General features: G+C 47.4%; 1 protein-coding gene and 1 pseudogene across 1 annotated transcript; one reads left to right on the top strand and one right to left on the bottom strand.

Moving 5' to 3' along the window:
- Positions 1–4,244: 4,244 nt before the first annotated feature.
- LOC144147292 (uncharacterized) lies at positions 4,245–4,798 on the bottom strand (annotated as a pseudogene).
- A 32,841-nt stretch (positions 4,799–37,639) lies between these two features.
- On the top strand, positions 37,640–49,796 carry LOC144145416 (uncharacterized). The gene is made up of 2 exons (XM_077677027.1): positions 37,640–38,173; positions 48,833–49,796. The coding sequence occupies exons 1-2, from the start codon at positions 37,888–37,890 to the stop codon at positions 49,084–49,086; spliced, it is 540 nt and encodes a 179-aa protein (XP_077533153.1). The 5' UTR covers positions 37,640–37,887; the 3' UTR covers positions 49,087–49,796.
- Positions 49,797–72,089: the final 22,293 nt, after the last annotated feature.

Here is a 72,089-nt window from a genome sequence, read left to right on the forward strand (position 1 = left end):
GCACACTCTTCCAGTTCTTGCCGCTACGCTGCAGCCAGCCATTGAATGGCCTTCGAAATACGAGATATTGAATAACATGTCTCGGCCCTTTGAGAAGTACACGAGAGCAAGAAGAGTGGCAGACTGCACTGAAATTCCCGTAGAGCGCTCACACTGCGTGGCATGTCGGCTGTTTACATATGCGCAGTACAAGTCAACGTACACAATTAAATTTCTAGTGTGCGTCAGTCCAGGAGGAACGATTACGTTTATTAGTGACGCTTATGGTGGCCGTGCTTCTGATAAGGCTATAACAACTCAATCAGGCCTCCTAGACAAATTTGAGTCTTTACAGATGGCATTATGGTTGACAGAGGATTCTTCGTCGAGGACCTGTGCGAGTCTCGTGCAGTTGGCATTTTCAGGCCACCCTTTACAGAGAAGGATCCCCAAATGACCCAAGAGGATGCGGTGAAAACCGCTGATATTGCAAGGGCAAGAGTTTATGTTGAGCGAGCAATTCAGAGAGTAAAAGTATTTAAGACTTTCAATTCTGTAATTTCATGGGACATGTTGCCACACATTGACCGCTTGTTTAGAGTTGCATGAGGCTTAAGTATCTTGTGTGCTCCTATTCGCGCAGATGACAAATTTTTTTAAGCAGTGAAGGATTAACCACGTCGTTTTGGAATGTCATTCTCTCATTATAGCACAAGTCACAGCAGTGTGTTTGATAAAAAAATGGGATAATACCCATCACTAATCTTTCGATCTGAAGTGTACGTTTCACCAAAATCTGCAATGGTAGCATGTACACGAATAATACACCACTGTTTTCATCATGAGTCTGTGCTGCATTTATTAGTGAGTGACCAGTCTAATTGAGACAAATCGCTGGTCACCACAAGAGATCAAGAAAATTTGAAGGCGTTTAAGTGACCTTATCATTATACATCGGTGACGCAATGCTAGTGAGTGTTAATCTCGGCAAGCTTTGGAGGAATTTTTTTAAGTACATGAACTGCAGCCTGCCCAAAAGTTCTCGCATGTGCTGCACGTCCCTTGGCACATCAAGCACTAGGTTTCCTACAGGCGAGTAGACAATAAAGTGGCGCACATCCATTGCGAGAAGGAGCAGGCCCAGTTGCACCTGGGAATAGTATTTGTGCTGCTTCTGATCACAAGGTTTTCTCCCTCAGTATGGAGAAATTGCACCTTTTTTCGTGCCCAAGGTTTACTATGCTGTCCACCTTAACCAGCAAGGGGCAATTTACTTCGATTAGAACGCGCCTGTTACCCTGGCTGCTCACACCATCTGGACTGTAGCCAAGCCACGGAACTTCTGGCGCACCTACCAGCCCTAGCCTGCCGGCGTTTGCCTAGCGTACTGTTTTATACTCCTCCAGTGCAACGGGTTCATTGTCTTTTCCATAAGTGGTTGCTTCGTTCCCTGTGAAGGTGCTGCGACAATCTTTGCAGGTGCTGCGACAATCTTTGCTGCGATCGAGCTTTGCAGCCTACGTGCGTTTGTTCTTTTCTTCGAACGTGTGCAGCTCTCTGCAAATGCTTCCAGTAATTATTTTTTTCTCTGTCAGTCTGCCAGAGAGTGCCATCCTGGTTAGCTGTGTTTAGACAGATTTGCTTGGCCCGCGCGTGACTTAGGCGCACTTTCTCTTCATAAAATGCCCGTTTCTTGGCCTCCAGCATAAACAAAGAAAATATTTTAACTTTGAGGCTCATTCCCTGCGTAACTGGCTCAAAAAACGGAAACTCTGTGTGATACCTTAGAGTCGGATAACATGTTTTGCGGCGAACACTGTGTCCATCACACGTTCTGCGTTGATGTCATGTGGAGCAGCCTCCCTTGTCTTCCTCTGTCGTTGCTTATGCTTCGCCAGAGCAGAATTTGGCGCTGCCTCTATGAGCTTCTTTCGGATGTCTTCTTGAACGTTCTGCGGCAATGTGCTCTCTTCCCTGCGTTCGACGTGGCAGAATTCATGGACTGGCCTAGGCTCGTACAGGGTGTTCACACTCACTCGGCCCCACTGCTGCTGAACATCTGTGCACGAAAGTGAGTCCAGGCGTACGGTGCTGACTCTGAAAAAAAAAACATGAACCAAAGAACGCTGAGTGTAATAACTCTGAACATACGAATTGGTACAGGTTGAACTAATTTTGAGCCGTAAACATTATGACGGCAAGTAAATAAAACAAATTTTAGCACTGCTTGCTCTAAATATTATTTTACAATGCAGATGGGACGGGAGTCGGAAAAAAAAACCGCTCGCAGGCAGCTTGACCATCACACCTAACCTATTTAATTTGGTTTGGCATAGCAGCACTGCTGCCAATCAAAACTAAACACATAATTCATATTTATGAACTAAGGGACACTTTAGAAGGAAAACTTTTCCCAAATACGCTCTGTAAATGGCAAATACGTATTACAATATAAAAGAAAACCACTCACTTGCTCAAGTAGGTGAGGGCAGCAAAAAAACGCTTGCATCGTCCCGACAGGCCAGCCTTGCAAGTGCATTCTCCCTGAAAAACGACGCAAATAACAGTAATAATTTAGAGCAAATGGTAACTAATTTAGCAGACATGTTAAAAACTGGTTTTTGAGAAAAAAACGGAGACGGCGGTTTCAATTCGGCAAACGGCGGCGGCTCGTCCAAACGAGCATACGCGGAAAACTCGCTCGTTGACGTTTGCGTTACAAACACAGCACGCTGAGAAGGCACATTTCGCTAGTGAACGTTCGTATGTCGCACGTAGCGTAAACCTATTTCTATTTTCTAAGCATTGGCTTCGGGAGATCGCTCACAAGCACCTTTTGAAAGCACTGTTACTGCACAAAATTTGCCGAGAGGCAGTGCGCTCAGCGACCGCCAGCACGTCCCCGCTACGTTGTCTGCGCGATTCGCGAAAATAATGAAAAACGAACAAGAAGACAATGTAACGAACGCAGCTGCAATGTTTACATACCTTTACTGCTTCGGTCCCGTTGTGAACGTCTACCTTGACGCGGTGGGGTGGTTTCTTCAACCAACTTGACTGCAGGCAGAGTGCTTCGATGCCGATCACGTCTTGCGTTGCAGCTCTGACACCGCAACCCACAATGTGACCAGCATTGTACATAGCCTCACCTTCGGAGAAGCATTTCTGCGTTGCTTTCGCGAGCGACAAAATCGTTTTGAGCCAGACAACCGGGCTCAAATCGTCCTGTTGGGCTAAACGCGCATGCTTTCGATGAGGCTCCATCACTGTCTCGTCCGCCATTGCGGTATACCGCCGCGCCACCTATAGGGGCTGGAAAGAGCGGAAAGAGAGAGGAGGACAGCACTTTTAAATTGATTTTTCTAGTAGATAAAGTCGAGTGAACGCACAGTTCCGACTTTGGTTGTCAGATCCCACCAGTTCCACTAGTTTTTGCAAATCCATGGTTCGGGAATCTATATCGGAAGCATGACTGGTGACCGGAGAATTTGATCAAGAGGGGTCTAAGAGAACTCGTCAAAAGTGAACTCGTAACAGCCCACTTGTCATAGGTGAACTCGTCACACAGGGCAAGTCGTCATAGGCCATCTCGCACTAGGGAAACTCGTAACCTAGGGCAAGTGGACACTCGGCGAACTCGTCACAATTTTGGTTTTTCGTCTATCATCTTCAAATGAAAGACTACAGAAACTAGTATAATTCTCTACTTATGCGTAAACATCCTTCCACACCCCTCCTTCGATCCACCAACTTTAATATTTCGTTTGTGGCCTTCGAAGAACATGACAGACCAGACACCGTACCTAATTGCTTTTTTTTTCGTTGTGCAGCCAAATCATGTGAGTACTTTTTATTGGATTTCGTTTGCCCGCTCTGTCTTTTTAATGTACACTATTCTAGTAATTACGTTTATTAGCTTTGCTAATTAGCCTTTTTTCTGCTTGTGCTTTCATTATAAACAGGATGTGTAGCTGTAGCTTGCCTGTTGTTCGATCGCTGTAGACCTCTGCTCCCAGCGATCCCACAGGTTTCACCATGGTAAGCGCATGCCCGTTTTGCACACAGTGTCAGCGCTACGAGACATGAAAATAGCACTTCGGGAAGCTCCAATAATTGGTGCTTCAAACACGGAAGCATATTTTTGCAATACGTGAGACCATGCAAGAAATGACCAGGGACTAGTATGTCAGGAAGGGAATGAAAAAAACGTTGAAAAGTTTTTATTCACAACGAAACACACGTTGCGAATATATGCGACCGGTGTTTTAGAGCCGAACATTTTGCGCGATGCTTTCTAGTGTTGCAAATGGTCGAGCGCTGTCGTGGTCTTCCAGCACCCTCAAGATGCGAGCGTTGACAGCCCGGTACTTTGCTGGTAAACCGGGCGGTTGGTGACCAGCATCCAGCTGCGCGATCCTCATCTCTTGCAGGGACTGCTCTTTCTGAAGGCATCCAAGGAAAGACCAGATGCTCGGCCGGGTGCAGTTGACATTCGCCTGAAAACATTGAAAGATAGCAACTGGTATAACTCAGATACGAAAACGGCGAGTCGCTAAATATTAAGATGATACATACCTGGAAGCTGAGGTGCCAAGCTTCGGCGGAGTTGTTTGTGCGCGGAAGACCTTCTACGACAGATCTATGGACCGACCAGATGCTCGTCGGGAATGTGGCTGACAGCAGCCCGTGGCGTCGACGACGTCCAGTGTACGTGTCTTCGAAGCGCAGTTTGCAAGGCTTCTGGTATGAAACGAGTCATGACGTCTTCAAAAGCCTCTGCAACCTCTGCCGGTGGCAAAAATGCCAAGGCAGGCAGCATCCTCGCCTGGAATTGAATACACGTGCCATATGAGTCACCGCCTTTGTTAAATCCAGCGCTAATGCACGAGCAACGCCGCCTGTATTAACATTGCCTGACGCGTCGCGCGCTTTTCAATGGGAAGGGTAGGGACGCTTAGTTCAGGCACTGATCCGCTATGTGGCGCGTGCCGGCGGACATCTCGCCTTACGTCACTGCTCGCGAGTCGCGAACGCTGCACCCACTTCTACGCCGTGTGTCTGTCAGCTTGCCTGTTGGGCTTCAAGGGCCGTTTCGCTTACATCTTAGCCGTGACGGGGCGCTAGTTCTCTGGCGCACTGGGGATCTCGTTCAACGTGCCGCTCGCTTCATACTTGCTGCATTTTTCCAAATATAAAGACGGAGGCGGACTGAAATAGTCTAAGAACATACTGATTGTCGGGTAGACATATAGCTAACAGAAAAACGATATTTTCGGATGGGGCAGCCATTATTTTACTGATATTTTTCTTTCTGGAGTATTTAGAGAAGAAAACATTGCGTGCACGTTTTTTGTTCAGGCGCTCACTTCTACGATTACTTTTCAATAATATCACGTGCTTGTAAACTTCAGAAAATTATAGGAAACAAAAGGATAAGCAGCTGCGATCCCGCCACGCCGGGCGCTTCTACAGTACAGTCCTCAATTTTAGAAGTGCGTACCGATGCGGAGTGCGAACAGGGGGGTCAAAACAATACCTAAATGCGGAGGGGATATAGGGGGGATGCCCCACTCACAAAATTTCAGGGCCTGTGATCCGAGTAGATAAGCGCGCAAAGCCGGCATCAGCCTGCGGCAGCGCAAGGGATTTTGCTTCGTGACAAAGGAAGTTTTATCAGTGACAGACCAAGACAGACAGGCATGGTGAAAAACAAGAAGGCGTAGGAGCGCCGCCTCGGAAACGCTGCACAAACTTTCCACTATTTTGCATAGTTTCCGAGAAGCGGCGCTGGCTGGCGGACACGAATGCACGCTGGAAGGCTACGGAGCGGGGAAGGGTAGGAGAGAGCAACAGGAGAGTGGCTGTTTGGCCATTTTTCGCTCACGCGTTAGGCACTGTTTATACAGGCGGCGTTGGCACGAGCTTACCTGAACGGCGAAATCTTCATCTGACCCGTACCGTGTCTGAAATCCAAGCTTGCCGAGCTTGCGGTAAACTGCCTGACACAGATGGAAAAAAACATCCTTGAACTCGCACCTGCCGGAATATGTTTCCGGCGGCGATGATGGCTGCTGACTCAAAGTCGCAGTACGCCAGTTCCAGCGCGGGTTGAGCCAAGATATTCGAAAGTATTGTAAAAAACATGAAAAAAGTGCCAGTGGCTATCTCAGTCTCACACATTAACAAGTTCACCCTTTCATGCTTAGCCAGAATAAATTTACTACCTTTGGTACGTTTCTTCCGTTTTGTTCGGAAGGAGAGCGTACACTAATGGTACCACGGCGTCCTTGTACATCACGTGAATAGTATACACTTCAAAAAATATGGACGGTGTAACCTTGAAGGTGCCGTCCATAAACCACACCTTAGCTCTAGCAAGTAAATCAATATTTCGCTGTGTGGCGAATACCAGAATTTTGTTGCGATCCCCCCCTCCGCTGTCGTGAATGAGGAAAGATTCCTTTTTCAAGGAAACCTGCAAATATGAAATCAAATATTGATTATGCTCCACAAAACATTACAAAAGATTAGCAATTTTCACGTTATTGCTCAATCCCAATTCTTACCTTATACTCATCCGGAAGGATAAGATCTTCTCGTGCTGCTGGTACAAAGTACGGGTTTCTGCTCTCCTGCCTTTGCTTGCGTATCGTACGGCGCAGCGTGCTAGTGCACGGCATCTGCGACGCTGTGTGTTGCTTACGGACGCCGCCGCATCAAGCAAAATTTGCTGAGGCTCTTGAGTTCCTTCAACTTGATGGACAGAAAAGACAAGCAGTTACAGAAAAGCAATGCACATACTGGGTTCAGGGCAACTTAGCGAACGCCACTTTAAAAGTATGTATGCCCATTTACACTGCTTTACCGCTTCATACAATATTTCTCGCGCTCATGCATTGATCGGAAGACTTACCAGCTTTTTCCTTCATGGCATTCCGCACTTTAAGTAGCTTGATAGCAGTCGGATCTGCGGCGTGAGCGTGTTCTCCGGTCTTCCTGATCACAACGGTGATCCTTCCATCCGCGGTGATTTTAGCCTTGCAATTTCTTCGGTCTCTGCAGACCCAATGGACGGCATCTTGGAGTTCTCTGCTACGCGTGTACGAATAACCTTCGTATAGAAGCATGGGAGCCCCACGCTGTGTTTTAGTAAGCTCCATCCCGATGGACCAAGTCATGCTCTTTGGAGGTCCGCACATTTGGCCCTATTTATATATATACACACAAGCTGGCAAAAAGCTTCAAAAGCTAACGCAAAAAAAAAGAAAAGAAAACGCAAAAGAAAGAAAAAGTCGACCCCTCTTTCCACAGAAACATTTTGACGAGGAGAAGAAAAATAAAAAAAACCTGAAAGAAACTTCTTACCAAGTAAAAAAATTTGATTTTTTTTCCAACAAGAAGGGAAATGAGAAGGAGACAGAGGAACATGTGTAAAATAGAAAAAAACATTTCAACGACCACCTGCAAACTAACAAAAGCAGAGGACCCCCCGAACTCTGAAGAGATCAACCTGGAAGTAATTATAGGATTAGACGCCAAACCATTTCAACGACCCCCTGCAAACTAACAAAAGCAGAGGACCCCCCGAATCTCAAGAGATTAACCAGAGATTAATTAAAAGATTAGACACCACTAACTTTCTCTCCCCATTTCCTCGACATCGGCCAGAAATGAAACCGTGAGATGACTTTTCCTACACACGAAAAGGTCAGTGCTACCACTTTTCCTAGTACGGGATCACCTAGAACGAGATGCCCTCTTTGACCAGTTTCCCTATGACCAGTTTTCCTAGGACGAGTTGGTTGCGACGAGTGGGCCGGTTCCCGATCAAGAGACCGTTGCTTGCTGATAAAGGAGAAAAATTTGTATACGTATTTACACGATGAGTACAAGTTTGTATGATATGTCAGCAACAGCAACAACAGGCGGCTCGCAACACCGCGATTTTGTTCAAGCCAAAGTCCTTACAGTTCCCCCAGCGAATTCAACTCACAAATGGCTGGTCCAATCACAGACCCACAATCTCATGCATATTGGCACCGCCATCGCGAGAAACCGTTCTGCTTACTTGCCCACATGACCACGTGGGAGAGGGTGCGATGGCACCGCTGGAACGGTGGGGTCCTTTTTCCAAGTACGATGCGTGGATCTGGGCTTGACTCACGATGTTCGCCGATAACAGATTTCATGGCCCGCGCTTCCGAAGTCATCTCTGCTGTTTCATTAGAATCACCCGCGCGGGGTGGCTCACGGAGTCGCGTGCCCGGACTTGCCGGCTCGTTTCCGCTTGTGCGGCAGCCGCAAGGGGTGCGGCCGCCGCAGGGTTGATGAACGGCTGTATTCAATGCGGATTGACACGTGGCACAAGCCGATATCGACGAACGCGCTAATTAGAGCTGAGGTCCACGCTAGGGTGTGTCGGGTCCCCCACCCGGTCATAACAGCCCCTAGAATGACCCGCCGCGGTGCCTCAGTGACTATGGCATTGTGCTGCTGAGCCCAAGAATGCGGGTTCGATTCCCGGTCGCGGCGGTCGCTTTTCTGATGGAGGCGAAAAGCCAGAGCGACCATGTGTTCGACATTTCGGCGCACGTTAAAATCCAGAGGCGCATAATTAATTCGGAGCCTTCCACTACGGCGCGCCTCATCGCCTGGGTAGCAGTGGCGAGTTAAACCCCACAATCAATCAACCAATCAAAGCACCGAGAGTCGTCGAAACATGGCTGCCTAGGGTCTCCTGACCACAGTTTACACAAGTAATCTCACAATGCTGACAAATCAATTCATTGTCCCTTTACGTGCTGCACACAAAAACTCAAAATACAGGTAAGCGGTGCAGGCTTGGTAACACCATGGTAGACAAAATTCACAATTTGCGTACAATTTTGCCGTGTTTAAATGAGGCGCCCAAGCACCCGTGTGTGGTGGTCTGATAACATTTAGTTTTCTTTTTTCTGGCTTACTCCACGGAACATCGAGAAACATTTCTGGGTTGGGTTATTTATAAGGCAGACGTAATGTAAGAGCAAGCTTAGGCAAAAGTGTACATCTGTTGCGCTTGTGAAACTGGGACGGGCCCACTCATTTCAGCCGACTTTTCATAGCTAAACTGGTCCGAGGTGAACTGGTCCAAACGGGCATCTGGTTCTAGGTGATCCCGTACTAAGGAAAGTGGTAGCACCGACCTTCTTGTTTGTGGGAATTTCGTCTCGCAATTCCATTTTCCGTGGATGTCGAGAAGAGAGGGAGGAAGGAGTGAGTTTGGTGGCGTTAACCTGACAATTGTTCGCAGGTTGACCTCTTCGTAGTTTGTGGGTTGGCCTCATTTTGTTTGTTGGCAGGTACTGGTTGAAAGTGGGTCTTTGGTTCTAACACAAGCCTCGCTTTTTCTTTCTTATGTTTCTTGCCCTTGCAAAACTAATTTTTCGAACTTTGGGAAAGGGGGGTCGACTATTTATTCCAATTTTCCCTTTTGCTCCTTTGGTATTGCACCATTTGTGCCCAGAAACCGTTTTCTTAATTTTCAGGTTATCTGTTGAAGGTTCTTCAGGCATCATGGCCGGGTATAACAAAAATGGACCTTCAGCGTTTTAAGGACTAGTTACTTGAGTTTCAGGAAGTGGTACACCCTTGTTTGGAGGGTTGACACTGTTGTTAGCACATGCGAGCCCGCATGACCAAAGTGTGCTGGGATATGTAAAACGGGTTTAGGAGCAGATGTCCACAGCCTTCGGACAGCTAACAACATCGTCATCTCCTGTTTTAAAAGGGATTGTAAGCAGAAATACGGTAATTAGCGTTTTCTAGTAAACTGAATTACTAGAATAAACTGAATAAAACACCTGTGTTTTATTGATCATTGTAATAACACAAAACACGAAACTAAAGTTACCCAAATGAGGTGCTGATGACAATGACCGTTAGCCAGAAGAAATAAAGGCAAAAGAGATCAAAATATTATACAAATTCAGAACCCAATCCTAAACATCTACCAATACTAGGTTACTTAAAAATAAAACTAAAATTTCAAAAATGGAAATGGACAAGCAAAGTCTAATACTGTGACCTAACGTGATGATCTAAAAAAACACGAAATAACCAACAAAATACGCCTTCTGGAATGACTGTTCCTCCAAGACCCCCAAGGAAATGCAAGGTCGGTGAATCGAAGGAGTGGTGTACAAGAATTTTTGCGCATATGTAGAGAATTATATGAATTTCTGTATTTTCGTCACTTGAATATGATAGACCAAAAACGTAAATTGTGACGAGATGCGTAAGGGTACAGTTTCCTAAGTTACGAATTCCCCGATTGCGAGATGGCCAATGACGACCTGCCCTATTTGACGAGTTCACCTACGACGAGTTGGCCGCAACGAATTCACTTGGGACGAGTACTCCTAGACCATTGTGAAACATCAGTGAGCGCTGCAAATTTTTCCGCACTTTTCCTGCTCCCATCAAAAGCTGACATCATCCTCCGTACTATGTTTACATGTAATCATATAGTTAACACTCCACGGAGCATACATTTTGACTGCTGTTCGGTTTCCCGTTGTCAAAGCGCTCGGTAATTCCTTTGTCCAGAATCGTTGCCGATGCAGGACTCCGCCATCGTAGTCTTTATTGGCTGCGATCTGGCCTGCGTTGGGCATTAAGGTTGTAAGCGCCGGCATCACGGACCGCAAGACTACATAGTCCTGTGAGATTTCTTCATTTTATAGCTAGTATTACAACCTTTCAGATAAGTAATGTACTCCCACAACCCTAGAGGCGATAAATATTCTCACCTACCTAATGCGGCATTTTTATGCTCATACATGCAAAACAAAGTTGGTGGTTTGAAGAAGCATCTGGTTTTCGTGGGGTTTATTTTTCATAATTGTGTAAGTATGGTGGCCCGACCTTTGTTTTTGTCGTAATTACTCCAACCATTGTTTTATTTTCAAACGAATATTTTACTGTTGCACAACTGTAACATATGTACGGTTGACTTTGGCAACTTTGCAGTTTGGAGCAGATACAATGCGGTACAGAGGGGGCGATTTTTCCTCGTTTTTTTTGGATTTATTTGTGTTTTGAGCTTCTTATGCCCGAATCATATGAAGGCGACGGAGGAGATAAACCAATGTTTCTTGGACACTTCTATTCTCTTGTTCCACGTCCATCGATCAGTGTACTACATTTACAATATTACAACGATTACATTTGTTAACTTCGTCTTTTTGGGGTGTTGTGAAGGTGCTAAAATTTCTTTGTGCGTCTTTGGCGTTAATCTTTGAGGTCAGTTCAAACATCCCACCCTTGTGATGTTCCTAATTTATTTATCTTTTTTTATATGCATACGAAGTTCTGTTAGGACTAAGTGTGTGTATGTCGCCGGAGACACATTGTGGTGCAGATAAGTATTGTCGTTCGGCTACAGTGTGTGGCACAACAACTGCATACGGAACAAGTACTTGAACAAAATAAAAAGTCTTGCTCCCGCAGGTGTTCTAGTCATCCAGGAACGCGAAAATAGGAGGCAGGATCGGCTCCTCCCCCAAGTCGTCCAAACTGGGATCTGGGCAGGCATGTCCTCCGACAGGATGCTGGTCTGGCATTGGTTGCGTGGCCGGAACGTTCAGCTCGCAGTTCTCACGGGCTCCGGGAGTGTCTTGGTCGGCATCAGGCGGACAAAGCAGCCGTGGCCGCTTGGATGGTCCCTGGTCGTCTGCGCATGGAGAATGTTAAAAAAAATCAATGAAACTCGTATACGATTCATTTGGAAAGGCTAACAAAAAGCGAGCAAACTGTGCTTGCTAAGCTATTGTGTTAGACATCAAGGTACCTGTCGACCAGAAGAGAAGTCGATAAAATATCAGCATGAAGGTACATGCATTCACCAAGTTCAAAACTTTCCCAGGCTAATTGGAAAGGTCCCAAAAACTGTACACAACCATAGTGAAGACGGTCATTCAAATAAAGAGAATACATAGTATGAGCGTCTTCCATACGTAAAGGGCAGCAAAACAGAGCACCCGACGTTAAAGAGCATATAAAGAGACCCTAACACACACACAAGGGAATAGAAGAGGTGGGGTTTAGCACATACCATTTACGTGGTCTCCAGGACGTTTCTGCCTTGAAATATCGTTCAGCGGGAGGGCAGACTCGTCGTTCTCATCACTGGGCCCGTCACTGCTGCTGTCAGAAGGCGCGTCTTCGCGGTGGCTGCTGCGGGACATAAAGCAGTGCACGATCAGGTTCTCCAGCTGCAGGCGACGCAGAAGCCCCGGATTTCGACGGCTCTTCCGACGCCTCTTATCCAGGACCGCGATTTTCTTCCTGGCTGCAAAGATGATAGCGTAAACATTTGCTTCCATGACTGGGAACGACACAGACGTATACTCAACCAGCGCGACGTGAAGCGACACACAGCCTACTCGATGCGAAGCTCAGAGCAGACTGAAGCCAGCGTCCATGCTCTGACACGTGGTCCCACCCTGCTCGCACCCTCTCCACTGAGAGAAAAAGAGGGAGAGAGGTTCCTGCACGTGCATGACCGGCTGAGATAAGAAACGTGACTAAGGGGTGGCCCTTTTCAAGGCCAGGTGTGCATTGGCTTGAAATGTGTTATCTTCGTCCTTGGAATGAGCAAAGAAAGTGACCTTGGGCAGCAGGTGTCTTGTTCCTTTGTCGTTTCTGCTGTTGCTGACTTCCTCGTTCTCAACCTGTTTGTTGTCGCAATCTCATTTCGTTTCTCCTACCATAATATATTCAATAAATATCAATCAATTAAATGTTTTTTTTTATTTTCACCAGTACTGTATTCCGTGAAAAGGGGTGTACGGGGAAAAAGCGGCTAACTAGAAGGAAGAGCTTAACGCTGTTCAGGAATTACTTATTTGTCCGGTGACCTGTTAGCTATTGCCAGTACCCGGAGCACTTTCGTGTGGAAATTTTAACACATGGAGCGCGCCTGCCGTTGAATATGCATGAACATTCTTTGCCGAGTACACAGAAGCTCCAACAGGGCGACGTCCTGTATTTCCAATGAATGCATTATCAGCGAAGTTAGCGAATTCTAATGAGTGTAAATCTTGATTATTTAGCCGCCGCTGTGGCAAAGGCGTTGTTGTGATGAGCACGAGGACGCGTGTTCGATTCCCGTCATGGGCGGCCGCTTTTCTGATGGAGGTGGAGAGCCAAAATCCGTGGGTACGACATGTCGGCGCACGCGAACGATCCACAAGCGGTAAACATTGTTCCGGAGCCCTCCACTATTGTGCGCCTTATAACCTGCGTTGCGTCGGCACGGTAAATCCTACAAGAAATCAAACATTGATTATTTGCCGAAAGAAAATTTAACACAAAAATTGGAAGTAGAATAAAATCCTCAACAATGGCCAATTTTAGAGGTGCCACTCTCACGCCATTTAGAACCAACCCTGGAAAATAGAGTGACACTGTAACTATTGAGAAAAAACGAAGTTTGCGACGCCCCCTACATGCAGGATTGGGGATAACTCGCAAAGGTGGCACATTTAGAGCTCTGACAGTGCTGGTGATACGCGACTTTTGCGAAACAATTTTGTACCAAAGACAAAGAAATGAAGAAAAATAATATCACCTAAAAATAAAATGTGAATTTAACCCGTGTCATTTACGCCATTAAAGGAGTACAAACACGATATGTTCGCGTTCCGTTTTTTTGGCTGGTATGGGTGCCAAATAGCCCACTAATCATAGAATGGCACATTAGATGTCGATCGCCGCGTGAATAATCATTTACAGCGTCGTTTATTCCTGTCAGTTCCGGTTTTGACAAAACGAACGCCAGGCGGCCGCCATGAAGGGAGTAGAATCTGACGCCGCCATTCTTTTCGCATCGCTGCCGGCCTGGACATAGAGTTTTTTTAGTATGTGTACTAGATAGGAAACTGCGCCTGGTAAGCCATGTCGTCGTAGGGGTGTACGGGAGGACACCGCTTTTGGCTTGAGGTTGGCATGACAGTTGGATTTTTAACCGGTTTTTGGGATTTGCTTTCCTCACTGTGCATTATTACGTCTACGAGCTACACGGAAGCCGAAATCCTCCCTGAACTGTGGCAGCCGTCTTCGGTTAAACAGCAGGCTGTTCGTGATCGTACCTCACGTTGGTAAAGCCGCAGTCGAAAGACGTATTACTGAGTGGGTAATATGCCACCGCAAAATTTGTACCTTACGCAAGAAAGAAAGAAAACGTACTTCGAAGAAGACAACATGCGGCAGATACGAGCGCCTGTATCCATTCTGCATTGTGCTCGTGAACGACTGTTTAACGCCACGTTTTCTTTTCTCCTCAAGTATAAACCAACTCGTTCAGCGGCAACTTTTGTTAAACAGTAGCTGAAGGTCGCTGCACCGGTTCACCACAAAGGCGACTTTTTATAGGCACGCTCAAAACAAAACTTGACAAACGCTTCAAACAACTTATTACCTGATACAATGATAAAATAATAAACTAAGAGTAAAAAACAAACGATAAAACAGAAAAAGATTTGTTGAACAATGGTATTTCTCTTTCTGTTTAAGATTGGCCGGTGGCCTTAAAGCTACAGTACCCTTGCTCGAGATTGGCCGTTCTCTCCCGGCGACAGCGTGGCACACAAGAACCGCATTAGGAACTACGGGTTGAACAAAAGAACTCTTGCTGCAGGGGGACATTCAAGTAATTCACGAACGCGAAAACATGAGGCAGAGCCGGCTCCTCCTCCAACTCGTCTAAACTGGGATCTGGGCAAGCATGTCACAGGTTGGTGGTCCACCTTTAGTTGCCCGGCCGGAATGCTCAGCTCGCAGCTCTGACGGCCTCCGGCAGTGTCTTGGTCGGCAGGGTCTGCATCAGGTAGACAAAGCGGGCGTAGCCGCTCGGTTGATCCTTGGTCGTCTGCGCATGGAGAACATTGTCAAATAACAAAGGAATGAAACTCGCATACAAACCATTTGAAAAGGCTGACTCAAAGCGGGCAAACTGTGCTTGCTAAGTTGTGTCAGAAATGAAGCTGCTTAGCGTCCAGAACACAAGTCGAGAAAATATCAGCAAGACGGGAGAAGTATTGTCCACGTCCGAACCTCTCCCAGGCGAATTGGAAACGATAGAGAAACCTTGCACGAGCATAGCGAAGAATGGACACTCAAATAGAAGAATACGACATATGAGTGTATTCCATACGTAAAGGGCAGGAAAGCAGAACTCCCGACGTGAACCAGCATAAAAAAGGGACCATAATACATACATTAAAAATATAAGAGGTGGGGTTTAGCACATACCGTCGGCGTGGCCTCCGGAACCTTTCCGTCTTTGAATATCATTCAGCGTGACGGCAGGCGCGTCGTTCTCCTCACTGCGGCTGTCAGAAGACTCGTCTTCGCGATGGCTGCTGCTGGGCCAGAAGCAGCGCACAATGATGTCCACCTGCAGGCACCGCAGAAGCCCCGGGTTCCCACGCCTCTTCCGACGCTTCGTTTCCAGGACCGCGATCTTCTCCCTGGCTGCAAAGATATTAGCGTAAACATTTGCTCCAATGACTGGGAACGACACTGGCGTACACTTGACCATTGCGGAGTGAAGCAGAACACAGCCGGCTCGATGCGAAGCTCAGACCAGACTAAACACAGCGTCCTCGCAAAAACACGCGCACCCACCCTCCTCGCAACCTTTTGACTTGGAGGAAAAGAGGGAGAGGGAGGCTCCGGCACGTACATGACCGGTTGATATAAGGAACATGACCTGTTGGTGCGCCCAATCAAGGCCAGGTGTGCATTGCCTTCTAAGTCTTTTCCTCGTCCTTGCAATGAACAACTAAAGAATGAATGAATATGCTTTCTTCTAAAGGAGGCACGAAGCCCTTTGGGGAACAACGAAAGTAACATTGAGAAGCAGGTGCCTTGTTCTTTTGTTGTTTCTCCATGTTGTAACTTTGTTGTCCTCGACCACTTTGTTGCCGCTATGTCATCTCGTTTCCCTACCATAATTTAATGAGAAGGAATAGCTTAACGCTGCTCAGGAATGACATATTTGTCAGGTGAACTGTTGGCCAATGCACCCAGTGCACTTTGGAGAGAATATTTGAAGGCGCAGAGTTCAGAGTCCCACGTTGAGGGTCGATGAGCAAGTTTGATCCACCTCAGATTTCATAATTAAACCGGAACCTTATCATGAACGGTTCCATGGGGAGTTTCCCACATGCGGCCACTTCAATGAGCAGCAGTAACAAAGCGGTGTCACCAGCTCGGAACCGTGCACAGTCCACATAAGCCCCAGCAACATTGCTGGAGCTGCACCAAAAGAACTCCGCCGGAAGCGCCTCACTGCCTAGCGCGCAGTTCACCGTACCGGGATCTCCAAGTCCAAAAATATCTGCAAACAAAAAAAAACAGAGCCCCACCAACCTGCCCACAGCGAGATCAAGCCACCCAACGATCTCAATTTCGGAAGCTCTTTAGTCACTGTTGCAACTATAACTAAGGTACCCCAACACAAGCACACGGCAGCGAATCCGAAAAACTATTCCATCTCCCTCGTTTCATAGGGAAACTACCACACGTTGGTCAGTCCTCCACATTTGAAGAACATACCTTCAAAAAAAGAAGAAAAGGCAGGACAAACCTGAAATACAAATGGCAGTTCATCAGTATGATGGACGTGGGGTACATATCCAAGCGATTTAAAGACCGGTAGAAATGTTGCCCAATGATCTGAAACAGTGCCTCAAAACGCCCTCGAGTCCTCAATAAACTGCTTGAAAAAGTAAGCTAGAAAAATAAATATGCTGCCCAGTCTCTACTCGTGTCAACACTACGGCATACTCATTCAGAGTATTTGTTTAATGCGTCCAATGTGTCTAATGAAAAGGCGGAGCCGAGGGTTTCAGTCATGGGGCACACTGTACATGGCGTGGTGAATTTACCCAGCGTTCCCCGCGTGGAGGTTGCCTTCGCGTTGGCAAGCACGACGGCGGTACGGCTTTGACGCCCGCTTTAGCGACGGTTGTTTTGGGCCTCTTTTGGCGCAGCTTGGCGTCCCTTGCGCGCTTATTTCGCACGGCTTGATTAACTTGTTCGACAGCACCTCCTTGGTATCCCGAACCCGACGGAATTAACTTGTACGGCTAAGATACGTTAAGGATTCGTTTGCAGTTCGGGAAAAAAAATTTAGGGACATTATACAGACATATGAGCGTTAGAAAAGGCTACCTTTTGCGCAGTGCATGCCACGATTGGGACACCGTTTTATAAATCGGTGAATACCAATTTTGTTGTGTTTTAGGAGGTATTACAAAAGGTGAATGGAGCAACTGGTTCTGATAAAAAGCGATTATAAAAGTTACATCAGCTTTCTCGCAATTCTAAAACTTACTAAACTAACTAGTTTTAATCGGCAAAAATGGGAATCACAAAGCTCACATGCCGCATGGTTCCGGTGTCTTTGCTTGTGCGGCGTGGTGGTGTAGCCTCGAGCTAGCACATTAGGATGACTAGGTTCCGCTGTCTCACTCTCAGAAAGACGCTCCTCTCCCTTTTCTTTTGCTGACCCACGGCCGGGCTACAACGGAGGCGTCCGCCGCTGTACACCGCCGATGTTCGGGACCCCGCCCCCGCGAATTCCAGGTAACGGCTTCCAGAATTTCTGGTTTCCCTCGTTGTAGAGCCACGTCTGTGAATTCAACTCACGTCGCATAGGCAGTTGTTCTGGGTGTCATTCGATGCTTTGTTTCCAATCACATTCGCAGCATGGATTGGCGCCAATTTTCTTTTTATGTGGAACTCCGAGGCAGCGGTGGCAATGGTCAGCTAAATGGTCCCCCGCACGAGCGCTTCAACTGCACTAGGCTATCGGAGCCTGTCATCGATGCCCTATATAGCCTTTTCCACAAGATAGAGGCACTTCGTACGCAACACCAAGTTTGCAACCAACAAACTGTGTGGCATGCCTCTCAGCGCGGCGGCTGTTCTTTTTTTTCTTTTCACAGCGGAGCACATTAGTGCTAGTTTTTCGGCGTGGGAAACACTTTGTCGGCATCACACTTTCCAGCCACCTTTTTAGGGCGCTGAGTGAAATTGTGTACGTTTGCGACGACCACAGGCCTCTATTCTCTTGCTTTCAGAATTTTCTTTCAGCGTGCGCACCGCGTAATCAGAGCCTCTGCTCGTGTTCTGCTAAGTTGCGCGTCGTCGTCCAATAATGTCTCGCTTTGAACCTTGAATCCTCGATCCTTGTATGATAAAGCCCAATAAACATCACAAAGGTGGCTTTTCACCTTAAATTGAATCCAGGTTGTAGTGCCCGATCTCGCATCAAGCTCTCAATTTAATTCTGATAAACATTGTGCTAATGCGTTCTTTCCGTTTCCGGGGTAATCGCTTACAGACGACAACGTGCTGTTAAAATGAGCGTCATCTTTTTATCGGGTCTGCTACAAGCAAGCTGAGGACTTGCGATGGGACGAACTGATTGCATCGCATCAAGCCAATGACGGAATAACCGCTCCCTCAGAAACCTTTCCCATGCGGGTACCAGTTTCTAGTTATTTATACAATGGGCGATTGCTCAACCGCTGCAAGCAAGATAAGGTTTGCAGACGACATCGAGATGCTCCGATGACGCGATGTGCGACCTTAAAGCATAGCCTCGCTCGACACACACCACGCAAGCGGGCTGTTTTGCGCATCCCACGGTAGTCAGCTGTGATAGTACCGACGCCTACGCGCTCCCGTGTTCATGCTAAGCGAGCTCAACGCTGTACCATCTGCGTCTCTCCGCTTTATCGAACGTTTATCGAACGCCGTTTTACCGAACGCCGTTTTATCAAACAAATGCCCGTTGTATCGAACGCCGTTTTATCGAATGCCGTTTTATCGAACCACCTACGTCCGTTTTATCGAAAGTCTGGTTTTGCGGCTTTGATGGTAATTTTCGGGGTTTATTTTGTTTAACTGGCCATCGCGTCAACCTAACACTCAGTTAGCTTCATTCTACGTTGTCTCTGCGGTGCATTGCATACAAAAACCTGCCTATACAGTGTGTCCCAGCTATCACGCACAAAGATTCAAAAATAGAATATGGCGAAAGTCGAAGAAAACCTAGTGCATAATGTTTGCAGTACTGTGGAGAAGCGGGTAGCATTTTTTTCATTATGCTTGACTATTTATTTTTAATTATTTATCTGAATCGCGAAGTACTGTCCTAATCACTAATGTGTCAATGAGGCACTTGTAGGTATCTATGAAGGGCATCTAACTGCAGTATTTTCAGGGACGAAATAATTGCGCAAACGTTTATTCTGACTGATAATGAAAACAAGGAAAATATAAAAAATACCACGTGACGGCGCCTGCGCGCGAATCGTTAAGCAATGCCCTTAAACAGGCTGCCTTTCAGTTAGCCAGAATGAAATAAATAAAAGAAAGAAAGAAATCGCGACCGAGTTTGTGCCTGATCTGCACACGCGCCCCGCGAATCTTCCTGTTACTGCTCCTTCCATGGATGCCATTATCAAGGTGACGTGCTCTCTCTTCGGGTGGGTGACAGGCGAAGCAGTTGCTTTCAATCAGCTTATTTGGGGACGCTGCTTTACAATGCGCGCGGAAGCACCGTCACTTGGTATTTTTCGTATGTCCCGGGTTTTCTTCATCAGTCAGAATAAATGAGTGCGCAATTAGTTTGTCGCTGAAAATACCGTAGTTAGATGCTCCTCGTGGGTACCTACAAGTGCATCATTGACACTTCAGTGACTAGGACTGTACTTCTCGAGTTGGATAATTAATTACAAATAATTAGTTAAGCCTCATTAACGAACAAAATGCTGCCCGCTTCTCCACAGTACTGCTAACATTAGCACTAGGTTTTCTTTGACTTACGCCATTACTCTTCTTTTAAATATTCGTGCATGATAGCTGGGACACCCTCTAAATGTTTACGTGTCTTTCCCGTGTTTTTGATCACCTTTGTTTTCTTCCCATTTAAAAAAAAGTGTCTTCCTTGATTGCACTCAAGCATATATGTCCCCCTTGTTTATATTCCAGAATTTGCAACTATAGTATTGACGGGTCTAGGCCCACTCGTCACATGTCCACTCGTCATAGGCCAAATCGTCACAGGGCATTTCGTACGAGGAATTCTCGTATCACGGGAATATTCGTCACACGGAAAACTCGATTTAAGAGCTTGTTTTGGAAGGTTAAAGCGATGTTTCCGCCTGATATACGTCACCCATTTAAAAATAATGTAGGTGAGCGAGTGTTCTTTCAAAGTTTTTGGCGTAGGAAGTTAGGTGAATATGCCGTCATACCCTATAGTTATATTAAAATGATAATTACATGCAAAGTTGTAATAAAAGTCACCCAGAAATGGCACGCAGTTAAAATGACACAGTCAACAGGTTGTGCATGAAATAAAAATTTTTATTGCACGCGCTTTGTACTGTTGTACCATTTGTACTATATATTGCAGTATTGTCTCGCTGTCTTGTTGTGTAGGAGTGTTCAACGCCAAGTTCCGACGTTGTTCACTGCATCAGTTCAGAAGCGGATGTTGCGGACAATATTCCGAAGCGTGTTGACTGGGGCACCGCTGTCATGATCATCCAGGATTCTTGCAATGCGATCGGTGACATCTTGGTATTTGCGTGCGAGCCATGGTGGTGCTCTCCGACGATGACTACTACTACCAACGTGAAAAGCGACAGCGGAACATGTCAACAAACAATTACCCGCCGCGGTGATTCAGTGGATATGACGTTCTGCTGTTGAACCCAATGAAGCGGATTCGATTCCCGGCCAACGCGGCCGCTTTTCTGGTGGATGCGAAAAGTAAAAACACCCGAGTGTTCGACATTTCGGCGCACGCACATTAAAGATCCCCAGGCGGTCAAAATGAGTTAGGATCCCTCCACTACGGCGCCCCTCATCATCTGTGTAGCGTCGGCGCGTTAAACGCCCACAATCAATCCAATAAACAATTTAAAACCTAATGCAATGCCTGGTGGTAAGTCCGTCAGTGTTTAAACAGAAAAAAATCATCCTGCTCAGCTATGGTTTAAGCCTATAGTGCAAGATTCATGAATTTTTTTTTTATTCGCGGACTGAAAGTGGGGTGCGGGTTGCGTGCAAGGGCAGGTTATTCGCCCGAAAATACGGACGTACGCCACCTCAACACCCGTAAGGATCACCACTTGAAGAAATGCAGGTCGCGCTGGCCTCTCCCCTCCCCCGCTCCTCCCAAAGAAAAAAAAAACTTCTTTTTATGCACAGCTGCTGCTCCCACAGACCTCCGTATGCCCTCCTAAACAGCCGTAACGAATTTACCATTGTAGAAAGCAGCCTCAGACAAGCTTTCATCGACATTTTCTGGTCAGGGCTTCCAGGCTTTTGTTCACCCGGCCGCGGCGTAATAGAATCCATGCGACGAAAAGGCGCCTTGCACGAGAGTTCCTATCTCGAGATGGCACTGTACCAAAAGGCCGGTGTGACGAGTTGGCCTATGACGTATTTTCCGGTGACGAGTGGGCTTGTCAGGAGTGGGCTCGTTCCCAGTAGTAACTATTATAGCAACCCCGGGCGAAATATTCCTTACTTGTACAGTATGGGTGTATTAATTTTGGTGTTGCCAAATGCCCAGCGCCATGGTTCAATACGTGATCCAGTATTGTCCTTCCCCAATTTTTCACGTGGTTCGCACACGACTTCTACTCGGACCATGTGGTGATATTGTTTGTATTTGGAGAAATATCGTGACAAGAACTTCGGAAAGATCACTGCTATATAAATGGAACAGGGGAAGGATGCGGGGTTCCGATAGTGAAATTAAGTGAGGCCCACACAGAGGTAGTAGAGTCTAAGAGAACTTGTCACAAGTGAACCCCTCACGGCCAACTAGTCATAGGCGAACCCGTCAAGTAGGAAAGGTCGTCATAGCATCTATTGATCATGCTCAAATAAAAAAATACAGGGTATCGTATAATTTTCTAGTTATGCGTCCGCATTCTTACGTCCCTCCTTCGATTCACCAACCTTGCGTTTCCTTGGTGGCCTTGGAGGAACATGCCGGACCAAACAGCGCATTTTGTTGGTTTTTGTGTGCTTCGTTCAGCTAATCGCGCGGGCCATACTAGATTTTGTTTTCTCGTTGCGGATTGTTCTCAATTTTACTTTTGTTTTTATTTCCAGGTAATCGGGTGACGGTGCTCTGTTGAGTAGACCTTCACGATTTCTCTCGTTTTGGTGTTTTTCATGCTTCATGATAAAAAGGTAAAAGAGAATGGGCTAAAAGCCTCACACATGCTGGGGTGAAACGATACGGGGAGAGATAAAAACGAACCAACCTGTTGTATGGTGACTAGTTTTGTAACTAACTTTTTTCTCGTTAGTTCTAAGCAAGGCATCGAGAACAGTAGGACAAGGCTTGGTAACCTCTTAGTGACTGAACTCAGTGCCAATTAAGAATTAGTAAAGCAGAAATCGGGACAGACTTTTGTGGCTTTCCAGTTAGGGTTTTGACATTGGACTCACGAGTTCCAAGAAGTGCGTAACTGACGTAGAACATACGCGGCGAAATATTAGATTGTGTGTCGATACGAAAGCGGTGTATACAAGAAAGTACGATATCGAGGCATTGTAGTCTATACACCACAGCGCTGTGATGTGCTTCGGATTAGAGTGGGGCTCTAGAGGCACGAGGAGATTGTGGAGACAAAATTGTAGAGACAAATTTCGCGCATCGCAAAAAAAAACTGACTGGAAATAAAAGCCAACTAGTACAAAGACTACAAATTCTGTTAAATAGGCTCGCTTCGGAGACAAGATTGGCAAATTACATAGCGAGGAGGAAACTAAAAAACGCACTGCAAATTTTGTTACAAGAAAAAGTCGGAAAAAAACAGTTTCGAAAAAACGGCTTCGATAAAACGTCCGTCCACAAAACGGCGTTCGATATAACGGCGTTCGATATAACGGCGTTCAATAAAACGGCTTCGATAAGACGGTGTTCGATAAACTGTCCGGATACCATGAGAGCCGCATTTACGCGGGACTTTGTAGCTGCGCGCATTTTCAGGGCTTCATCCCCCCACACGTGTTTGGTGAGTGCTTACTCTTGACCAGCCACACAAACAGGCCACCTGACGTGTAGGAGGCTCACGTGCTCGTCGTCCTCTCAGTGCGCTGTCGTCATCACGCACGGGGCTTACAATACGCAGGCGCTGTGTCTCTAGAACCGCAAGATCCTTTGCACTTACCAACGTTTCCAGCCACACATTGTACAGCCACAACACCGGAGACGATGCTAATGCTGTGTGAAAACATTTACAAATAATACCAAATTTAGACGTACATTTCTTTTACCTACTAAACAGTAACTCAAAACACAGGGGATATACAAGTAATTCTCATGAACTGCAAAGCCAGAATCATCACTTTGCCATTGCAGAATGGACGTGCTGGTATCGTGTGTACCACTTTGCTCCTCAAAGAGTCTCCTTATGTGGTCGTAGCTTCTCCTAGGAAATAGTCAAAAGGGATATCGGCGTTACATGTCTTCATGGTGCCCTAGAAAAGTCCTGTCAGCACCAAGTCGGTGATAGTGCTTAGGACCAAAATTACCCCGTTTACAAGATGCTGGCTTCCCTCTTTAAGTAATTTCGTCAGCGGTGAAAATCATCTTGCTTTACGTTAGGTCAGGGGCACGACGTCAAGTGCTAGATGAAATTCGCAGAAAACGGAGGCCTGTAGTCGTCCCTTGCGTACACAATTTTTTCCATCGCCTCAAAAAGGTTGCTGGGTATTGGGATGCGACGTCGTGTTTTCTGCGCCGGAAAACTACCAAGAATGTGATCTGCTGTGAACAGCGAGAAATATTGCAACCGCTGCGCTTCCAGGCATGCCACACAGTTTGTTGGTCGCAAACTTGGTGTTGCGTACAAAATGCCTCTATCGTGTGGAAAAGACTATATAGGGCACACAGGTAGGTGGATCAATGACGGGTTCCGATAGCACAGTAAAGTTTAAGCACTGCTGCTGGGCGCCATTTAGCTGACCATTGCCTCCGCTGCGTTGACGTTCTAGGTTTCAAAAAACCCATTCATGCTTCGGCGGGTTAAAAGACAACGCCAGCCTTTAATTGGTTGAAGCGTGGTGTATTGTAAATGCAGATTACAACTGCGTAACCTCGGCGTCTATGGGTGCGTCCAAACAAATTGGTCCCAGTCAATGTTGTGACGGTGATTGTGAAGCAAAGCTTTAATCGACATCCACAGCAATTGCTCATGCGACGTCTCTTGAATTCACAGACGTGGCTCCACAAAGAGACGAACCAGATATTCTGGCAGCCATTACCTGGAATTCGCGGGATAGCTTCCCATACGTAGCTGCGTCGGCCACGGCCCGGCTAGAGCGGCGCACGCCACCGCTGTCGTCGGCAGAAATAAAACGGAAAAGAGCGTCTTTTGAAGTGTGAGAGAGAGGAACCTGGCCATCCTAGTGTGCAACATCGGGGCCATACCATCGCGCGACACAAGTGCAGACACCCAAACGATTCGGCATGTGAGTTTAGTGATTCAAATATATGCCGATTGAGACTAGGTAGTTTAGTAAGTTTGAGAATTGCGAGAAATTGAGGGTACTTTCATAACATCTATTTTCAACAACTAGTAGCTCCATTCGCCTTCAGTAATACCTCTCAAAACACAACCGAATTGCTATTCACAAATTTATAAAACAGAGTCCCATTCATGGCAAGCAGGGCGCAAAAGGTAGCGTGTCTCGCACGGCCGGACCACTGTATGTGGTCTCTAAATTTTGTTGTCCCGCCCCGAAAACCAACCGTTAACGTATCTTTGTCGTGCGACAGCAGGGTTACCCTGCTGCCGTCCAACAAGATAATCAAGTCATGTGAACGAAGCGCCCCATGGCGGCGGAGCTGCGCCAAAACTGGCCCAAAACAACCGTTGCTAAAGCAGGCGACAAAGCCGCCCTGCTGGATAGCAGACAAATACGCGCGGGCAATGGTGGGTAAATTCGCCACGCCATATGCAGTGTGCGGGATAGAAACCCTGAACTCCTTTATAGTTTATTTATAACTCCTTTATAGTGATAGTTTATTGTCCCGCACACTATGAAAGAACCGTTGGCTGGTAGAAGTAGAAAGCCTTGCTTTAAAAAAAAAGATTATCCACCAGCAGTGAAGGGCTTCCCCGGAGAGCCCGGTCCCGGATACCCAGCTCAAACTGGTGACCCGAGGAATGACAGCCAGCCGAAGTCAAGGCATCCAGGACTAGAGATCCCTTCTACGGATCCAGGCTTATTCATCAGAATCTGAACAATAAATGAAATATTTCTTCTCTCTCTCACTGAAAGCGCACTTGCCATTTGCTTAGAAACTGAACCGCCTGACTTTGTCGAGCAAACGTTTTCCTGATTACTTCGCCCATGTTCGGTCATACGCTGTTTCTCTGTATCTTTATGTCTCTTAAAAAAACTGGTTGATGCTCAGCGCTAGTCCTGTGTCTTTTTTTTCTTGTCGTCCGGCTTATATGGTGCCGCTTTACCATGTTCCATTGCTCCAAATATATAGCACATATTTAAGAATTGACAAGCTTCTCTTAAACTGCGGAACGCAGCGGTCTTTGTCAGTCAGAGTATCGTTCGTTTGGATATATACATTTTGTTTCTATCTGGTCAGCCTTTTTACAGAGTAGCCTTCCGCAGCATATTTGTGAATCCCTGCATGTCTACAACATTAGATATCACACACAGAACACAAATAAGCTAAAATTGGAGTAAAGGGCTTGTCGCAATGCTCAGTACCAAGTCGGAGTTTTCAACACTCCTTCCAATGGGAGTGACGCCATATTACCATATTTCCGCAGTTTATTCAGTAGTATATGGGAATTTCCTTTTACTGCCACTAGAATGGGAGTTTTCAGGGAGACCATTGGAAGTATATGATTTCCTCCCACTAGGAGTTTTCAGGGTTCGCATGGCAGTACTGCTGACCTGCATTCGCAGGTATTTTTTTTTTGTTTTTTGACGTTTTATATAAGCGCTGCAGAGGAATTTATTACTGATTTTTGAGTTGATAATGAGCGCACAGATCGCATTTTCATTGTTCGTTCAGGATTCTCTAGGAACCCCATTGAACATATTTTTCTAGTCTTTTTCTGCTTCAAACGTTTTAACGGCAAAACGAGAACAGTTTGTTTTGTGAACGCAGTCAATTTATTCAATTGCAATTACATAAATACGAAATGCGTGTGGACACGTGAATAACACAATAAATACGCTCAATCAACAAAACACCTATTTCGAGAATAAAAGGTTTTTTGGTAAAACCTTTATCTCCTACAACACTCTTCAACAAAAAAATATCCAAGCCATTTGCCACCAGTGAGGTCAGCATGTCGTCTATGCACTGTTTCTTGCACGTGCCTCCAAAACGCTGACGTTGCCGAGCCTCCTGGCATTCCTCAGGAAACCACAGGGATAAATAACATATTGCTTTAAATGTACGGGAACAAATACAGACCCATAATGGACATCCGACCTGAAAAAAAAATGGCAATATAATGACGACGCACCAGTCACTTTTGTTGCTATCTTCCGGTAATGTCTTAATGTTTATTTAAAGCTATGCAAAATTACCCTTCCATCCGACACACCTGCGCTCACTAGTCGGTCCAGAGAAAGTTCTGTTCAAAACGGCGCACGAGCCTTGTTGCGACCAACTTATCAAAATGCTTCATCTGCCTCTTTTCTTTTCCTCTTGTATAGCGTGGTGGGTGCGGGCTCTAGGTAGTACCACCCGAAATTACCCTCTCGCCCATCACCCAAAGTTGAGAAAACATTTCCGTCGGTTTGACACCTCCGTCCTATCCCCCCCCCCCCTTCCCCAGCAAAAAAAAAAAGCAGTCGTCTTTAGTCCCAACAGAATGCTCCCACGAATGACATTTTCTGGTTCAATTTACGCGCGCATAGCGCACGAAAGCTCCCTTTGTCGACCTAAGGCTCCCGATATTCTCCTTCCCCAGTGAATGCAATGAATCACGGGCTGCACGCGGAAGTCACCCTCCTGGTAGCAGCCGCGGCGGGCACCGCACGTACTTCTCAAAGAGGGGCCCTGGGACGTTCGACCGGCTAACTTTACCTTCGGCGGTCAAAACGCCACATACACAGTGTAACAAAACACCTGCTAGCCGTTCACAGTACGGACACTTTTCATTCTGCTCGCGAGTGAGAATGAGTGAGTGTTCTGCTCCCCACCAGCGCACATACGCATCGCTTTCAGACCGTTCGGCCTCCACAATGATGCGCCTGGCATGACGTCCTCTTTCACGCCCAGCGCTCACGTAGAGTGGCGACGCTTGGCATCCGCGATCGGCTGCCGGCGGCGTGAGGCCAGGGAAGAAAAATGGCCGGATCAGTGACGCGGGAAACACACTGATTTTTATTTCACACTTCAAGTGTCACAAGTCTCAAAAAAGTTTGGTTACAATAAAAAAAACGTGCGAATCTTACCCTCAACCGCACCGCTGGGGCACAACCACGTTGTTTTCAACGCGCCACTCTGGGGATATTACTGCATTAGGCCGCGCGATAGTTTGCTGGTGCGCTCCGTCGGCTCGAAGGTCGTTCACTCGGAGGAGACGTTGCAGTGCGTCGCCGTTTAACCAGGTATGTTCCACAGTGTTCATAACAAACGTCCGTTGGCTGGAATCACCTCGTATTCATTCGTGTGGCCGCCATTTCACATCGACACAAAAAATTCGACGACGCTAGAACTCAAACGACACCAACTGGCAGCCCTTTTTAAGAGAGGTAGAAGTGGAAGAGAAGGAATGGGAGTTTTCTTACTCCCATTTGGACAAACGTATTCACACCGTTTTAGGGGGAGGTACAATCGTGGTATATCCGCATATTTACGATGGCTCGTGGCCCCCGGTGTAAACTGGCAGTTTTTCCGCCATCATAATACCAAATGTGGGAGTAGGCTGCCTGCCGTGAGAAGTTTAAAACACATACTTAGCCAAAAACTCCCATTCAGGCTAATATGTGTTCTGTGTGTAGCAATGATAACATATTTACTCCCGTTTATAGCCCATAAAGCCGTTTCATCTTTCGACCAATGTCTAATGATGGACTACGCTGCCGTTTATGCATTTCTTCTGCAGTTTAAAAGCATTACATATATAGTGCTCCTGAGCGATTTTTCATCCCTTCCCTTAATATTTATTTTTGTTTTGGTGTTAAATGAGTAGCGACACAAAAATTCAAAGCTGAGATAACTATGCAAAATGCTTCCTTTTTATTAGGAGATATCTCCCATCAAATTTCAGCAGTACCGTTTAGTACAACATATTTTAAATCAATTTTAGTCTCTGCCCGAACCTGAAAAGCCCTGAGCGGGCTTTCCGTGACATCATCTGCTACTTGCCCCAAACTGCTGACGTCGGGGCTCCCGTGACGTGGCCGACGCGCTGGTGGTGGTTGGTGCACGCTGCTACACCGTGTGTACACGTCATGGTTTTGGGACTGACGTCATGCTGCCCGGGCACGCAGGGATGGTGAAGACGTCAGCAGGTGTGGGCGAGCGCGTGCGCTCGCTCGCGCCCACGTCTAGACCCACGGCTGGGCTAGAGCGGCGGCGTGCGCGCGCGCCGCCGCTCTAGCCCGGTCTTGCCAGACCCATAGAGTTTCTTACAATACACACTAGAGAGAAATCTCACACTAGCGTCTATGCGGCTCACATGAAGGCCGCCTGTGTCGTCATGGACCGCCAATACCCCATGCGCTCGGCTTAGTTTCACCATTGGCTTGGATTGAAACGTTTGAGTGAACGCAAATATATAAACAAAGTGCCACAAAAACCGCGAAAAATAGTGTTCAATTATATAAGTGGAACAAAAAACTGAAAAGAATGTAAAGCGTATTTTTGCCGGAACAAATTGTGCCTTTTACTCTGAAGCCAAGCTGCTAGTTATGAACAATGTTAACATTTGGGGGGTAAACTCATTCGAGACTCTTATTTTATTATTTTATCATCGTATCAGGTAATAAGTTGTGTTAAGAGTTTGCAAAGTTTTTTTTTGAGCGTGCCTATAAAAAGTCGCCTTCGTGGTGAACCGGTGCACCCACCGTCAAGTACAGTTTAAAAAGAAAACTTCCCGCTGAACGAGTTGGTTTATACTTGACGAGAAAAGAAAACGTGTCGTTAAACAGTCGTTGACGAGGACAAGACAGAACGGATACAGGCGCCCGTATCTGCCGCATGTTGCCTTCTTCGACGTACGTTTTGTTTCTTTTTTTCGTAAGCTACAAACTTTGCGCCTGCATATTACCCGCTCAGCCATACGTCTTCCGACTGCGGCTTGACCAACGTGAGGTATCATCCCGCACTGCCTGCTGTTGAACCGAAGACGGCTACCACAGATCAGGGAGGATTTCGGCTTCTGCGTAGTTCGTAGACGTAATAATGCACAGTGAAGAAAGCAAATCCCCAAAACCGGTTAAAAATACAACTGTCATTCCGAGCCCCAAGCTAAAAGCGGGTTCTTCCCATACACCCCCACGACCACATCGCTTACCAGGCGCAGTTTCCTCTCGAGTACACATGCTAAAAAAACTCGATGTCCAGACCGGCAGCGATGCAAAAAGAATGGTGGCGTCAAATTCTACTACCGTCATGGCGGCCGCTCGGCGTTCGTTTTGTCAAAACCGAAACTGGCACGAATAAACGATGTCGTAAATGATTATTCACGCTGCGATCGAGCGTTTAATGTGCCATTATATGATTAGTGGGCTAATCGCCACCCATAGCAGCGAAAAAAACGTAACGCGAACATTTCGTGTTCGTACTTCTTTAATGGCGTAAATGACACGGGTTAAAGTCACATTTTATTTTTAGGTGATATTATTTTTCTTCATTTCTTTGTATTTGCTTACAAAATTGTTTCGCAAAAGTCACGTATCAGTTATCCCCAATCCTTCATGCAGAGGGCGTCACAAACTTGGTTTTTTCTCAATAGTTACAATGTCACTCAAGTTTGCAGTTTGCTCTAAATGCTCTAGTTTGCTCTAAATGCGTGAGGGTGGCACCTCAAAATTTGGCCATTGTTGATGATTTTATTGTACTTCCACTTTTTGTGTTGAAATTTCTTTGGGCAAATAATCAATGCTTGATTGATTGTAGGATTTAACGTGCCGACGCAAAGCAGACGATGAGGCGCGCAATAGTGGAGGGCTCCGGAACAATGTTTACCGCCTGGGGATCTTTAACGCGCTCCGACATCTCGTACCCACGATATGTTGCTTTCCGCCTCCATCAGAGAAGCGGCCGCCCATGCCGGGAGTCGAACACGCGTCCTCGTGCTCATCAGAACAACGCCCTAGCCACCGCGGCGGCTAAATAATCAAGATTTACACTCATTAGAATTCGCTAACTTCGCTAATAATGCATTCATTGGAAATACAGGACGTCGCCCTGTTGGAGCTTTTGTGTACTCGGCAAAGAATGTATATGCATATTTAAGGGCAGGCGCGCTCCATGTGTTCAAATTTCCACACGAAAGTGCTCTGGGTTCTGGCAATAGCCAACAGGTCACCAGACAAATAAATCATGCCTGAAAAGCGTTAAGCTCTTCCTTCTAGTTAGCCGCTTTTTCTCCGTGCACCCCTTTTTCACTGAATGCAGTACTCGTGAAAATAAAAAAAGCATTTGATTGATTGATTGATTGATATTTATTGAATATATTATGGTAGGGGAAACGAAATAAGATTGCGACAACAAACAGGTTGATACCAAGTAAATCAGAAACAGCGGAAACGACAAAGGAGCAAGACACCTGCTGCCCAAGGTCACTTTCTTTGCTCATTCCAAGGACGAAAATAACACATTTCAAGCTAATGCACACCTGGCCTTGAAAAGGCGCAGCCCTTAGTCGCGTTTCTTATCTCAGCCGGTCATGCACCTGCCGGAACCTCACTAGCTCTTTTTCTATCCGGGGAAAGAATGCGAGGGGGGTGGGAGCAAGTGTCAGAGCACGGACGCTGCCTTCAGTCTGCTCTGAGCTTCGCATCGAGTAGGCTGTGTGTCGCTTCACCCCGCGCTGGTTGAGTATACGTCTGTGTCGTTCCCAGTCATGGAAGCAAATGTTTACGCCATTATCTTTGCAGCCAGGAAGAAAATCGCGGTCCTGGATAAGAGGCGTCGGAAGAGCCGGCGGAACCCGGGGCTTCTGCGGCGCCTGCAGCTGGAGAACCTGATCGTGCACTGCTTCATGTCCCGCAGGAGACAGCGTGCAGACGCGCCTTCTGACAGCAGCAGTGACGATAACGACGAGCCTGCCCTCCCGCTGAATGATATTTCAAGGCGGAAACGTCCCGGAGACCATGTCGCCGGTATGTGCTAAACCCCACCTCGCCTTATTTCTCGTGTTTGTGTTAGGCTCTCTTTTTATGCTCTTTAACATCGGGTGTTCTGTTTTGCTGCCCTTTAAGTAGGGAATGCGCTCATGCTATGTAGTCTCTTTATTTGAGTGACCATCTTCACTAAGCTCGTGCAAAGTTTTTGGGACCTTTCTAATTAGCCTGGGGAAGGTTCGGACGGGGACAATGCTTGTACCTTAATGCTGATATTTTCTCTAAATCTCTTCTGGACGATGAGTACCTTTATGTCCAACACAACAGCTTAGCAAGTACAGTTTGCTTGATTTGAGTGTATCTTTTCAAATTCCTCGTAAACTAGTTTTATTCATTTTTTTTCAACATTCTCTATGCGCAGACGACCAGGGACCATCCAAGCGGCCACGACTGCTTTGTCCGGCTGATGCAGACCCTGCCGACAAAGACACTCCCGGAACTCGCGAGAACTGCGAACAGAACGTTCCTGCCGCGCAACCTATGGACGACCAGCATCCTGTCGGAGGATATGCCTGCGCAGATCCTGATTTCGACGACTTGGGGGAGGAGCCTGTCCTTCCCCCTATTTTCGCTTTCCTGGATGACTAGAACTCCGGCGGCACCAAGAGTTATTCTTTTGTACAAATGGCAGTTCCATATGCAGTTGCTGTGCCCCACGCTGTAGCCGGGCAACAACGGCCAATCTTGAGGAAGGCTGCTGCAGCTTTAAATCCACTTGCGACAGTTTAACAACATCAGCAGCACTTTTGTGTTAGAAATGTTTTGCTGTATTACCATTGATTTTTCTGTACCCAAAAAAACGACCGTTTACAAAAAGTATGTACACGATAATTGTCTTCAGCGAAATACACACACCTAGTCTTCATAGCACTTATTATGCATCATAGTTTATTAAAATAAACTGGAAACATCACCAGGGTGTAATTTTTGAACTGGCCTCTAATATTAACGCCAATTGTTAAAACATTCAAAAAGAATACAAAAGTATTGTAGCATATCCACAACAACCAAACACATGTGATGCTAGCAAATTTACTCGTTATGACATGGCGCATGTAGTACTCTGGTCGACGGACGTGAAATAAAAGAACAGAAGTTGCTTAATAACATTGGTTCAACTCTTTTGTCGCCTTCATACAATTCGGACATAATAAAAAACCTCGAAACGCAAATAAACCACAATAAAAATACAAGAAATGGGTAGCTCTGTACCGCATTTACCTGCGCAAAGTGCGCAGGTTACAAAGTCAACTGTAGATATGTTACAGTTGTGCCACAATTAAATACTTCTTTGCAAATAACAAAAAATTTTGGAGTAATTGTGACCAGACAAACAGGATGACCCAACAAAACCAAACCACGAACACCAGAAACTTCGCCCAAAGCACGAAATTCGTTTCGCGTGGATGCGGATAAAAATGCCACATTGGGTGTGTGAGCATACTTATCGGTTCCAGGATTGTGGAAGTACATTACTTTTCTGAAAGGTTGTAAACCTAACGATAAAATCAAGGAATCCCCCAGGCATATGTAGTCCATCGGGCTGTGATTCCGGCACCTACCCCCTTCATGCATGCAGGTCGGGTCGCAGCCAATAAGAACTTTACACTGCCGCATTCCTGCGTCGACAACGATTCTGGGCAAAGAAATTACCGAGTGCTTTCTCAACGAGAAACCAAAAAGCAGTCAAAATGTATGCTCCATGGAGCATAAACGATATGATTCAATGTATACATGGAGCGGAGGATGGGCTGAACTTTGGATAAAAGCAGCAAAAGTGTGGCAAGCTTTGCAGCGATCATTGATGTTTAACAAGCGTGACAGATGTATACTATTGGCGTCGGTTTCTCTTACATTACGTATGCTTTTTAAATGCCACAACTCGCATATGTCGCGGCCACCACGGCTGGGAATCCAACTCGTGTTCTTGGGCTCAGCAAACAAAGCCACAGCTACTGAGCAACCGCAGCGGGTGATTCTAGGTGCGTTCACGCGACTTTATTAAGTGAAAAAATCAATGCTAAAGTGCTGTCCTCCTCTCTTCGATCCTCCACGCCCAGTTTTTTGACGCTTACTCCAGGATGGCTTAGCTTCAGTGCGCTATTGCGGGGTTCGCCGGCCGTCCGACACAGTCAGTGCGCGGCTGCCGGCGGGTCGTGGTCGCAATTCGTTCGCTCAGTTAAAACTAAGCCACGCACGATTTCTGCCAGGGAGAGGGTGCCGTTAGGTTTTTAGTTGTTAGACTGTAGGAATCCCAGTAAAGTCCACAAAATGTAAATGGTTTCACATAAGCGTAGATGCGACCCTTCGCTGGCCGGTACGCTTGTGAAATATTTTTGCCCAGTAAATGCTAGAGAGGAGTCAGCCAACCTGTCTAGTCTAAAGGTGTGGTAATTATGCAGACCAAATTCTTGGTTGCTAATAAGCCAGGTTTCCTGTAGCAAACTTACGTCTGGGGAAAATTGGGAGCACAGACAAGGTAAATCCGCAAAGCCAGCTGAAACAGAGCGACAAATTACATTGTACAACTTTTAGAACCCCTATGATTCAGAGAGACCGGCTGCAGCAGCTGCAGCCTATAATATCTGTTCCTTGGGCCTGGAAACAGATCTACCTTTCTTGAATTTTTCTTTTGGCTACACTTCCAGGGCTTCAGTACTAGGTGATCCGAAACGTTTACTGGACTGATGTACATACTCCATGGGCCAAGCCTTCAGCTTCATGTCCGAGTCTGAAGAGGGCGAAAGGGGGGGGGATTCTCTGTTTCGACTTTAGAACCACGGACACGCGAAGTACAAGCTTCAGCGCAAGTAAGACCTTCCGATCCACGCAGAGAAGTAGTGAGAGTAGGCGAGACTAACAGAGTCCGAGGCAAGATATCATGCTGGGAGCATTGACCTGTCAGATGCGCTGGAAACTTGTGGAATCACTTGCGGAGAAGAGGTACACAAAAACAGAGTGGGGTGCAAATATGGCGCCAGCTGTGTCACCACTGTGCGAGGCACGCACTCGATTATGCCGGAAGTTACCAGGGTGATTACTGAAGACACACCCTTCTCAACAGCCGCTGCGCAACGGAAGCAAAAGCTGGGTCAGCGAGGGAAAGGCAATTGGAGCCTGGCAACGGCTATTTCCGCCGCTGCAACAATGGTACTCACTACGGCTGGATCAGCCAGTGATTGAGAGTGTTTGGCCATAACTCCGTCGTAACCATGTGTCCTTTCTTTACCAATGGCAACAGCATCCCTCTGCGAGCAGCGACGCTCACCTATGACCTCAACAACTTGAACTTCTTGAGCTCTAGCAGGGCAATTTGAATAGTCTGCTGGGTGTGCCGCTCCGGATAAACAACATTTGGCGTCTTGGGCAGTGCATATTTCAACAGAATGGCTCTCCCCTCATGCACGACAACGGGGAGACGATTTGCATTCCTTGGATGTGTGGCCAAAACGCCAACAGCTGTGGCACGGAAGGGGCCGGGGAGAGAGAGGTTCCACACGGTAAATGAGTGGCCACACTTTATACTCCGATGGACGTGTGGTCCCAAGAAATAAAACTATCACAGATTCTGTTGGCACCCTGTTTTTCTCTACAACACGGCTGCAACGGTAAACTGAGGTGACTCCCGCTACCGAAAACTGCTCAAGTACCTCCTGAGGTGTCATCTGAACATCAACACCTCGAACGATGCCCTTCACGCAAGCAACATGTGGGGGGATAAATGCACTCACCTGAAGAGAGGCAAAAATTGCGCATTTCAAGAGGTCAGCGACACAAGTCTCGTCTGACGATCGGCACAAGACGCCACCTTTGCCAAACGGGCGAACCTCCATAATGTGTTCGAACTTCACCGTAGTCGCTCGAAGTGCCCCCTGTAAAGGCCGCGGGTTCTCGAGTCGAATGAATCCGGTACTCACTGGCAGCAAGGCCACAGGGACGCTCCCCCCCCCCCACTGCGCTTTAGGGCTTCCAAAGGCAAGTCCTGCGGACAAATAGAGGCCGCCCGGGGGGAACTCTCCCAGCCATGGGACTCAAAAAACATCCAGGTGCAGAAACCAGCAACCTGGAAGAAAAGAAAAGACCAAAAGAATGACGGGAAACAACCGCTAAACCGCCGGAAGGTTGGCCGATCACCTGGACCAGGAAAGCGAAAAACCAAGAAGCCTAGAAGTAAGCGACTACGCTGACAGACACGTCATCTGTAGTTTCTTTTCTTCGTCGTCCACGTCTGGATGGCGCCACGTTTTTTTCATTTCGTTGAGAAAACTCAGCGTAAAGAATAAAAAATGTCAGAACTCTGGCACTTGCCTAAGTTGTTGTGCTTCGTCCACTCTGATGCCCATAGACGGCTTAAAAAGGGTGAAGGAAAAACGCACAAGTTTTGAATAGATGACTGCGAATAAACGACATCAGGAAAGACGCCTACACAGAGCAGTACAGTGGACAGCTGGGTCAGGGTGAACCCGAGAGCGTGTGGCCGTCGGTACTATCAGAGCAGCCTACTGCGCCCCGCGCAAACCATCACACATGCGCTGTGCGTGCAAAGCGAAGCTATGCTTTCAGCGCCCGTACAGCGTCATCGGAGCGTCTGCGCGTCGTCTGACATATTCATCGCGCTTGTAGTGGTGGAGCTATCAGCCACTGTAAGATATAGTGGCTGATGGACTAGAATCCACACGAAAATGTTCCTAAGTAAGTGGTAATCAGTATCTTACCTCCAATGCAATGATTTCGACGCAGAAGCGTAGAACTCACCCCTTGCTTCAAGAAGACTCATTCAATCGATCATGCAGATTTTATCAGCTGTATTTTTTCAAGTGCTAAAAAAAAGCCTTTTAAATGCTCATAGAAGCGTGCAATTGAAGGCTTACTATTCATACATGCAAGTTTGGGATACAGGACTGCATTGTTTTCAGTAACGGGGCTTCTCCACATCGCCGACAATGACTACATCTATGCGAGATGGCAAGGAATGGTAGAGGGCCGAAACCAAAGCCTGATCGCCCCCGAGTCGCTCTCACTCGTCACTAATTGCCTCCCACATCTGGTCTGATGTGGCCGCATTAATTCGCTTGCGAACCATGGCAGCTTTCAGACGGCCCCACATATTTTTGATTATGCTAAGGGCCACTCCTTTTGGGCACCATTCTAACAACGGTATTTGTTGCTGCGCCAAGTAATCTTTCAGCGCCCTAAAGGAACGAACCGGTGAAATGTCCTGCTGGAATAATTATTTGCCATTGGGGAACAAGCATTGAGCATAAGGTGTCAGAACACCACCAAGGATGTTGCAATACTGCACGGACGTCATTGTGTCTATAATACGGTAATGAACACCAAAGCCAAGTGGGGACATTGGGCCCAAAACGCTGAAGCTTGAACTACCGCTGGCCGAGACACGTTGCGCGTTGTCTGGATCATTACTGCATGATAAAAATAAAATAAAAATTCAAGATCTCGTACACATCAATGAATGCATGAGTAAATATGTCTTACCTAAACGTGCACTCGTTGGTCTTGTCGAGTGCAGAACCTGAACTCATCGAAAAAAATCACTCTGCCCCAGTCCTCGGTATTTCAGCAGGCTTGCTGTTTTGCGATGTGGAGACTGGCGTTCTTGTTCGAAACTGTGAGTAGTGGTTTCTGCGCCGCAATACGACTACAAAGGCCTGCCCTTCGGCGCCGATGGCGAACAGTAGTGTCGGAAACATCCAGGTCCGGCGTCGGCTGGATTGCTCCCGCTGATTGAAAATGGTCCTGCACTGCTGCGGTGACGATGCAGGCATCTTCATCCTCCGTGGTTACTCAAGGCGGAGGCACCCTGGGTACATCGCGGCAGTGAACTTCGTACGGTGGACACACTGGGAACCCGTTATCTGCGGATGAAATGATATGCCAACAAACGCAACACGCATGGGACAGACTCCCAGTTGTTAGACCCCTGAAATCATATTGCCAGAGAAACTGAAGACGCGCATGCGCACAATGTTTATCACGAATAAGTTGGTCATTTGAAGGTGGCTCAGGTGCTAGGACCTTAATTCAGTTTACGGGAGAAAACTATCTTTGTTTGCAATTTTACATTTGGCCGTTTTCATGCAAGATGATAGAAATCGCAGATCAAAGCAAGATACCATTAGCAGCCGAGACGCAACATAGCAGACGACGAGCAGACGTTCCAATGACGCGATTCGCGCGCGCTGGAAGAATAGTTTCCCTCGGCATACACAGCGCATGCGTGATGGTTCGGGTGGGGCCCGGTAGGCTGATCTCATAGTACCGGCGGCCACGCGCTCGCGTGTTCATCCTAAGGGAGCTAACCACTGTATTACCTACTTGGCCTTGTGCCGGACGTGTTAGTGCACTACATTCTCACAAACACGGAAAGTGTGGACGTGCGCGCTCACTCTCGTCCAGATCGGCACAAGTGAACTGAAACTTTACCTCGGCTGCTCGTGTGGCGCCACCGCTGTGGCCATGCCTGTGGACATCAGCGAAGCCCTTTCCTCCGCCAAGATGAAGATCGACAAGCTGCGTCAGGGCAGAAGTGACCGAAGCATTGGCCAACGCCTGCTCCTGCAGAACTTTGTGCGCAAATGGTCGCGGTTCCCGACTGCTTTTCACGACTACCTACACTGCCAGGCCGCAGACTTGGTTGAATGTGGAAGCAGTGACCACAGGACGGCAAATGTGCAAGTCGACGAGACTGCAACATCCGCAAGCGGGACGACCCCGCACAAACGGAAGCGCGACGAGCCAGAAGGTACGTGTACGAGAGATATTCGGATCCGGATGCACGCAGAACTGCACAAACATTGCTCGCTAATTAGCCTTAGGGCTAGAAACGCCCCGTAAAACAACTGTCCGTACGGGCGGGGTCTTCTTCATATCCTGCTCTATGTGTGCGCCACTCTTAACAGTGTATGCCTAACCTTTCTGTAAATCCGGTGTAGGTCGTATGTTACGCATTGGTGCGACCATGTTACCAGAATTGCCGGTATGGGCGCAGTGGTCTCGTAGGAACGGTCCCTCTCCCGCTCGCTAAGATAGGGAGCCAACCGCCGGTGATGTTCAGTTGCAAATGCGCCTCAATAATCTCGCGAGTGCAATGGACAATCAGCTCCAAAAATAAATAAGTTGTCCCTCTCTCCTTCTTTCTAAAAGAGAGCTTGCATATCTTGCTCACGCATAACCGGTGTGTGTATCGCTGAGCGTGGTAGTCAGTTTTACTAGCTTCCTCTCTTTTCTTTCTTCTTTGTGTTTTCAGTGATTTACACGAAAATTATGGCTGTTTTTCTTCGTCAAAATCTTCAGTTGCGAGTCAGTGCCGTGTTGGCGTTTTCCCTTCTCTGTCTTCGTGTATGACTCCCTATTTTCACCATGAACATTGACCAATTTTTAGAGTTCGCCGCACGCGTAAATGATATGTGTAGATTTGTATCCTGCGCAGGTTTTGCGGTTATTAAGCATTCAGATCCCAGTGTGACGCAGTGAACGATTGTGTCCTAGACGCTGGATGACGAGACGTTCATAATACTTTGGGGGGAAGGAAGTGTGGCACTCGTTGTCAAAGAGTAGCACGGCAAGCGAGTTTATGTGGATCTTCGTCGGCGGCGTCATTCCCTTGCGGACCCTTTGGTCCTTGTGTTGGTGGGGTGTGAACTTTCATCATTGTGGATAGAACACCTCCTATCAAGCGTTTATCTACTATGCCCGTAGCCAATACACTAATGACGTTTTGAGCATCTTCAACAATTTTTAAGTATATATGATATTTCCGGTAGGTGGATATCGCAACAAAGATTTCTGTTTTTTCGTTCTTGTGCGTAGAACGGTGATAAAGACCCAGCGACTGCATTGCTAGTCCACTACAACAATTGTTTCCTTCGTCCATTGGAATATAGTCTTACAGTTTTAGAGCTTTTCTCTGCGGAAGCCCAAGGACGCCGGTTTGGTTCTTGGCCACGGCGGTCGCTATTCTGATCGACGTGAAAAGCGAAAACACCCATGTATTAGATATTTCCAGGCACGTTAAAGATCTCCAGGTGGTCAAAATAAATCCGGAGCCCTCCACTACGGCGCGCCTCATCACCTGTCTGGCGTCGGCTTGTAACACCTCACAATGAATCAATAAATTCCTCGGCGGAATTTAATTACCTTTCTTTGTTTGCACACGGGTACAAAAGCCGCCCTTGAAATCTACGCAACGTTCAAAATGAGTCACAAGCACGTTAGGGCTAACGCTTCCGCGGACCGAAGTTAGCGAGCAGCTCTGCTTCCTTAAATACATAATCCAAGAAGGCGAGGTTAACCAATCGCTTACATTTACTTCCCGCCAGCGTTTCTCGGTACGGTAGATAAATCCAAGGTCGTCATAGCGGCGAAAGATCCCAAGAATAAGGCGCGAAGCCCGCGAAGATCGCGAATGCATGCCCTCCGGTCAGTTGCGCGCGCATCGCTAGCAACACAGTGCAAAAAGTTCCGGTATCAACCTCGGTGCCGCCACCGCCGTGGCGTTCGTCCGAAAGAAAAACTAGTTCACGAACGCAAGCCCGCACAAACGAACGAATATACGGCTTGCTCGCGTGTTCGTGATCTAACGCTGACGCACACGCATGCAAACAGTTAGCGAGCACACGTCGTACTCTGTCGAAGCAAGCATGACGAAAAGTGCAGGTCCAACTTCCCATGTTGCATGAAGCGTCTGTTTCAAGGTTCATTTCATGCGTAGCACATTTTTTACAAAGCTGAGCCCTGTATTCCGCGCTGGTGGTACATCACGGTCTGGTGCGATCAGTCAGTCGACCGCCAGGTCTTGGCGGTTCCGCCGCCTGTGTCCGTTTTCACCGTAGACGGACACATAGGTTCCGTGACGTCATAGAAAAGTTGCGGGAAATTGGCTAGGGGGTCGCGACTGCTTCACACGTTTTCTTTAATATCTCCGTTATTTGTTCGAAGATTGCGGTGATATTGGTATCATTGTTATCGGGACTAAGCAGTCTTTCTAATAAACCCAACTTGTATTTTGTCTTCATGGCTCCATTAAACCTATTCATTTCATTTTACTCGTGACAACACGTTCTCTCTGAACCATGAGAAGCGCTCGCATGTAAGGGGCGTGGCCCAGTGGCGACTGACCGGGCGAGTGGACCATGTAGTGCTCCCAGCCGAGGGACTGCTGCACGCCCAGGTTGCGCCACTCGCTCTCCGACATCAGGTGGGCGCGCATCGCTAGCACAAGCTCAAGCTAGCACAAGCTAGCTCGAGTGAATTTTTCGAGCTCCCGTTCTTGCTTGTACTGCGAGACTGGCTCAAACTGACAAACTTTTCATCGTTCATCAGGTCGATAATTCGGTAATTATTTTATAAAGCCCGAAATAATAACTACCGTGTGCGGTCTGCGGCGGCCGCACCAAGTAAAGGCTGTGACGTCGAGAGGAGGTGCACCGTGATTAGGCGATGCCCAAGGTTAGCATTCAAACAAATTTCTTTTTCGGTTCTGTAAAGCAACATGCTTGACATCTGACGTTATCGTTGCATGGGCATTTTCGATATCTTAATAATTATACCGCGCTTCTACCATGTTTTCAGCTGTAAAATGCCTAGAATAAGCCTCCCAGGACGGCTTGGAATCGTAGCAATCACTAGCCGAGGCCTACGGAATGGATGAACGCCCGCCGCGTCACCACAGACGCTCAAATACCAAGCTCTTTTTCCCCCTATATTTGGAGCTTGCCTCACTCATCCCTGTATCATAAAAAACGTGTTCGCACCAGGCTAAGGGTCTGCTGAATTTGGCCTGTCCCCACTGTCCGCAAGCAGTTGGTGCTTATGGCAACAGCACGCCAACAAGAACTCGCTATACGCGTCAGTCTCAGTTCACCCGCGTTCTGAGAACTCGCCCGTGCACGGAACAGTGAACGTTACGGCTAAAAAATGGTGAATTCAGAATTGAAAACATCGGGCGAAAGCGGAAAAAAAATCAACTTTAAAATAAAAAGAATGTACCCTAAGGGATTCGAACTTGCGACTTGCAAAACTACACACCTAGCGCCCTAGGCCACTCGGCCACGATGGACGATCTCCCGGTGCTGCAAGTATAAGGTATATCATGTATAACCAGTTTACACCTTTATTTAGTTTTAGCATTTCAAGGTGGTTAGGGCCCGCAGCGGTGGCTCAGTGGCTAAGGTGTTCCGCTGCTGAGCACGAGGTAACGGGCTCGATTCCCGGCGGCGGCAGCTGCTTTTCTGATGAAAGCGAAAAGCAAAAACGCCCGTGTGTACGACACTCAAGCGCACTTTAAAGATCCCCAGTTGGTCAAAAATATTCAGGAGCCCTCCACTACAGCGCGCCTCATCGTCTGCGTGGCGTCGGCGCGTTAAACCCTACTATCAATTCAAGCAGCTTAGGTGACTATTTGTTGTATAGCGCTCGTGCAGTAAGCATCCCCCCAATTTCCACAATATCTCACGTCTAGCAATTGCATTGTTTCAGACGGGAAAGCGTTCCCAAGTGTGTGGTCGTGTTGCTGACCGCTGTGCCTGTTAACCCTATGCAAAAATAAAGTGCTCCCGGATCCCTAGTTTTACGCTGTACGGTAAAAGTTTCAGTTGCTTTTATTTCCTCAGTACGTATATTGACTTCGCTCACTCTTCTCCCGCCTTCAAGTGGCCTTAGATTTTCCTACTAGCTTGCCAGTCCGCGAAGCGTCGCATATGCGCTTGTGCAGCGCTTGTGTGGAGCGACCTGGACTTAGAGCTTGACCGAGTGTGCAAACTAACAAACCAAGTAAAGGCACATTCTTCCATTCACAAACGTGTTGTTGCTTAGATTCAACTGAGCGAACGAATCGCGATGACCCGTCGGTGGCCGGCCGACTAAACGCTGGGCCGACTGACTCTACCGGAAGGTCGGCAAGCCATGCAGTAGCGCAGTCAAGCCAAGACACCTCGTCCTGACGTCACACGAAAACGCCACAGAAATTGGGCGAGGATGCAGAGAGGAGCACAGCATTTGCGAACTGATTTTTGTACTAAATAAATTCGCGTAAGCGTGCTCAGAAAGGTCGAAACCTGTCCTATGAACTCCGGACTACATGTTGCGCTAGTAATTCCGCAATGTTTACAAACAACTTCAGTGTCTCTATAGGGTCAGAATACATGGGGCGAACCTTCACGACGAATTTCGCGTAGCGGAAAATCCTCCATGGCAGGGCGCCGTATGTTCGTCCAGCTCAGCTTTACTTTCCTGTATGGTCGGGCTGTACGGCCGCGCCGCCGCTGGGATCCTCTCAGTACGGCTAACTCCATGGCCATATTCCACGTACGCGTTCAATAAACAGATCCAGTGAAGGAGCTTCCCGTTGGGTTATACGTGGTTTGACGATTCAGCGTGACTCGGGGGCGCTTCGTCGCCTGAAATGTGCGCTTTCAGTTCTCAAAAGCCCTAAAGGCAGTAAATAATGAAAAAAATTACGCCCATCTTCCCGCGAGGGAGCCCTGATGTGATGCGACGCATCAGGGGGGAGCGTTTGGACTGACGCTGGTATTGGATTGCGTCACTCCACTCGCTGAAGGGACTGTCGCTTCCATCACGTCTTCACCGGAAGATCTTGCACGGAGGTATTGTCAAGCAAAGTCAAGTCAAGTGCGAGAGCGAGCGCTGGACTGATCCGGCGCCGTGTGCTCCCCTGCTTATATTCCCGCTTTCGAAAGGAGAGGAGCCGGGGAGAGAGTCGCGCGCATGCACACACATGCGCGCACCCAGAGCAGCGAAGCGCACACGCGCAGCTGTTGTTATGATAATGAGACGGAGTGAGAGTGCGCACACATGCGCGCACCCAGACCAGCGAAGCGCACACGCGCAAATGTTGTTATGATAATGAGACGGAGTGAGAGTGTTGCGCACAGCTGTCGGAGAGAAGAACGGAGGAGAGCTGCGCATGTGCAGTGAGCGTGCGGACAACGCCGCGACAACGACAATGCCGATGGAGAAACATGCCCGCGAGCAGGAGATGCGTCGCATCTAAAAAGAGTGTCCCTGGGGAGATTCGAACCAGCAACTCCCAGATCATGGAACTGCCGTTCTACCTCCACTCAACCTCGCCAGAAGGCGCTTAAGTGCAAAATAGGGCATGTTAAGCCTGCCTCTGAAGACATACGACTGGCTGCTTCTATTACGCTGTATTTGAGGTTCCCTCGCCGTAATATTGCCTGTTCCGTACACGCCGATCTTGTAGACGTTCCCCATGCTGCTCCGAATACAAGTTATGCAGCCGGATTTCCTTTATTTAGCCTAATAAAAGCTATCGGATATGTCTATCTCGGTGACACAAGCCACGGTAGTTGGGTCGGGATCGTGTTGCGCTTGAGGCTTGAGCTATCAGAAGAGCGCGGACTTAACTTTTTGCAACTCTATTTTCCTCAATCGACCTCAGATTTTGAATCCGCTTTTGTCTTGCTCCACTAGGCGCGGGACACGCGCACGTCTATCAAATTCTTCCAAAGCGGCCGTCTGCAGCGGCCCGTAGATTGGTTCCTTCGGTTTGCAGCTCGCCGCCGCTTTGACCTAGCTAGATTGGCGGAGGATGACGTTTTTTCCGCCTCCGGGCGTCGGGGGCGCGCTGCCGGGCGTTGTTCGTTCTTTTCGTCGCATATTCGCTCCATGTATTCTGGCCTTTACGCACACATGCATGTTTGGCATGCCCGGTGCCGCGCGCAACCTGCGAATTGCCGGCAGCTACGCTGAAATCGGCGCGAAGAATTCTTTCCTCAGTGGTGCGACCATTTTATGATGCATAATCTGCCAACATTTTAAATGTCGATAACGAAGTAATGGCAGAGGAAAAAAAAGTGAAGACATGCATATTTTTGGTTCTGTTAAAGCTTGTTCCTTCATGTCACTGAACTCTGCGTGCAATCCTTACTCGAATTTTATGCTTGCGCGTTATTAATGCGCGGAGGAAGTGATCGGACGCTTTTTACACAACTGCATTATATATTATATACGTATGCAAATAAAACATCCCTGATGTATTGGTGTGCGTAAATGGTAGGACTGCATCTCGATGCTTACTCCCGCACAGAAAAATAATGACAGTGAAATTTTACTCTTCGTACTGGTGAGAGGGAGACGATGCACATGTTTACTCTTCACTGGTGCGGGAGCGGAACTGGGGCTGTACTCCGCCCCACACGACAAGGGTACGCGGTCAGTTTTGCTCTTCCCCACGTGGGGAGCGAACATTTCATCCAACTCCCCGCAGCTTTCGAGGGGAGTGCGTCAACGCTTTACAATGACTGCTGGAATCTTCATATACTCCCCTGATTTCTTAGAGTGTATGTGAGTTCGTGTGCCTCTTGAATAGTTCGTCGTTCGCTTCCAGGCCATTGGAACCGGCTGTACAGGTGACGTTGTAACTTTCGGCATTATGGGAATATCATGCCGAAGCGCAGGTATTCTGCCTCCACAAAACTGTATAATGTCCTTTGTGAGTCTGTAATGATGTAATACTTCTGTTTGATACTTCCGCTATTCTGTTTGCCAAGAGGATGGCGCCAACTTCAACTTCTTTGTTCCTGCATGTTGTAGGGTCATGCAGTCTCAAAGGTAGCTCAGAGTAGCCAACTACGACAATTGGGCCGTCGTGCTTTCCTACACCCCGGTATGGCTGTATAATTTAACTTAATAAATTTAAGCCTTCCATACCGCACCTTCTTGGGTAGGATTGATCGATTCATTGATTGATTGATTGATTGATTGATTGATTGATTGATTGATTGATTGATTGATTGATTGATTGATTGATTGATTTATTGATTGTAAGGTTTAAGGCGCGGTCGAAACGCAGGTGATGACGTGCGCTGTAGTGGAGAGCTCCGGAATATTTTTGACCACCTAGCATCTTTATGTGCGTCAAAATCTCGTACACACGGGCGTTTTTGCTTTTCGCCTACATTAGAAAAGCGGCCGCCGTGGTTGGGTATCGAACGCGCGTCGTCGTGTTCAGAAGCGCTAAACCTTAGCCACTGAGCCACCGCGGCGTGTTTGTGTAGGATTGTATTTATATTTTTGGTAGAGGAGAGTTTTTATGTGTAGTCACTGGATAGGTGCCATGTCTATCAGGGGACGCAGTGGTTTCCTTGCAAAGGCGGAGGGGGGGGGGGTGCCGGTTTCTTTTCAAAAAGGTACGATGGCCCTCCCGATTTTGTTTTTAGATCAGCTTTCTGGGCGCAAGGAGAGTGGTTTCTGCGATTTCTTGAAATGCGTAGGGAAACCCAAGTTGAGGTCCTATTCATCGTCATTATCACCCACAACCTGTTGTCCTGCGCTTCCCGTGTCCTTTCTTTTAAGCGAATATTGTTATTTTATCCCTCCATCAAGTAAATGGCCGTCCCCTTCTTCTATACCCGTCTATGCAAGGACATTCTGTTACCCTGGTGGTCCGCCCTTTGTTAGTTCATCTCACGGTCAAAATTCCGAGGACGATAACTATAGCCTATATGCTGTCCTTATGATGGTGTTTCTTTCGCTTTCTTTGGTGCGGGTAAATTTGTGGTTTAGTACGCTCTGCCTTACATATTCTTCTTTCTCTTTCCAGTTCTTCTCTTGGTTAAACGGTTTATTTGTGGGCAATAATTAGTTTCGAATTTTCTGTTTTGGCAATTGTTAGTTTAGAACAACTCGTTTGTCTAGAACACCACCGAGCATTCGTACGTGGCGGTTTCCGGGAGGGATACTCTTACCTATTTTGAGGAGGATGTTTAACTTGGCCGCGTGGCGCCATCTGTCGTTTACGAAACCGAGCTTCCAGCAGAGACATGCCCGTGGGAATATCGAAAAGTGTTTTGAAAATTTATGTGATTAGACGCTTTATAGTGAGCTTTACTTTAGCTGTTCTCGTCTTATAATCTATGCTTTTTTTATTGCTGAGGGACCAGCGTTAATCCTTTCTCACCTGTTTTTGTTAGGTCACCCACTGTTGGTTCCCGCGTAAGTCCCGGTAGAAAACACAGCGCGGTGGCTCAGTGGGTAAGGCGTTGCGCTGCTGAGCCCGAGGACGCTGTCGCAATTCCCGGATGCGGCGGCCGCTTTTCTGATTTAACCAGAAAAAAACACCATTGTGTCAAGATTTCGGCGCACGTTAAAGAGCCTAAAGTGGTCAAAATTCTTTCGGAGGCTTCCCCTACGTGATGAATCGACGCCCACGGGTAGCTCCGGTGCATGAATTACCGTAAATTTGTATTTTTGATCTCTTGGTGGAAACACGCTTTGGTGTGGTGGCGCAAGTTGCGGGCATGACTGGAGACTGTGTCTGCCGTGCATGCTACCACCGACTGGCATATAACTAACGTCACCACACAGACCAAGCGCCTGGTAAAAATGCGGGTCCTTTCTTTCGTATCTTCGTTGTATCATTGTCCACCTTTCCTATCTTCTGTTGCCATAGCACCATAACACAGGTTCACCGGAGACATCGAATTTGGCTGCCTCATTTGTGGCGTCCGGGAGGCAGCGTTGACGTATTTCCGAAGACGCCTGATGAGCACGGCAGATAGCGGACGGCTAGGAGCCTCGGGGGAATCGAAAAATAAGCCTAATACCGCTATCGCGTTGAAATGTACAGACCTTATAGAGATATCTGGCGCCTGAAGAAACGCTGCCTTTTGGGCACTACATGCGACGAATCGGGCTCCGTTTTCTAAATTGGTTATTTTCATTTCGGTTGTGATTTAGGAAGTATTACAACAGGCGAAAGGAGCAGCTGGTTCTGATTAATAGCGGTTATTAATGTTCCCTCGCCTTTCTAGAAATTCTCCAACTTATTAAACTAGCTAGTTTAATCGATCCATGGGAATCACTAAGCTCACATGCCGAATTGTTTCGTTGTCGGCGCTTTTATCACGCGGTTGTCCAGCTCTGAACTACCACATCAGGATGGCTAGGTTTTATTTCCGCATACGCACGACCGGGCTACAGCGGCGGAACCGCCGCTGTATCGTTCGGCGTCCCGAACGCTGTATCGTTCAGCGTCCCGAATGCCGTCCCGAACGCTGCTGCGTTCGGGACGGCACCCCTGCAAATTCCAGGTAACGGCCAGCAGAATCTCTCATTTCACTCTTCGTAGAGCCATACGCTTGGATTCAAATGAAGTCGCATGGAAATTGGCTGTGGGCGTCGTTTTAAGCTTTTCTTTCCAACCCCGTTCACAGCATCGATTGGAGCCAATTTTTTTAACAAATTGTCCCCGATCGATACGCTGCTTCCGCAGCACCCGTTGCTCCATCATTACAACAGCAGAAATATTCCACACCGAGATCGCTTACAATATTTAGCTTCAGCAAGCTCGCTTCTCTGTGTCTAGTTTCTTTCACTTAGGGTATTTTGTTCCTTTCATTTACTTTATTCTCTTCTGCCTGTAAAAGTGACGGCTTCACGCCAGGTAATTACTGGACGCTATCTTCCCTTTCACCAGCCATAACGACCATTTCTTCCATCTTCATCTTCTGCGTCACCGACGCCGCGGCGACCGTCGCATTTCCGCTTTTACACGTATCGTCGTTCCTCGTATCAAAGCGTCATCTGCTACGATTGTAGATAATTTAAGCATAGCGCCTAACACACGCTATGCTAGCGGCAGCGGGTATCCCGACCCGCCTGCACATGTGTGTCCCGGCAATGGCAGGCGGGCCGCCCATTACTGCAGGAAGTGCGTGGGCACGCCAACGGGAGGCCACCGTCACCGGAACGAATGAGCGCATGCGTAGTAGGGTCCCCGCAACCGCTGGCGCTAGCGTAGCGTGCGCTAGCCGCTATGCCAAAACTCGGCATACTCCGTGAAAACTTAAGAACGGCACCGGAAGTTGCCGCTGTGCCTTATCACCGTAGCCGGATGTTTCTCCGCGTGGCGCAAGTAGGGCATTACTAAGGATATTTTGAACATGGCGTGAACCGTTCCCGTGATTTTTTGTACTTAATATGCTTATAAACGACTCCAGTAACCTCAAACAAACTGCGTGAGACAAGGCAGACAATATCACGCATTCATAGCAAACACCTTTCAAAACTCGCGCGCACTGATGTCACGGGTGCGGCGCCTTGGCGGAGTGATACACTACATGAGCTAGTGCCGTTCTTGAGTTGTAACCGAGTAAAGTATTGTTTTTTGTATGGCTGGCCAAGTACGTCACAAGCACGTAACCATGGCGCCTTTGCTGAGAACCTGACGTTTCCTGTCCTTTCATGGCTTAACGCCCCTCGTACTCCCTTTCTTTCACGCACGTGCACTTAAATTCTTCAGAGAGTTTTTTACCCTGAATCAACAAATCCATTTTGCCTGATCGTAATCTGCTCTAATGGAACAGATAACTGTTCATTAACTATTGATAAATGTTTCGGTTCCTTGTTTTTACTTAAACAGATGATCCTGGTTCCTGCAAGCTGTCCCGACGTCTCCTTATTCCAGGCCAGAAATCCACCCAAGATGACGCGTCAGGTTGTAGAAATCATGTTGCCGATGCTGAACAAAGAGGATATCCGGATTACGTCGTTGAGGGAGCACAATGTAATGCGTTCCAGTTGACCGACCCACCAGGCTACTCAGGCCTTCCTTCTTTCCAGTCGGTCTTCAAGCCCTACCTTCCATTTGGTCACCACAGGACCAAAAATCTCTAAAAGACATGCAGGAGTCGCAATTACCAACTTCGCAGTCGGGTGATTATATTGTTGAAAAAGCTAATTATCATTTCCTATTTGTTTTGCAAGACGTCGTCAAAAGATTGATGGTTAAAACTCTAACCTTTCTCCTACCCAACCTCAGTGAACGTTGATGTCCGAAACCCAAACTGCATTGACGATGTCGGAATGCTGCAATTTGGTGGACGTAAGCTTCATAACGCGAGGCACACATTTTCAAAACCCACCACGACAAGCGCTTATTTTTTTCCTTGAGGGGCCGTTTGCGTAAGTTGGCTTTTCTCAGGTGCGTGCCAACAAACGATAGCACAAATGAAACATGAAACGCTATCCTTCAATACTACAATTCTGTCTTCGTACTCATTTCCAGCACACTGCTACTTTCACGAACATGCTACTACTTCCGGCAGGATGGACGGAAGGTTTGTACTTGACCCAGGATAAACAAGAAAACAGGGGCAAAATGTGGCGGCGGCAAGTCTCAAATACGGAATTGTGGCGTTAAGAAGGGGTGGGTTTTGTAGTGAATAGTTCAGCAGAAAAAGGCCCGCACCAACTACCATCGGGGCTTACACGGCTCGGGTCCTCACGTTAGACCCCAAGGGCGCGAAAACTGAAATTTCTGTCGGAATCCACACTCTGTATACGGGGAAATGTCTTGCTTTGAAGTTTAGTCCGCTGGGACTTTCTGTGGCCCTGCTGAAAATTTTTCGGATTATGCACTGCGTGGGTGCGTCAGACCTACAATCAATCATGATAAACCGAAAAATTTTCAGCGGGGCCTTTCTTCGGCCCCGCTGCAATTTTTTCAGTTTATCATGATTGATTTATTGTAGGTCTGACGCGCCCACGCAGCGCAGGCGATTAGGCGCGCCGTAGTGGAGTGCCACAGATACATTTTTACCACGTGGGGATCGTGAATATGGGCTGAAATCTTGTACACATGGGTGTTTTTGGTTTTCGCCGAAATCAGAAAATCGTTTCGGTCTATCCTACTGGCATCTGTTTACATGCACAGAGTCACGTCCGTAACAAATCACCCGTCCTCATTCAGACATAGTGTCCAAATATTCTAGAGCTGTCGACCTAATGTATATACCGTATTGAAATCAGCTGATATAAAGAATTGGATGCTATAAGGGATCTACCATAACGCCGGTATTATTTCTACGTCATGACTGGATAGTTCCAAGGGAAGTTGTAAACTTTACCGAATTCCTGTCTGCTGTCTATTCAAGGCCATGTACGTATGCGTATGGTTACAAAAAACCGGTGAAAGTCTCGTTTTTTCGAAACTATCCCAAACCTTTTAAATATGAATTATATTGGACTAAATTCTAACAAAGTTACACGTATGTGACCTCATTCGCTCAATATCACCCGTTGGGACCATTCAGACAAATTTCGCCCTTCTTATTTATTGCATACTTTCATGCCTTGGAAGTTTCTCGATTCGAGAAATGTTAGTACAATTGATTGTTACTTTCATTGTATTTTTCGATTGGTTCTGTTTGTATTGCGCGGGAGGATGCAGGGTACCATTGTTTTTCAATTTTTATCATTTTTTGTAATGCAAACAATGCCTTTTGCATTACTCTTTTCCATTTTAAATTGATGAGGATCAATTCGGTAGACGGTCTAGAATTTCGTAATTCATTTGGGTTTCTCATTTCGTTTTCTGGATTTATTATGCCTAAATCACTGCAGCATAAACACCACTCTCATGTTGTTATTTCATTTTTTGTGGTGTATTTATATGTACTTGCAGTATTAAATGTCTGATTTGCCTATTCATTACCAAACTAGGTAAGTTTTCGCTTCTACGTATTATATTTTGGAATTGTTTCTTCCCATTATGTACATTCACCCCACAAAAGGAAATAAAAATTCATACGTTACAATGACAGATTACGTAACAGATTTAGTCAAATCTGCTGTTCGAGTTAGTGTACCATTCAAAGATGCCTACGCTCTAAACACGTTATGTTCTTGTACACTTCTACATGTAGAGCTTAACAAACTTCGCCAGCGTTGCATTGTGTAACATCTCCCTCCTGAGGCAGCTGTTCGCTAGTCCAGAAATGACAGATCCGGGTCCGTCACTGGTTCGTCCTGCGGCAACCCGTAGTCATCTGTGGATGTCGGGAATGGAGCCCCCATGACCGGGTAGCTGTCGTCGTCTTCATCGTCGCACGAAGTTTCTTCCGGCTCTTCGGCTCCATCTTCGGCAGCAGGGTAAGGGCTTGTCGAGCACAGAAGGCGGCGTCGCTTGGACGGGTTCGCAGCATCTGCGAGAGAAAAGCAACAAAACTTTCCTTGTAAAACAACTTGCAACATACAACGAACAATGTCAGCCTACGTCTTAAAGCACACGCAGCTACTCAATGGGCTTAGCGAGAGAACACAAGAGCACGCGAAAGCAGCAAAGTCGCCCTGGCGCAGCACTTACCATTTTCGGGGTCTCCTGAGCGCTTCCGTGTTAATGTTCCCAGCTCCACTGCAGGCACGTTTTCAACTTGGCCGGAATCCCCGTCGCTGTCGCTGCTCCCAGTGGGCGCATCAGAGCAGCCGCTCCTGGCTGGACGGGCCCAGTACCTCCACAGGTTTCCCAACAGCAGGCGCCGCTGAATCCCCGGGTCTCGACGGCTGCCATCCAGGGCCTGGATCTTCTTCCTGGCTGCAGAGAAAAGAGACTCAGCATTCGCTTCCATCGCAAGGAACGATACAGAGGGATACTCAACCGCAAACAGGGCAGCAAAAAAACACCGCTGACACGACAGCTAGAAGAGAAACGACTGAACTCACTGAGTGACTTGCTTCTTTCGCTTTTCTTTTTGACCTTATCTCATCCCCTTTCCACTAAGAGAAACGTGATTGGTGGGGCATAGCTTATTGCCCCCCACCCCCACCTTTTCTTAGAAAACTACGAGTCGGGCGACAAAAGCGTCACGCCTTTATGACAAACTTTCTTGTTCCAGGAACAAACCCAGGGAACACCTGGTACCGTCCCTCTTACCTTGAAGAGAGCGCTCGTTCAGTTAAGGTCAACCACGCGCACGTGCAGTTGTCCGCGCCCGGGATAGCGCCTCTAACCACCAATCCACAAATAAATAAAAATAAAAACAGGGTACACTGGGGCACACATGTACTTAGGAATCCTATTGTTCAAAAAAACTGGCGGGAGGGGTAAAAAAACCTCTTTAAAATTAGCTTCGCACACAGTGTTATACTTTTAAAATGTGTTCCGCATCGAGCTCCAGATTTTTACTTCTGTAATAAGTTGAATGGTTGTGACTGCGTTTTCTACATTTTTATTCGTGCACGGTGCATAAGCCTTGCAAAGCCACACGCAGGACGACGCGGTCAAAAGCTTCCATTTGCATTTTTTCGTGCGTTTCGGCTGCCGTTCCAGCCGCCTCGATAAGCCCTCGGGTAAGTGCATGAGAAAACAGGTGTTCTTTAGAATAACTTATTGTTGCGTGACTTGGTGCATCTTGGTGAACAAACATGGGCTTTGCGCGAGAAGGGCAATACATACGGCAAAGACACGACAAGCGCAAGCGAAAGTCCTTCCTGTATGTGCTCTCTGTCTCGCGCAAAGCCCGTGTTTATTCACCAAGATGCACCAACTGGCTCAACAATAGCTTCTTCTAAACAACAGCTGTCCTGATGTCAGACGTCATTGTAATGCACTGATCAGAGAGATTATCGAGGCGGGTGTAATAGGAAGCAAAGGGGATAATTGCATAAGTGTACCGTCCATTCTATTGTCAAAAAATAGGATTAATTATTAATGCCATCAATTGGGAATATTCCCATGACTGATCGTTTCGTCTTTTTTCCTTGTTCCGATGTCTGCCGACAGTGGGTTTCAATCGGGTTTGCGCACGTGGCTGTTTTGCAGTTATGGTATCTGCTATGACGTTGCGATAAAATGTATATGTATATTTATGAGTGTTTTTTTTTCTTTTCATTAAAACTCGTTTGAAGTGAGCGCTTGTTTATTGTCCCTCTTCTTGACGTCACTGGTCTGTTTTCGGGCTGTGAAGCACAAGAACGTTTTTACTCAACGTAAAGTGTGTCCACGAGTACTCCGGCGATCGCACATAGCGGGAACACAGGAACGCGTGGCTGCAGCTACTGCCAGAACATGCTAACAGCGCCGCGCAGAAACAGCGTGCATACGCTTAGTGGTAGCAGGCCGACTACAGAGCTCATCGCGCGCAAGCCGCCATCACGACGCCAGCGTGTCGTCTACTGCCTGGCGCATAAAGATGCATGCAGCCCAAGTATTGGCCTTGAGCCAGAACAAATATTTTGCCTGTTTTTTTTTTACTCTAATTTCGCAAGACGCATACCAGCTCCTACAATGGGAAGAGGCCTCAACGAAGCACTTTTTTCTGTCATAGTTTGGCTGCATATATTCGAAATATGAGAACGAAGATAGGTGTTGAGCGGGCGGCGGGCGACGAGGTAAATTTAAATTGAGTCGAGCAAACCTCACGCGTGTGCGAGACGGGAGAGGACCAGCATGAGAGGTGAGCGGGAAACAGAAGGGAGGCCTTTCTTGGCTAGTGCACCAGACGACTTGCGTCTTTCGTCGACATTTGCGACGAAAGGAGCAGATTCGCGGCCATTTTTTCCTTGCCGGGTAGGGTTCCTTAGATATACCGTATTGATTGGGTACATTATTTATGTGCTCCTATGTGTTCGGCAGATGCGGTCTATATAAACCAATGAAATAAATAAATCTCTAAAAGAATTTCCAAATGTTTATTTTGAGAAGTTATAACCGGTTAGTCTGTTGCGATTCTTCCGGGGTTTCTTCCATTTGTCTGGTTGTTTCTTTCATGTGTCATTTGCTGTAATGGTGCGAGGGCGGTGCGTACGACATACCTTTTTAATTTGGTGACTCTAGGCAGCTTTCTTTGAGCTTTAATTTTTTTTCTCCCACAAATAATAATTCTTTTATCTTTTACACCAAATAAACGCGCAAACCTCGCCAAATATTCAATGTTCCACAATACAAGACAATATACGGTTGGCATTTTGGACAACTTGGCAAAGAATGCTTACGCATTACCATAGTTGGATGTAGCAAATTTCCGAGATGAAGCTAGGTTGTATGCTTTTTCGGTTGCGTTTTTGAACCCTTTCCCGACGTTGTTTTTCAGAACCCGTGGCATCAGTTTCTTCTAAGCAACCTGCGTCAGTTAGCCTGTTTTTTTTTATATTTTGGTAATTCGCGTAGGATTGCGACAACGCTAATGAAAACAAATGTCTGAACTGTCAACTGTGAATACAACCGTCTACCCTACATAATAACGAAAAGAGCAAATGAAAACGCCGCTCATGCAGAAATTATCAATCGGTCTGTTTTTGCAGCTGTTTGGAATAGTTGGTAAACTTTCTGAAATACACACGTGCGAACGGTAATGTAGGAATAATAAGAACGAAGTCTCTACAATGCTGCACCTTTCAAGGCCATTATAATGCCGCGAGGTACCTTCATCAGCTGGAACGTAAGCTGCTCTTTTCGTATAGCTTCGCTCGCTCAGAGCACCCCCGCCATAGTACCGCGTGTCTTGGCGAGGGTAGTATGGCGACATCAAGTGCGTCTTATACATCCCAGCGGTGGCTGTGCCGTATCCGCTTGTACTTCAGGGCAAGAGAACCATGTACCCGGAGACTGTGTAACGGCTGCTTTGCCGACGCCCGGGCTCTCAGTCTTCCCATTGATTGCACGGCGGCTGTGCGAAAGGGTTTCCAGCTAGGGCTTCAAAGAGACAAATTGGAGGCTCTCGTTTCGGTCGGTGGTAGAAAATTTTTCTTGGTGGTTTGGCGAGTTAAAAGGTTTTGCACATGCACCACATTATGCAATATTTCAAGTTCAGCCAAGAATGAATTCTGTTAACTTTCGAGGAGTTCTAACTAACATCTGTGTTTTCTATTTCTTTTGTCTGTGTTTTGTCTTGCCCTGCAGTGCTCTGCTGATTCACTCGCGCTCTAGTCTTGGAGCCAAGCATGACCGACGCGCAGTCCTCTCTCAGGAGCAACCGTCGTTGAAGCTCCAGAGAAATAAAGTTAGCACATACCTCGATGTCGTGAGCTAGAAAGGTAATTTTCACCCACCTAAACACAGTGGTATGGCTCGTAATGTTTTATCAATAATCGATAAGACAAAGTGGGTGTCGCTTTTGGGGACGGTGGGGTAGCCGAAATAAAATATGACCTTGAGCTCATCCCAAACATATTGCTTTCTTCCGGTCTTAGTTTGTTGCTCTAATCGGATCAGAAAAAAAGCTTTCTTGTTTCCGCGGATGGAGACTTGCTCCGGTGGCCTTCAGTCTTTCTGGCAATGCTAGGATTTATTAGGCCTTTGCCGTGTCTTCCCTAACCTGGGCTAGTGGGGCATCGGTCGGAGGGCCTGTTGTCATCAATGCGGCGTACCGCGGCTCAAAAACAAATTACCTGAACCTAATGGGGTGCTTTGTGACAGTTCTTGTGGGTTTCTCTTTGCTACTTAAAGTGAAAAAATTATCCAAGCGCAGTTTCTCTCGCTCTTGAGACAAAACGCAACGCAATAAAATTAGAATACAGCTGATATCAGGAGTACTACAAAACAATCTAGGTTATTAGTATGGGCGGTAAATTATACAATTGCATTCAAAACAGGGCACACTACAGAAAAAACCGCAGTATTCAAACCTTCTTTAATATAAAATTATGCAACCATTCTTTCCTTTTTTGGCCACGAACGTGAGTAGAAGAACGTTGATTAAATAGTAGTCAGCCTAAATTTAACTGGGGACGCAGGCAACGACGAGAGACAAAGCCCAAGCGCTGACACTACAAACTGAATGTTTTTTACGCCTCGGCTTGTAAATATATACCCTCTAGACCCGTGGTCTCGCATCAACACTGCGCAGAAATAGTTTCTTTTTATTGGTTTGGGCAACCGACGCAGTACTGACACAATCGTTGGTGCTCTCTTTAATTTCCACAGCGTCGATGATTTCGCGCGAACGCCTATCGTTGTTTTTATTCATGGTAATGACACCATGGAAGTCACCTTCACACTTGTGGCAATCTCGGAGATGCATGGCCAAATATCCTGACGGGAAATTCCTTGGTGAGGCCTTGTCTTCTTGAACTCGGTCGTTCATACAAAGGACGGTCTGGCCAATGTAGCTTTTCCCGCATGATAACGATAGCTTGTACACAACCCCCTGCACACATGCCGCGTACTTGGTACGGTGGTTGGTAGTGCACTGGCTCGCTATAATTGGCTGGTTAACGCGGCGGCACATGGCATACCCTTTGTTTGGGTCTGAGCACACAACTGTCACCGTTTCTCTGAACGCTAGCTTCTTAATGTTGTGTGTTAGTCCGTGCAGATACAGCTCAACCGCAAGCTTGCTCCTGTCAATGGCCTCTATCGGACACTAGGGGTTTTATTTTATTGTGTTTTTAAGCAATGACTCGCAGATCGACACCAGAACCGCATTTGGATAGCCTGCATTGCCCAGCTTCGAAATTTAGTCTGTGAAGCTCCCCTCCATTTCGTGGCAGCATGACTGGCTTAAAGCCGAGTTCACGGTACGGTTCACCAAACCATGCTTGACATTCTTCGAATGCCCAGAGTCATCTTCGATTACAGTCCTCAAAAGAGGTAGCAGTTCATCGTGCGGTATAGAGTAATACATGTCCTTAATGTCTATGGAGAACCCTGATATGACGCCTGACCCATGATGCTCCAGAAAATGGCGTACAAGGGCTAGGCAAGCTGTCTAGCATGACAGCTTGCAAGAGTGAAGCCGCAGGACCCATTCAAGATACCGAATTCAGCGCCTGTATGCCACTTTCTGGAGCATCATGGGTCAAGTGTCACATCAGGGTTCTCAATAGACAATAAGGACATGTTACACTCCATACCGGACGACGATCTGCACCTGTTTTGACGACTGCAATCGAAGAGGACGGGGCAATGGCATTACAAAATTCAGCAGGTGTGTCTGTCGACACCTTTCTTGAGCTTCTAGCTGCATACCTTGGAGCCACAATTGTGTCGTTCGAAGATAACCACTACACGCAACGCAGTGGAATCAGCGTTGGCTCACGAGTTGCGCCGTACATGTGCGACATTCTTCTGGCCTTCTTCGGAAGGCAGGTCACCGATATGCTTGGTGAAAGGAGAGCGCTCGTGGTCTGCAGGTATGTCGACGAATTTTTAGTTTTGTGTACACAGAGCCAAGCAGCGGACCAAGAAGAATCCTTCGAAAGGGTTTTTGACGCATTCAAAGGCATAAGCCTAGCATTCACTTTCACTCACGAGCTGGCAGTCGAACAAAGAATAAGGTTTCTTATCCTAATACTGCGCTTCAGGACCGATCTCACGTGCTGGAGATATTCACCGCGGGAAGGGAAGGATTTTCTGCCCGTTCACTCTGCGCAATCGAAGAATGTCAAGCGCAGTTTGGCGAACAGTGCCCTGAACTCGGCTTTGAGCCGCTCATGCTGCCACGAAATGGAGAGGAGTTTCACGGACCAGATCTCGTAGCTGCGCAATGCAGGCTATCCAAACGAGGTCCTGTTGTCGATCTGCGAGTCATGGCTTCATCCCTATTTCATATTTGCCGCGCTTTCGAGGCGCTTTTTCAAAGAAAGTGCTACAAGTTGTGCCGCGCCTCCGCCAGGTGGCGCCACGGGTCCCGCGGCACAGAGAAGACGCAGTGAAACATCCCCCTCGCGAGGGGCACGATCAAATGCAGAGCATTTCCGGGGGTGCACGACGTTAAGTAGTGTGCGTTACGTTAATGTTGTTGCACTTGTGGCAACTACTGACGAGAGAGCGCTCGTCAGCAGTAATTTGAATGAGTCAACGATATAAGGCGCGTTCGCAGCGTACCATTCTGTGTCGGCTTTGTGGCGCAGTGGGTAGAGCACCATGTACATTGCGTTCCGCCCGCAGGGTCGAGGGATCGAAACCGGGCGCCGGATAGTATTTTTTTATATATAGTAGGGAGGGGTGCGGTGCGGACTACGGACGTCAATGCGGGTGACATCGTGAGTTACTGAAATGCTCTGCATTTAAAACAAAAAAGGAAAAGTCCCCGAGCGTCCGAGAGAGGCCATTGACAGGAGCAAGCTTGCGGTTGTGCTCTATTTGCACAGAATAACACACAACATTAAGATAGCGGCCAGAGAAGGGGTGACAGTTGTGTGCTCAGCCCCAAACAAAGGGTATGCCATGTGCCGCCGGGTTAACCAGCCAATGATAGCGAGCCAGTGCACAACCAACCACCGTACCAAGTACGCAGCGTGTGTGCATGGGGTTGTGTAGAAGCTACCGTTATCGTGCGGGAAAACCCACATTGGCCAGACCGGCCTTTGTATCAACGACCGAGTTCGAGAGCACAAGGCCTCAACAAAGAACGTCCCGTCAGAACATTTGGCCATGCACCATCGAGATTGTCCCAAGTGTGAAGGTGACTTATATGGTGTCATTACCATGCATAAAAACAACGATAGGAACAGATATTCTGGTAGCCATTACCTTGAATTCGCGGGATAGCTTCCCGTACCAAGCGGCGTCGGCCACGGCCTGGCTAGAGCGGCGCACGCCGCCGCTGTCGTCGGCAGAAATAAAACGGAAAAGAGCGTCTTTCTAAGGGTGAGAGACAGGAACCTGGCAATCATAGTGTGCAACCTCGGGTCCATACCACCGCGCGACACAAGTGCAGACACCCAAACGATTCGGCATGTGAGCTTAGTTATTCAAATATATGCCAATTAAAACTAGGCAGTTTAGTATGTTTGATAATTGCGAGAAATTGAGGGAACTCTCATAATCGCTACTTATCACAACCAGTTGCTCCATTGGCCTTCAGTATTGCCTCTCAAAACACAACCGAATTGCTGTTCACTAATTTAGAAAACGGAGTCCCATTCGTGGCAAGCAGGGCGCAAAAGGCAGCTTGTCTCGCATGGCCAGGACCACTGTATGTGGTCTCTAAATTTTGTTGTCCCGCCAGAAAACCAACTCTTAACGTATCTTTGTCGTACGACCACTTAATTCTGTACGGTCAGGGTTACCCTGCTGCTGACCAACAAAATAATCAAGCCATGCGAAGGAAGCGCCCCATGATGGCGAAGCTGCGCCTAAACAGGCCCAAAACAACAGTCGCTAAAGCAGACGACAAAGCCACACCGCCGGCGAGCAGACAACTACGCGCGGGGAACGGTGGGTAAATTCGCCGCGCCATCTACAGTGTGCGGGATAGATACCCTGCCCTCCTTTATAGTTTATTTATAGCTCCTTTATAGTGATAGTTTATTGTCCCGCAAACTGCGAAAGAACCGTTGGCTGGTACAAGTAGAAAGCCTTGCTTTAAAAAAAAAGATTATCCACCAGCAGTGAAGGGCTTCCTCGGAGAGCCCGTTCCCGGATACCCAGCTCAAACTGGCGACCCGAGGAATGACAGTGTCAGGTTCGGTGGGGCAGTAATAATTACAAGAGAAGAACTTTGGAAACGAGACTACGTTTTATAATACCAGGAACTCACATAAGGACACACGTAACAAAAGAGACCACTAAAGAATAAGAGGGAACAAAACAAAGCTAGAGAACAAGGTAGAAATTAGCGAGAATGCGGCATAGCAAACGGGCAAGAGTTCAAGAAGCGCGAGACAGTCAATGTCCGGGCATGCAGGGCGAGGAAACAGTAATGGTTCACTGCGGGGACGGGGTTCTCCTACCTCACGTCCCAGTAGTGGTGTTGCGGTTTTGAAACGTCTAGGTGATGTCCTCGCGGCGGTAGTAAAGCGCGCTCCCAGCTCCCGTCACCGTTGTGGCGAACGCAGCTGTCTTGGGTTGTCGCTGTCTCCCACCGACGCACAGGGAGACACCTTCCCGGTGGAGGAGAAGTCTTGGAGACTGCAGTAGTGGACGACCTCCTGGGGCACGCCACGGGTCCGGTCGCCCGACCGCCGCGCATCCCGGTCACGCTGCACTCACGGTGTTCTTCTTCGGCTGCTCCTGCCGCGAGCCGCTGTCGTTGGCCGCCTCCGATTGCGGGATAGCTGTCCCCGGAAGGCGATGATGATGGTGTCGTCGGCACGTTTGGAACGTACCCCGTATAGCATATCGTCGTTATCGTCTTCATTTTCCAGTTCACTTCGTTACAGACAGCCAGCCAAAATCAAGGCACCCCGGACTAGAGATCCCTTCCACGGATCCAGGCCCATTCATCAGAATCTGAACAATAAATGAAATATTTATTCTCTCTCTCACCGAAAGCGCACTTGCCATTTGCTTAAATACTGAACCACCTGACATAGTGGAGCAAAATTTTTCCTGATTACTTTCCCATGTTCGGTCATACGCTGTTTCTCTACCTTTTTTGTGTCTGTTAAAAAAATTGGTTGATGCTCAGCGCTAGTCCTGTGTCTTTTTTTCCTTGTCGTCCTGCTTATATGGCACTGCTTTACCATGTTCCATTGCTCCAAACATATAGCCCATATTTAAGACTTGACGAGCTTCTCTTAAACTGGGGGACGCAGCGGTCTTTGTCATTTGGAGTATCGTTCGTTTGGTTGTATACGTTGTGTTTTTATCTGGTCAGCCTTTTTTACAGAGTAGCCTTCCGCAGCGTATTTGCGAATCCCTGCATGTCTACACATTAGATATCACACACAGAACACAGATATTCTGAAATGGGAGTAAAGGACCTGTCGCAATGCTCAGTACCAAGTCGGAGTTTTCAATACTCCTTCCAATGGGGGTAACGCCATATGCACATTATTTCTGTGGTTTATTCAGTAGTATATGGAAATTCCATTTTACTGCAACTAGAATGGGAGTTTTCAGGCAGACCATTGGAGATATATGATTTCCTCCCACTGAGAGTTTTCAGGGTTCGCATGGGAGTACTGCTGCCCTGCATTCGGGGTATTTTTTTTTTTTGTTTTTCGACGTTTTATATAAGCGCTGCAGAGCAATCTGTTACTGAATTTTGAGTTGATAATGAGCGCACTGATCGCATTTTTCTTTTTCGTTCAGGATTGTCTAGGAACCCCATAGGAAATATTTTTCTAGTCTTTTTCTGCTTCAAACGTTTTAACGGCAAAACGAGAACAGTTTGTTTTGTGAACGCAGTCAATTTATTGCATTGCAATTACATACATACGAAATGCCTGTGGACACGTGAATAACACACTAAATACGCTGAATCAACAAAACACCTACTTCAAAAAGAAAAGGTATCTTGTTAAAAACTTTACTACAGCGCGCTTCAACGAAAAATATTTGAGCCATTTGCAACCAGTGAGGTCAGAATGTCGTCTATGCACTGTTTTCTTACACGTGCCTCCAAAACGCTGACGTTGCCGAGCCTCCTGGCATTTCTCAGGAAACCACAGGGATAAATAACATATTGCTTTAAATGTACGGGAACAAATACAGACCCATAATGGACATCAGACCAGAAAAAAAAAATAAATGGCATTTTAGTGATGACGCACCTGTCACTCTTGTTGCTATCTCACCCCTAATGTCTCAATACTAGTTTAAAGCTATGCAAAATTACCCTTCCATCCGGCACACCTGCGCTCACTAGTTGGTCAAGAGAATGTTCTGTTCGAAACTGCGCATGACCCTTGTTGCGACCAACTTATCAAAATGCTTCATCTCCCTCGTTTCTTTTCCTCCTGTATAGCGTGGTGGGTGCGGGCTCTAGATAGTACCACCCGAAATTACCCTCTCTCCGCTCACCCAAAGTTGAGAAAACATTTCCGTCGGTTTGACACCTCCGTCCTATCCCCCCCCCCCCTTCCCCAGCAAAAAAAAACAGTCGTCCTTAGTCCCAACAGAATGATCCCACGAATGACATTTTCTGGTTCAATTTACGCGCGCCTAGCGCACGAAAGCTCCCTTTGTCGACCTAAGACTCCCGATATTCTCCTTCCCCAGTGAAAGCAATGAATCACCGGCTGCACGCGGAAGTCATCCTTCTGGTAGCAGGCGCGGCGGGTAGCGGCAGCGAGCGCGCGCGTCTGACCCACGGCCGTGGTAGAACGGCGGCGAGCGCGCGCGCAGCCGCTCTAGCCCGGCCGTGCCAGACCCATAGAGTTTCTTACAATATACACTACAGAGAAATGTGGCACTGGCGTCTATGCGGCTTACATGAAGGACGTCTGTGTCTTCATGGACCACCATTACACCATGCGGTCGCCTTAGTTTCAGAAATGGCTTGGATTGAAACGTTTGAGTGAACGCAAATATATAAACAAAGTGCCACAAAAACCGCGAAAAATTGTGTTCAATTATATAAGCGGAACATAAAACTGGCTGTTTTAAATCTAAGGAAAAAGAAAGTAAAGCTAATTTTTGCCGGAACAAATTGTGCCTTCTATTCTGAAGCCAACCTGGTAGTTATGAACAATGTTAACATTTGGGCGGTAAACTCATTCGAGACTCTTATTTTATTATTTTTTTAATTTTTGAGGTAATATGTTGTTCGAAGAATTTGTAAAGTTTTTTTCTTGAGTGTGCCTATAAAAAGTCGCCTTCGTGGTGAACTATAGCACCGACCATCAACTATAGTTTAACAGAACTTGCAGCTGAACGAGTTGTTTGATTGATTGTGGGGTTTAACGCGCCGACGCAACGGAGGCGATGAGGCGCGCCGTAGTGGAGGGCTCCGGATTAATTTTGACCACCTGGGGATCTTTATCGTGCGCCGAAATCTCGTACACACGGGCGTTTTTGCTTTTCGCCTCCATCAGAAAAGCGGCCGCCGCGGCCGGGAATCGAACCCGCGACCTCGTGCTCAGCAGCGCAACGCCTTAGCCACTGAGCCACCGCGGCGGGGTGAACGAGTTGTTTTTGTACTTGACGAGAAAAGAAAAGGTTTCGGTAAACAGTCGTTGACGAGGACAAGACAGAACGGATGCAGGCACCCGTATCTGCCGCATGTTGCCTTCTTCGAAGTACTTTTTGTTTCCTTTTAAATGCAGAGCATTTCAGTAACTCACTATGTCACCCGCGTTGTCCCGTCGTAGTCCGCACCGTCGTTGTCCGCACCGCTCCCCCTACACTATATAAAAGAAAATACTATCCTGCGCCAGGTTTTGATCCCTCGACCCTACGTGCGGAACGCAATGTACATGGTGCTCTACCCACTGCGCGACAAAGCCGACACAGAATGGACGCTACGAACGCGCCTTATATCGTTGACTCATTCAAATTACTGCTGACGAGCGCTCTCTCGTCAGCAGTTGCCACGAGTGCAACAAGAATAACGTAACGCAAACTACTTACCGTCGTGCGCCCCCGGAAATGCTCTGCATTTCATCCTGCTCCTCGAGAGGGGGATGTTTCACTGCGTCTTCTCTCGGTCGCGGGACCCATGGTGCCATCTGGCGGAGGCGCGGCACAACTCGTAGCACTTTCTTTGAAAAAGCGCATCGAAAGCGCGCCAAATATGAAATAGAGATGACGCGCTTTCGAGGCAATCCGCCGACGCGGCTGCTTTGTGTACAGACTCGGCGGCGAGCGTCCCGGGATTCTGGTGCCGACCGAACCCCATTGTTTGTGCCTTTCTTCTTATCCCACTCTCGAGCTCCTCGCATGTGCGGTTCTATTTTTGTAAGCTACAAATTTTGCGGCGGCATATTACCCATTCAGTCATACGTCTTTCGACTGCGGCTTGACCAACGTGAGGTACGATCACGCACTGACTGCTGTTTAACCGAAGACGGGTACCACAGATCCGGGAGGATTTCGGCTTCCGCGTAGATCGTGGACGTAATATTGCACAGTAATAAAAGCAAGTCCCAAAAACCGGTTAAAAATCCAACGGTCTTGACAAGCACAAGAGAAAAGCAGGGTCTTCCTATACACCCCCACGAGGACATGGCTTACCAGGCGCAGTTTCCTCAGAAGGGAAAAGGTTAGGGCGTGTTGGTTCATCGTCACACGGAAAACAAGCGATAAATAAAAACACGGGACGAGGAGTAGACGGGACAAGCGCTGACTTTTCAACAAAAAGTTTATTGCCGCTCCAGCGCTTATAAACAAGCCTGGGAGCACGACTAACAAAAGATTCCGCCGGCGTAATTGATTTTTTCAAGACAAATGACCATGCAAGTTTAACTGCCTTTTCTGTTGACATAGAAGATTCGTTTTATTCTTTGCCACATGAAGGGTTGCTGTCCAGTGTCGAGGCCGCCATTGATGACTTCGGTGCGGTCGGATTTCAGAACGTGTGTGGTGTGAGCACGAGTGGTTTCTTGGAGCTTTTATCTTTTTATCTTACATCAACCTATGTTTCATTTGACAGTAACATTTACCTGCAAAAGCAGGGTGTTTGTATTGGGTCGTGCATTGCACCGGTTTTAAGTGATTTGTTTTTAGCCCGTTGTGACAACGCCCTCTTTCAGCGGCTAGGTGAGCTTAAAGTGTTGAAAATTTTCAGATGAGTCGATGACTTTTTAATTGTTTTAGACACTTCATGTTTTATTGACCCACCAGCCATGAACAGCATTAATGCCGCTTTATTATCGTGTCACCGTCTTGTGTCGCGTATCTTGGCCGCTTTCAATGCCTGTTTTACGCCGCTCATTTTTACTTTTGAATTGCCCGAGAGTGACAGCATCACTATTTTAGATTTGCGGCTACGTTTTGAGGATGATCACGTGTGTTGGTTGTACGAGCCTAGAGCCAACAAGCCGCCTCTGCCGTACAGCTCGGCACACTCTAAGCTGGTAAAGAGGAATATTGGGCTGTCTTCCTTGTCTAGCGCTCTCAGCAAGTCATGCCCGCACGCAGTGGATGAAAGCCTTGGAAAGCAGGTGGTACATTTGGAAGCCGCGGGTTACCCCAGGCAGGTTATTGTTTCCGTCGCGGAAGGTTTACATCGCAAAAGAAAAATTGAGTCTTGTTTGAGCGATGAGCAGAAGGCAGAAAATCAGAGAAAGGACAAAGAAAGAAGAGCTAAAGAAAAGATAGCTGTCATCCCTTACATACATAAAATCTCGCATAACCTCAAGAAAGTTGGGCAACGTTCAGGGATCAAGGTCTTGTTCACGGCACCTAACAAGCTTTTGGCTTTGTGCACGTTGAGCTGTCCCACGCGTGCGCGGAAACCGATCAGCGCTATCAAGCACTTAGACGCGTTTGTGAAATGCCGACGTAGCGTTGTCTACAAAATTCCTTTGTCGTGTGGCAGACACTATATCGGCCAGACCGGCAGATGCTTAAACGTTCGCCTACAAGAACACAAGAACAAGGTCAGGAGCGTAGCCACCGACGGCCAGCTGGCTGCCTACTGTAAAAAATGTGTCTCGGGTAACCAGTGTCAACCCCTGTACGACCAGACTACCATCTTGTATTTTCACCGCTCGGCCCTCGCAAGGAAAATTGTGGAAGCGGCCGAGATAGCGAGGTCGGGGGATCAATGCGTCAGCAGGCCGTCTGTGGCTTTATCGAAACACGAATTGGATTTCTTATCGTAGGCGGCACGTCACTGTTCTTCTTTTTTTGGCCTCCGTTTTTGGTGTTTCCCTTTCTTTTTCCCCTCTCTTCGTGCTCCCAGACTTGTTTATAAGCGCTGGAGCGGCAATAAACTTTTTGTTGAAACGTCAGCGCTTGTCCCGTCTACTCCTCGTCCCGTGTTTTTATTTAGCGCTTGTTTTCCGTGTGGCAGTTTTCTCTCCAGTACACATACTAAAAAACTCCATGTCCAGACCGGCAGCGATGAAAAAGAATGGTGGCGTCAAACTCTACTCCCGTCATGGCGGCCGCTCGGCGTTCGTTTTGTCAAAACCGAAACTGACACGAATAAACGACGTCGTAAATGATTATTCACGCTGCGATCGACCGTCTAATGTGACATTCTATGATTAGTGGGCTAATCGGCACCCATAGCAGCGAAAAAAACGTAACGCGAACATTTCGTGTTCGTACTCTTTTATTGGCGTAAATGACACGGGTTAAATCCACAGTTGATTTTAGATCATATTATTTTTTTTTTCATTTCTTTGCATTTTGTTACAAAATTGTTTCGCAAAAGTCACGTATCACCAGCACTGTCAGAGCTCTAAATGTGTGAACTTTGCGAGTTCTCCCCAATCCTGCATGCAGAGGGCGTCGCAAACTTGTATTTTTCTCAATAGTTACAGTGTCACTCTAGTTTGCAAGGTGGGTCCTAAATGGCGTGACGGTGGCACCTCAAAATGTGGCCATTGTTGATGATTTTATTGTACTTCCAATTTTTGTGTTGAAATTTCTTTCGGCAAATAATCAATGTTTGATTGATTGTAGGATTTAACGTGCCGACGCAAAGCAGACGATGAGGCGCGCAATAGTGGAGGGCTCCGAAACAATGTTTACCGCCTGGGGATCTTTAACGCGCGCCGACATCTCATACCCACGAATTTTTGCTTTCCGCATCCATCAGAAAAGTGGCCGCCCATGCCGGTAATCGAACACGCGCCTCGTGCTCATCAGAACAACGCCCTAGCCACTGCGGCGGCTAAATAATGAAGAATTACACTCATTAGAATTCGCTAACTTCGCTGATAATGCATTCATTGGAAATACAGGACGTCGCCCTGTTGGAGCTTGTGTCTACTCGGGAAAACATTTTCATGCATATTTAAGGGCAGGCGCGCTCCATGTGTTCAAATTTTCACACGAAAGTGCTCTGTGTTCTGGCAATAGCCAACAGTTCACCGGACAAATAAGTCATTCCTGAACAGCGTTAAGCTCTTCCTTCTAGTTAGCCACTTCTCCGTGCACTCCTTTTTCACTGAATGCAGTACTGGTGGAAATAAAAAAGCATTTATTGATTGATTGATGTTTATTGATATTAGTATGGTAGGCGAAATGAAATGAGATTGCGACAACAAACAGGTTGAGAACAAGGAAGTCGGCAACAGCAGAAATGACAAAGGAGCAAGACACCTGCTGCCCAAGGTCACTTTTTTGGTTCATTCCAAGGACGAAGATAACACCTTTCAAGCCAATGCACACCTGGCCTTGAAAAGGGGCACCCCTTAGTCACGTTTCTTATCTAAACCGGTCATGCACGTGCCGGAACCTCTCTCCCACTTTTTCTCTCAAGGAAAAGGACGCGAGGCAGGTCGGAGCACGTGTCAAAGCACGGACGCTGCCTTCAGTCTGCTCCGAGTTTCGCATCGAGTAGGCTGTGTGGCGCTTTACGCCGCGCTGATTGAGTATACGTCTGTGTCGTTCCCAGTCATGGAAGCAAATGTTTACGCTATTATCATTGCAGCCAGGAAGAAGATGGCGGTCCTGGATAAGAGGCGTCGGAAGAGCCGTCGCAACCCGGGGCTTCTGCGGCGCCTGCAGCTGGAGAACCTGATCGTGCACTGCTTCATGTCCCGCAGAAGCCACCGCGAAGACGCGCCTTCTGACAGCAGCAGTGACGAGAACTTCGAGCCTGCCCTCCCGCTGAATGTTATTTCAAAGCGGAAATGTCCCGGAGACCATGTCGACGGTATGTGCTAAACCCCACCTCTTCTATTCTCTCGTGTTTGTGTTAGGGTCTCTTTTTATGCTTTTAACATCGGGTGCTCTGTTTTGCTGCCCTTTAAGTATGGAATGTGCTCATACTATGTATTCTCCTTATTTGAGTGACCATCTTCACTAAGCTCGTACAAAGTTTTTGGGACCTTTCCAATTACCCTTGGAAAGATTCGGACGGCGACAATGCTTGTACCTTCATGCTGATATTTTCTCTACATCTCTTCTGGAGGATGAGTACATTTATGTCCAACACAACAGCTAAGCAAGTACAGTTTGCTCGCTTTGAGTTAGTCTTTTCAAATGACTTGTAAACTAGTTTTATTCATTTGTTTTTTTTTCAACATTCTCCATGCGCAGACGACCAGGGACCATCCAAGCATCCACGACTGCTTTGTCCTCCTGATGCAGACCCTGCCGACAAAGGCGCTCACGCCAACCGCGAGAACTGCGAACAGAACGTTCCGGCCGCGCAACCTATGGACGACCAGCACCCTGTCGGAGGATATGCCTGCCCAGATCCTGATTTCGACGACTTGGGGGAGGAGCCAGTCCTGCCCCCTATTTTCGCTTTCCTGGATGACTAATACACCCGCGGCACCAAGAGTTATTCTTTTGTACAAATGGTAGTTCCATATGCCGTTGTTGTGATCCACGCCGTATCCTAGCAACAACGGGCAATCTTGAGGAAGGCCGCAGCAGCTTTAAGGTCACTTGAGACTGTTTGAAACAACAGCAGCACTTTTGTTTTAGAAATGTTTTTCTGTATTACCACTGCTTTTTCTGTGCCCAAAAAAACGACCGTTTACAAAAAGTATGTACACGATATTTGTCTTCAGCGAAATACACACACCTAGTCTTCATAGCACTTATTATGCATCATAGTTTATTAAAATAAACTGTAAACAACACCAGGGTGTAATTTTTGAACTGGCCTCTAATATTAATGACAATTATTAAAACATTTAAACAAGAAGACAAAATTATTGTAGCATATCCATAACAACCCAACACAGGTGATGCTATCAAAGTTACTCGTCATAACACGGCACATATAGTACTCTGGTCGACGGACGTGAAAACGAAGAACAGAAGTTGCTTAATAACATTAGTTCAACTCTTCTTTCGCCTTCATACAATTCGGACATAATACAAAACCTCGAAACAACAATAAGCCACCAAAAAGTAGAACAAATGGGCAGCTCTGCACCGCATTTTACCTGCGCCAAGTGCGCAGGTTACAAAGTCAACCGTAGATATGTTACAGTAGTGCCACAATTAAATACTTGTTTGCAAATAAAAAAAATATTTGGGGTAATTGCGACCAGAGAAACATTATGACCCAACAAAAAGAAACCACGAACACCAGAAACTTCGCCCAAAGCACCAACTTCGTTTCGCATGGATACGCATAAAAATGCCACATTGGATGTGTGATCATGCTTATCGGTTCCAGGATTGTGGAAGTACATTACTTATCTGAAAGTTGTAAAGATACCGTTAAAATCAAGGAATCCCCCAGGCATGTGTAGTCCATCGGGCTGTGATTCCGGCGCCTACGCCCTTCATGCATGCAGGTCGTTTCGCAGCCAATAAGAATTTTACACTGGCGCATTCCTGCGTCGACAACGATTCTGGGAAAAGAAATTACCGAGTGCTTTCTCAACGAGAAACCAAAAAGCAGTCAAAATGTATGCTCCATGGAGCATAAACGATATGATTCAATGTATACATGGAGCGGAGGATGGCCTGAACTTTGGATAAAAGCAGCAAAAGTGTGGCAAACTTTGCAGCGATCATTGATGTTTCACAAACGCGACGGTGTATACTATTGGCGTACGCTTCCTCGTACATTACGTATGCCTTTTCAATGCCACAACTTAAATATGTCGCGGCTACCACGACTGGGAATCCAACTCGTGCTCTTGGGCTCACCAGAAAAAAGCCACAGCTACTGAGCAACCGCAGCGGGTGATTCTAGGTGCATTCGCGTGAATTTATTATTTAAAAAAATCAATGCTAAAGTGCTGTCCTCTTCTCTTCGATCCTCCACGCCCAGTTTTTTGACGCTTACTCGAGGATGGCTTAGCTTCACTGCGCTACTGCGGGGTTCGCCGACCGTCCGACACAGTCAGTTGGCGGCCGCCGGCGGGTCGTGGTCGCAATTCGTTCGGCCAGTTAAAGCTAAGCCACGCACGATTTCTGCCAGGGAGAAGGTGCCCTTAGAATTTTAGTTGGTAGACTGTAGGAAGCTCAGTAAAGTTTATGAAATGTAAATGGTTTCACATAAGCGTAGATGCGACCCTTCGCCGGCCGGTACGATAATGGAATATTTTTGCCCACTAAATTCTAGAGAGGAGTCAGCCAACCTGTCTAGTCTAAAGGTGTGGTAATTATGCAGACCAAATTCTTGGTTGCTAATAAGCCAGGTTTCCTGTAGCAAACTTACGTCTGCGGAAAATTGGCAGCACACACAAGGTAAATCCGCAAAGCCAGCTGAAACAGAGCGACAAATTACATTGTAAAACTTTTAGAACCCCTATGATTCAGAGATACGGGCTGCAGCAGCTGCAGCCTGTAATATCTGTTCCTTGGGCTTGGAAACAGATCTACCTTTCTTGAATTTTTCTTTTGGCTACACTTCCAGGGCTTCAGTACCAGGTGATCCGAAACGTTTACTGGACTGATGTACATACTCCATGGGCCAAGCCTTCAGCTTCATGTCCGAGTCTGAAGAGGGCGAAAGGGGGGGGAGGATTCTCTGTGTCGACTTTAGGACCACGAACAGACGAAGTACGAGCTTCAGCGCAAGTAAGACCTTCCAATCCACGCTGAGAAGTAGTGAGAGTAGGCGAGACTAAGAGAGTCCGAGGCAGGATTTCATGCTGAGAGAGTGAACTGTCAGGGGCGCTGGAAACTTCTGGAATCACTTGCGCAGAAGAGGTACACAAAAACAGAGTGGGGTGCATATATGGCGCCAGCTGTGTCACCACTGTGCGAGACACGCACTCGATTATGCCGGAAGTTAACTGGGTGATTACTGAAGACACACCATTCTCAACAGCCGCTGCACAACGGAAGCAAAAGCTGGGTCAGCGAGGGAAGGCTGTTGGAGCCTGGCAACGGCTATTTCCGCCGCTGCAACAATGGTACTCACTCCGGCTGGATCAGCGAGTGATTGAGAGTGTTTGGGCATAACTCCTTCGTAACCATGTGTCCTTTCTTTACCAGTGGCAACAGCATCCCCCGGCGAGCAGCGACGCTCACCCATGACCTCAACAACCTGAACTTCTTGAGCTCTAGCAGGGCAATTTTAATAGTCAGCTGGGTGTGCCGCTCCAGATAAACAACATTTGGCGTCTCGGGCAGTGCATATTTCAACAGAATGGTTCTCCCCTCATACACGACACCGGGGAGACGATTTGCATTCCTTGGATGTATGGCTGTCAGGTTGGATGGACAATAATAAATTAGAGAAGAAACTCTTTAAACGAGACTATATTTGTATAAACCTAAAGCACAACAAAATGCACACAATGTACAGGTACAAACAAAAATGCAATACGGGGCTGCGAGTATGCGGCATAGAAAACAGCAATTAGTTCAAATAGCGGAAGAGTCACAGCCCGGGAACTAAGGAATGAGGCACGGTACGTAGTGATTACCGACACCGGTCGAAGTAGCCTTGAAATGTCCAGGTAGTGTGTTGTGGCCGCGGTAGTACAGCGCGCTCCGAGATCCCGTCACCGTCGTGGAGAACGCAGCTCTCTGGAAGCGCCGCTCTCGTCACCGATGCCCGGCGCGACGACTTGCTTGTGGAGAAGATGTCGTAAAGGTTGTCCTGGTGGAGGACCTCCTGGGGCACGGCACGGGTCCGGTCGCCCGACCGCCGCGCAGCCCGGTCACGCTACACACTTCAATCTCTCTTCTCCCTCGTCTTCCTCTCGGGATCGCCTCTGCCCGCCGGTCGCCGTCGCTGGCCGTTCCCGATTGGCTGGTGGCCGGCGCGAGCTCGTGCCATGGTCGCGAGCACTCGGTGCCGTAGCTGGTGTTAATCAACTTGGCGGAGCATCTTGCGCGTGTCGTCTGCTTAGCAGTTTCTTTTCGTCGTCTTCTTTAACCGGCGTTTGTTTTTTGCAGAAGAACGGAAAGTTGGGCTAGTTGGTATGTGTTCATCTTGGTGGAATACAGAAGCGCTCAAAAAAACAAGGACGAAGGAAGAAGAACACAACACGGCGCTTACTCGCAACTACTCGTTTATTGAAAAACATACACATATATACCATCCAGAGTACACGTGGTCGGATTCCCTCCCCCATTATACACACCATTACAAGACTTAACAGTGGTCGAGGCACATGCGGCAGAAAAAAATATAAGATACAACACACGCCAAACGTAAAGTACGCAAACCCTGAGAACAGCGCCACAACCT

The sequence above is a fragment of the Haemaphysalis longicornis genome, unplaced genomic scaffold, assembly GCF_048455015.1.
Source record: "Haemaphysalis longicornis isolate Haplotype H1 unplaced genomic scaffold, Haemaphysalis longicornis Haplotype H1 scaffold_7, whole genome shotgun sequence".
NCBI classification, from domain to species: domain Eukaryota; kingdom Metazoa; phylum Arthropoda; class Arachnida; order Ixodida; family Ixodidae; genus Haemaphysalis; species Haemaphysalis longicornis.

Bases quoted from the DNA above. Each gene is read 5' to 3' on its own strand.
- LOC144145416 (XM_077677027.1), top strand. From the start codon at position 37,888: ATGCCTGTGGACATCAGCGAAGCCCTTTCCTCCGCCAAGATGAAGATC. The intron at 38,174-48,832 runs GTACGTGTACGA...TTACTTAAACAG, and splicing joins GAAGCGCGACGAGCCAGAAG to ATGATCCTGGTTCCTGCAAG.